The sequence below is a fragment of the Petaurus breviceps genome, unplaced genomic scaffold (assembly GCF_028583685.1).
Source record: "Petaurus breviceps papuanus isolate PSGF00001 unplaced genomic scaffold, PetGlider_PUasm1.0 90165, whole genome shotgun sequence".
In the NCBI taxonomy this organism is placed as follows: Eukaryota; Metazoa; Chordata; class Mammalia; order Diprotodontia; family Petauridae; genus Petaurus; species Petaurus breviceps.
The window spans coordinates 189118-258578 of NW_027187189.1; the positions used below are offsets into that span (position 1 = coordinate 189118).

Below are 69461 nucleotides of genomic sequence, written 5' to 3' on the forward strand. Positions count from 1 at the left end.
GTCATGCATTCCTGGCATAAATTCCACACATTCATAGTGTATTATTCTGGTGATAACTTGCTATAATCTCTTTGCTAATATTTTATTTAAAATTTTTGTATCAATGTTCATGAGGGAAATTGGTCTATAATTTTCTTTCTCTTTTTTGGCTCTTCCTGGCTTAGGTATCAGCACCATATTTGTGTCATAAAAGGAATTTGGTAGGACTCTGTCTTTGCCTATTTTTCCAAATAGTTATATACTATTGGAATTAATTGCTCTTTAAATGTTTGGCAGAATTCACTTATAAATCCATCTGGCACTGGAGGTTTTTTCTTAGAGAGTTCATTGATGGCTTGTTTAACTCCTTTTTCTAAAACAGGGTTATTTAAGTATTTTACTTCCCCTTCTCTTAATTTGGGCAATTTATATTTTTGTAAATATTCATCCATTTCTCTTAGATTGTCAGATTTATTGGTTTACAGTTGGGCAAAAAGCTCCTAATTATTGCTTTAATTCCCTCTTCATTGGTGGTGAATTTACCCTTTTCATTTTTGGTACTGGTAATTTAGTTTTCTTCTTTATTTCTTGTTTTTGTTTTTAATCAAATTAACCAAAGGTTTATCTATTTTACTGGCTTTTTCATGAGACCAGCTCTTAGTTTTGTTTATTAGTTCAATAGTTTTCTTACTTTCCATTTTATTAATCTCTCCTTTGATTTTCAGAATTTCTAATTTGGTGTTTTGTTGGGGATTTTTAATTTGTTCTTTTTCTAGCTTTTAAAATTTTGCATGCCTACTAATTCATTGATCTTCTCTTTCTTTATTTTATTTATGTAAGCATTTAGAGATATAAAATTTCCCCTAGGTACTGCTTTGACTAGATCCCATAAATTTTGGTATATTGTCTCATTATTGTCATTCTCTTTGATGAAATTATTGATTGCTTCTATGATTTGTTATTTGACCCACTCATTCTTTAGGATTAGATTATTTAGTTTTCAATTAATTTTTAATCTATCATTCCATGGCCTTTTATTACACATAATTTTTATTGCATCATGATCTAAAAAGGATGCATTTAATATTTCTGCCTTTCTGCACTTGGTTGTGAGGTTTTTATGCCCTAACACATGGTTAGTTTTTGTGTAGGTGCCATATGCTGCTGAGAAAAAGGCATATTCATTTCTATCCCCATTCACTTTTCTCCAGAGGTCTATCACATCTAACTTTTCTAAAATTCTATTCACATCCCTAACTTCTTTCTTATATATTTTGTGGTTAGATTAATCTAGTTCTGAGAGGCAGAGGTTGAGGTCCCCCACTAGTATAATTTTGCTGTCTATTTCTTCCTGTAACTCACAACTTCTCCTCTAAGAATTTGGATGCTGTACTACTTGATGCATATACATTAGTACTGATATTACTTTTTGTCTATGGTACCTTTTAGCAAGATGTAGTTTCCTTCTTTGTCTCTTTTAATTGAATCTATTTTTGCTTTTCCTTTGTCTGAAATCAGGATTGCTACCCCAGCTTTTTTTTTTTTTTGCATCAGCTGAGGCATAATGTATTCTGCTCCAACCTTTTACCTTTTCTCTGTGTGTGTCTCTCTGCTTCAGATATGTTTCTTGTAAACAATGTATTTTTAGATTCCGGTTTTTAATCTACTCTGCTATCTGCTTCTGGTTTATGGGAGAGTTCATCCCATTCACAGTTATGATTACTGTGAATTTCTCTCTATCCTATTTTCCCCAGTTTATACTTTTCTCTCTCTCCTTTCAGTCTGCCCCTCCTCACCAGTGTTTTGCTTTTGATTATTGCCTCCCTCAATGTGCCTGCCCTTCAATCAGCACCACTCCACCCTCCTTTCTTTTCCCCTTCCCCTCCTACTTCCCTATATGATAAGCTAGATATCTTTACCCAACTAAGTGTTTGTAATTCCCTCTTTGAGCCAAATCCAACGAGAGTAAGGCTTAAACAATGCTCACCCACCCACTTCTTTCCCTCTACTGTAATAGGTCTTTCATTCTTCTTCATGTGATACAATTAGATCCATTCTGCCTCCCCCTTACTTCTTCTCCCAGTACAATTCTTTTTTCTTACCCCTTAATTTTTTTGATCATCACATCAAAGTCAACTTATACCCACACCCTCTGTCGAACTATATTCCTTCCAACTGTCATAGATACAGTTCTTAAGAGTTATAAGTATTAGGACCCCTAGGTGGAGCAGTGAACAGAGCACTGGCCCTGGAGTCTGGAGGACCTGAGTTCAAATCCAGCCTTAGATACATAACACTTACTAGCCATGTGACCTTGGGCAAGTCACTTGGCCCCAATTGCCCTGCCTTCCTGCCTCCAAAAAGACCCCCCCTCCCACCGGCGACAAAAAAAGAAAAGAAAAGGAAAAACCCTGACACTGTTGTAATAGCAGCCAGGGTTTGCTATTGAAACAGAGGTGCCGAACCTTATGGCAAACAAGAAATCAGATACTTCGCTGCAACTAAACCTGACCACATGTCACATTATAACAAAGGCTTTATAATTGCATGGGGAGAGAAGCCAAAAGCACTTAAGGCCATGGGAAAGGATGTACTTCTTCAGGATGACCTGTGCCACTGTAACAAAGGCAAAGGAACTTGTTACAAAGCAAACCTGCCTGCCTGTCTTGCAAAAGGAACCTAGACACTTTTGCATGGACACTCTGTATCCTCTTATTGAAACAGAAATCTAGAAACTTGTGACAAGAAAAAGAAAACTGGATACTTTGCTATACTAAAAGCCTGAGGTTGTTCTCCTACAATTAGATGGCAACTTATTTCATTGTAAATTTGAACTTTTGTTACATTGGAGACAAGGATACATTGTTGTTACTTTTAATAAGTTTTAAAGCTGTCTTTTGGTTTTACATCATAGCCATTTCCAGATATCCTCCCTCATTGCTAAATAAGCCCTTCTTTCAACAAAGAAAAAAAGCAAAACCAACAAAATGATCTGAAGGTATGTATAATATTTCACAAACTCTCACTTAACTTTCCTCTCTCACCTCTCTCCACTTAAAGAAAGGTATTCCCTTATCTTTTTCTCAGGGACCAAGATTAATTTTTACTCAGGTTCATTATTGTAGTCAATGTGTATGGCATTCTCATGGCTCTGCTTACTTCATTCTGCCTTAGTTCATATAATTCTTCCCATGTTTCTCTGAATTCTTTAGTATTTTAAAAAATGTCTTAGAATGCAATAATATTCCATTATGTTCATTTAACAGCTCGCTCAGTTATTCTCCCATCACTGGGCACCTATTTTGTTTCCACATTTTTAATACCACCTAAAGTGTTACTACAAATTCATATTTTGGCCTTCTTGGACTACATAAATGGTTGGGTTGTTTTTGTTTTTTAGTCAAAGGGTATGAACTTAGGAACCTTTCATGACATAGGTACATTTTTGCAATAAGACAATCTTTTGGGGAGAAAAAGTATGATGCCTTTGGTTTTCAAAACCATAGTTGTTTCTCTATATTATCCCCCCTCCCATTTAAACCTCTCTTGTAAGAAAAAGTTAAGCAAAACTTACCCACCAAAGTGACCATGTGTAATATTCCTTACCAATATTTCCCTACCTCCCTGTTGAATGGAGAGAAGTATGTCTTATTATCAATCAATCCTCCCCAAAGATCTTTCTTTCCAACAGTCATAAGGAAGTGTATGGCAACCTTGACACTGAATTATATTGCTCATGTCTTTTTATTCTTTATTGTAACAAAACTTTGATTTTGCCACTTGGACAAAGGCAACAACCCTGTGGCAACAGATACTGGATATTCTTTGGAAGGAGGGGTCAAGGGTAAGGTGAAAAGAGCCATGCAGGAGTTGGGAAACCTGGATCTGCTACTCTCTAGTTTTATTACCTTGAGCAAATCATTTCATCAGTCTTCATTTTCCTCCCTTTTTAGATAAGGATTAAAAATATTTGTCTTGTTGACCACACAGGGTTATTATGTGGCTAAAAAAAAAAAAGATAGAATTTGAGAGTTGGAAAGGACTTTGTAAACCATCTAGTCCAACCCATACATCCTTAGTATTAACAAGCATTTGATTAGCCTCTGAAGAGCTTCAAGGAAGGAGAACCCATCACCTCCACAGGCAACCTAGTCCACTTCTGGAGTAGCTTTAATTGTTAGGAAGCTTTTCCCAACATCAAGCCTAAATCTGGCTCTTTGCAGTTCCTATCCTTGCTGCTGGTTGTGCCCTCTAGAACCAAAATGAATAAATCTAATCTCTTTTTCATATAACAGTCCTTGGCTGATTGAAAAGAATTCTCCCTCCTTCTCTCTCCCCCCTTTCTTATTCCTCACCTTTTCCTCCATCACTCTTCTTCTCTCTTCTTCCCCTTCTTCCTTTTATTATCTCTTCCCCTTCTCTTCTCCAGGCTAAATACCCCCAGTTTCTTTACTGATTTGTATACAACATGGACTCAAGGCCCTTCATCATCCTGTTTGCCCATCTCTGTACCCTTGTTATAGGTGTCAAACATTTAAAGGTACCATGGAAATAATTCATTTTGGCCAAAGCTTGGAAAGTAAACAAACCAAACCACTCTGAAAACCAGGTCTAAGAGCTCATTAAGCAAGCTCTTTCTTTTTCTAGAGGTTGCAGCTAGCCCTTGCTAAGCCCTGGGTTCCCACCCCACCCTGGATTTTCAGTCAAGTTTAGGACACTTATTATGAAGAATTACAGGTTAGCCTGGAAGGGATCTCAAAGATTATCTAGTCCAACCCCTTTATTTTAGAGATGAGGAAACTGAGGCCCAAAGAGATGAAATAGACTTGACCAAGGCTACATAGTGGAAAAGCTAGGATCTAAAGCTCTCCCAGGACCCTGTCCAGTGCTGTCTCTGTCATTCTACTCCCATCACCCCCCCCCAAAGAAAACCCCTTAATTGTAATCTTAATAGTAAGACATTGTAGGTGCTTCTTATGAGTGGAACACTTGTATAAAATACTTAGCATAATAGCTGGCCTGTAGTAGATACCACATAAACACTTATTCTCTTTTCCCCTTCACTGCTGGGGGAGATACAAAATTTAGATAAAACACAGTCCCTTCCCTCAAAGATTTTACAGTAAGGTTGGGGAAATTGACACACTAAAGAAAACCAAAACTATTTCTAGGTTCAGATCCTACCTTTGGGTGACTATGGGCAAGAGTCTCTTTGCATCTCAAGCAACTCAAACTATAAATTATAGAATCTGAGTTGGTAGTTTACAGCTCTTTCCTTGTGAGATAGGGGATGCCGGGATTACTACCCCCATTTTGCATTTTAGGAAATGAAGGCTCAGAAAAATAAAATGACTTAGTTTCTATGTTATCCAGATAATTCAGGATGTTGTTGTTCAGTCACATCTGACTCAAAGTGAGGAAACTGAGGCAAACGGTTAAGTGTCTTGCCCAGGGTCAAATAGCTAGTAAATGTTTGAGACCAGATTTGAATTAATCTTCCTGATTGCGGACCTGGCCTGATAGCTAACTTCACCACCTAGCTGCCCTAATTCTGGGTAGGACCTAGAATTTGAACCCAGGTCTTCCAGAATCTGAGTTAAAATCACCAAGAGAAATGGTCATCTAGACATACAGTAGAATGGGAGAACCTGCTTCCCCGGAGACAAGACCATTCCATTTTGGGATGGTCCTCAAAGAGGTCTGTAGACTCAAGGTCCAGCATGTTTTGGTTTTGGTTTTTTTTCATTGTTCCACATGTCGATGGTCTATTGCTGCCACATCTCCACTATTCCATAATAACCTTACTAGACTATAAACTCCTCAAGGGCAGCCACAGTCTTCTACCTTTGTGTCCCTCCTCCCTTCGCCGGGGTTGCAGAGTGCTGGGCACGAAGCAGACTCTGAGTAAAACATCTGCTGACATGAAACAAACAGGGAGAAGCAGGACACTTAAAAGCAATGGCATTTGGAAACTCAATGTCTGCTCCAATAGTGATGGGAAGCTTTTCTGCCCTTGGATCACTCTAACCACAATGCAATTCAGGTCGGGGAGCCAACGAAGCAGGCCCTTTGAGTCCTGGATTCCCTTCCCCTAGCTATCCAGCAGAGCATCTGTCCACCTTCCCTTTGCCACCCAGCTAAGCTGCTGCACACAAAGCCCAATCGCTGCGCTCGGCACTTCACTCCTCCTGCCTGGCCCCCCAGGGTCCCCAGAAGCCTGGGGTTGGGAAGGCGGGCAGGGACAGGCACTAGGCATCGAGTGACCGGTCTCATCGAACCGGAGCCGGAGGCCGAGGGCAGGAGAGGAAGGGAGAAGTGGAAAAGGGAGGGAGGAGGGAGGAGGGGGGAGGAGGTAAGGGGAGGGAAGAGGAGGAGGCGGAGTAGGGACAGGAGGGAGTGGGGGGAAGAGGCCTCGCTCCGAGGAGGGAGCAATTGAATTTCAAACACAAACAACTGCATGAGCGCTCACCCACCTCCCGGGAGCTAAGGACCCCCAATCGGCTGCCCGCACCCCTTTGCTGGAGGCGGAGAAGAAGGAGAAGGCGCGAGGAGCTGAGCCTCGGGAGCCGGGGCCGGGGGGGTGGGCTCCTGTTTCAGGGCAGGGGGGATTGCACGAGGAAGAGGAGGGGGCCGGAGCGGCGCCTCCCCCTGTCCCCCCTTCGCGCTAGCGGAGTCAAACTTCAGCTCTCTCCTTTCCCGGGCCCCCCTCCCGCTCCAGAATTGAGTTTGGGGGAGCCACCGGAACCCCCAAGATGTCCCGCTCCAACAGGCAGAAGGAATACAAATGCGGAGACCTGGTGTTCGCCAAAATGAAGGGATACCCTCACTGGCCGGCCCGGGTAAGGAAGGAAAGGGATGTGCGGAGCGGCTGGGGCTGGGGCTGGGGCCGGGCCGGGCCGGGCCGGGCCAGGCCGAGCCGAGCCGAGCCGAGCTGGGGGAGCAGATGGGTCCCGGAGGGGAGTGCGTGGTGGTGGTGGGGGGGGGAATGGGGAGGGAGGGATAGGCCACGCTTATGCCCCAGCCGCCCGGGTTGCATAACGCGGGCACTAGCACATTGCACCCGGAGGGGGTGGGGGCAGGGGACTCCTGGGTCCCCGATTTTGCCCCCTCCCCGCCCCCATCACAGCCGGGTTTTCGGTCTCTCCACCTCCGTGTTATATAATGGTCCGGGCAGCTCGTGGGTCGCGGCAGCCAGGCCTCTCTGCCCAGGGACCGGGTAGGACTTGGCGGAGGAGAGAGGGGAGGGGAAAGGAGGAGGCGAGCACCTGGATCGTAAAGGGTGAGGGCCCGATTCAAAGTATATGTATGTAAGGAACGACGTGCGGGTCAATTTTATTACCCTTTCCCGAATGGCCAATGTCCCCCTCCCCAGGCCCCATCCTGGTCAATTTCTCCCTTTGGGCAGTCTCGCCAGCTTGTCTGCCTCACTTGAGGGGCTGGCTTAGTCCCTTTCCAGAAACTCCTCCCACCCCCGGGTTTGAGAGATGTAACCTCCCCTATATCCCTGCTCCCTCCAACACCTCCATTCTGGGGTTCCCCTCCCCAGTTCCCTGTTTCCTCTTTCTGTTTCACTCACAACACCACCACCACCACAGTGAAGGGGAGGGAAAAGTGCCTAGACCAGCGTGTGGGTTTTCGTGTTTGGCAGTGGGAAAAGAGTTTGCTCCTAACCCTGGAAAACTTTGGGCTTGGGAGTGGGGGTGTCTACCTGGCTAGGGAGGTAATTGGAGAGAAAAGCGCCCCCTCCCCACCAAAAGAAAATTCTTCTAATGAACCAAACCCTAATTTAGTAGCCAAAGGAGAGATCTGGGCTGTTCTTTGGACTGGGGGTTCATGGGAGAAGGGAGCTTCTTTGTCGTTGAGGAGGGAGGGGATGGTTGCTCCTCCCTCCCAGGTGTGTGCATCTCCCGCCACAACCGTCCTAGTCTCGGCCATGTGGTTGATCGCCCCACTGTCCCTCTGCCTGTAGTAGGCCCCTCGGGGAAAGACCAGGCTGCACTCTCAATTCTTTCTGCCTTGGGCCTTCCCTGCCCTCAGTACCTGTCCAGGTTCGAGGGAGGTAAGGAGGAAGAGGGAAAATCAAACCTTTAACTAACTCTGTTTCTTCAAGTTGTACCCTTAGAACTGAAGTGGAAGTAGGGGGTTGGGAGGAAGAGTAGGCACTCAGATTAAGGAGAGGAGGGGAGGTGGTGGATACAGGAAGGAAGAGGAAGGACAGAGTTGAGGGAGTGAGTATTCCCTACTCCTGATTTTTTTTTTTAAGGTTTGTGTTATTAGTCACTTAGAGATAGTAAGGGAGGGACTCTAAGGTACCTTAAGTTATAAAGTTTCTTTAGAATAAATATCAGAATGAGGGACCACATGAAATTAGGAAGGGGAAACTTGAGGGAGAACCCTAGAGGAAAAGATCCATTTAGTTAATTTATTGAAAAAGAGCAGGATCGGGGGATTTTTCCTCTACTTGTGTCCCTGGATGTTATGTGGTTAAGCCCTTAAATCTTAGATGTTTGGAGTAAGGGGAGTTTTATTGTGTGTTTGTTAATTCTGGAGGGTGCTATTTGTGCTAGTGACTGTACCTGAGAGGGAAGATCTCTTCTTGTGTGTAGAGGTGTCTGAATGTCCAGAAGGGAGAGGGAGAGAGAGAGACAGAGAGAGAGAGAGAGAGAGAGAGAGAGAGAGACAGAGAGAGAGAGAGAGAGAGAGAAGGAGGGATGTCAGGGGTATCTACTTCATGTGTGTCTTGGGTTTGGGGGAGAGTTGCTTTTCTCTGGGTTTGTATGTGGGGAGAGTTTCTATGTCTGTACGTTTGGGGGTGGGATGTCTTTCGAATGGGTCAGTTTGGAGAGAGGGAGACTTGCCAATGTGTTGGGTGGGTAGGAGAGTAGTGTGGTGATTAGTAACAACAATAATAATAGCTAATTTTTGTTTAAGATTTGTAAAGTATTTTATATACGTGGTCTCATTTGGTCCTCATAACAATCCTTTGAAGTAGGTCCTGTTGTTCCCATTTTACAAATAAGGAAATTGAAGATGAGAGGTTACATGACCTGCCCATGGTCTGTAAGTATTATAGGCTGGATTTGAACATCTCTTTTGACCCCAAGTCTAGAGATCATTCCACTCCATCGCTTGTTCCACCTTGTAGTGAATGGGGGAGGTTAAAAATGGAGGGAGGGGAACTCTCCTTATTATGTATGTGCATCTGGGGAGGGAGAACCTTCTCGTGTATGCAACTGGTTGGTAGAAGAATCTCCTTGTATCTACTGAGAGGGGAGGGAGTCTGTGCATGTTCTGTGCTGGTAGTCAAGTCTCTTCATGTAGGTGTTAGAGAGGGAGTCTTCTTGTATTTTGGGGTATATACTGAGGGGGAAATAATGTGTATGTTTGCTGGGGGTGGGGAGAATGTCCTTCTTGTGTGTCTACTGGGAAGGGAGGGAACTTCCCTGAGTGTGTCTGATAGTGTCCAGGTAGTTTCATGTGTTTGTCTGCTGCTGGGGTGGAGGTGGGGAATTTCCATGAGTGTATCTGCTGGAGAGGGGAGCAGAGCATCAATCTTGTGTGTGTGTGTGTGTGTGTGTGTGTGTGTCTGTCTGTCTGTCTGTCTGTCTGTCTGTGTCTACTGGTAAAGTCTCCCTGTGTATATCTACTGGATGGGGGCAGGGGCAGGAATTATTGTCTGCATCTGTGTGTGTGTGTCTAGTGGGATGAAGTCTACAGTATATATCTACTGATGGAAGAGAGATTATGTGTGTAACTGCAGGGGGATGGGAGGGAAGTGCTTCTTATATGTTTCTGCTTGGGGGGAGGATCCTACCTGTCTGTATATCTACTGGCAAAGGAGGGAATCTGTCTGGTAGTGGTCTGAGTGAGTTTTCTTATGGGTGCTTCCTAGGAGAAGAGTCCCATGGTGCGTGTGTCTGCTGGGGGTGGGGTAGTCACCTTGTGTGTGGATCTTGGGGTGTCCTTGATTTGTGTGTGGCTGCTGGGGGTGTGTGTGTGTGTGTGGAGATCTTCAGGGTGTCTAGACAGGGAATCTCCTTGCTGTATGTTCTGGAAAGGGGTATACTTTTTGTATATGTGGGTGGTGTCTCCTTCTGGTTGGTATTTGCTTGGGGGGTAGAAATCTTGTTTTTTGTATATTCTGGGGGTAAGTGTGTGTGTGTGTGTGTCTCTCTCTCTGTCTGTCCGTGTTAGTCCATTCTTTTTATGTATGTCTGCTAAGAGGGGGTGTGTGGAAATCTTGTGTGTGTCTGCTGGGGGGAGTTTCATTTAATGTTTATACTATGTGGTGGGGGGGTTATCTCTTTCTTTGGTGTGGATGTCTACTGGAAAGGGGATCTTGTATGTGTATCTGGTAGGAGGCAAGTGTCCTTATGGTACAGGTGCCGTCTGTGTGTGTGTGTGTGTGTCTGTGTGTGTGTGTGTGTGTGTGTGTGTGTGTGTGTGTGTCTGTCGGTCTGTCTGTCTGCCTGTCTTGTCTTCCGGGTCGAGGGATTCTATTTCTTGTGTAGAAGGGAAGGAATCTTTGCTCCTGTGGGGGTGGGGAAGTAGAGAGCCTCTAGCTCCTGAACTTCCTGGCCCTCTTTATAAACCTGAGCCGCACCCTCCTTTTGGCCTTTTGGAGGCCTATCCGCCAGGCCTTTGATCTCCCTAGGAAAGTCCTGGAGGCCTCAAGTCCAGGCCCTCTCCTCCGAGGCTGAAGATGGATTCTGAATGCCACCCACACACTTACTTTATCACTCTTTCATGCTCTTCTTCATCCTCCCCACCCCACCAGGTGGAGAAAGAAAGATCCAAGGCACCAGGATCATTGGTACATATGAGCACATGTGTGTGGATAATGTGCACACTTGGACTTTAACCTACCCTTTTGACCTGGCATCTTGGTCCTGGTGCCAGAGTTGCAGTGGGTCAGCACAAGCACCAAATGCAGGACTTCCAGCTCCAACTCCTACTGGGGGACAAAGTCCAGAGGCTAAGCTGGGAGCACCATGAAGGAAATGGCCTAGGCTGGAAGAGATGCCTTCCTGGGTCCCCTTCTGGATTAGAGGGCAGATTAAAGATGGCTGAAACCCCAAACATCTATTCCTCTTGGTAGACTTTGGGGAAAGGCTAATGTCTGGTTCCCTTTGACACAAAACTGAGTCTTGGGATTAAAGAATGGGGAAACTGGAGTTCAATCTTTCCCCGCCTTTATTCACCTTAGGCCCAATTCTGGTAAGAGGATGGGGAGGGGATGTGTCAAAACCATTACAGGGTTCCATAATCTAACCCTACCCAGGCCTCAAGCCTGGACCTTTCAGATAGGGTTATGAAGGAGCAGGGAGATCAGGCAGGGCCACTGTCAGCAGATAGGAACCCAGGCTCTCCCTCCCTCCTCCCCCATGGGAGCCTGTTTTACAGTAACCCTTAGTGTCCAGAATCACACCCTTTTCTGACCTGCTCCCTTTCCACATCTACCTATCCCTCCTCAGTCTGTTGATTCCTTGATAATAAGAATACTGGAGAAAGCCTAGCACATGGTACCTGGAATATAGTAGGTCTTCAATTGATGTTTGTTGAATGAATGAATAGGAATATGAAGAATCCTTCAAAGGTGAAATTTAGACTGGATGATCACAATGCATTAAATCTAGCTCTAAATCCAGTGATTTAGTCATAGGAATATGATGTGAGAATATCATGGGGAGATGCCTCAAGGAGAGGCATCATGATATATATAGTAGGAAGAATACTGGACTTTGGCCTGGGTCCTAATCCTGTTTTTAACACTAAATGTGGGACCCTGAGCATGTCACTTCCCTTCTTCAAGTCTTAGTTTCCTCATCTGTAAAATGGGGAAGCTAATACTTGTACTCCCTATTCACAAGGTGGTTGAAAGGAAATAAATTTGTAATCCTTAAAAGATTATGAAAACGTGAGATGTTAGTATTATAGGTTTATCATAAGACTGGGGCCCCAAAGGGAATCAGCTTTGATGGGAAGGAAGACTAGTCATTCTCCTCTTTTCTCTCATGAAGTTAAATCACAGGACCAGAGAGATTGAGAGTTTGGAAGGACCTCAAGGATCATCTAATCCAACCCTGTCCTTTGACAGATGTCAAAACATCCCAAAGAAATGGAGTGACTTGTGCCAGCTCACACAGCAAGTCAGTAGCAAAACTAGGACTACATCAGATTCCCCTGCCTTTTCCTAGAGGAGGAGTTCATTACCCCAGGGACATCATAGAGCCACAGACTTTTAGACTCGTATAATACAGAAGCTGGACTCGGGAGATCTGGGATTGGCTCCTAGGTCTGATACACCATAGCTGTATGATCAGTTTTTTTGCTTGTCCTTGCCTGTTTCCTTATCCATAAAATGAGACAAGGCATTGGGGTATAACAGATGAAGGAGAGATTGCCTTGGATCAGGAAGATCCGGAATCAAGTACCGCCTCTAACACATATTGGCTATGTGACCTTGGACAGGTCAACCTCTCCTTTGTGCAGGAACTGTCTTTTGCCTCTTTTTGTATTCCCAGTGCTCAGCACAATGCCTGGCACACCATAGTTGCTCAATTAATGTTGACTGATTGACAAACTGACTGACCTACATTGGTGGAAGGGTTTTCCTCATCCAAGAGGGAATTCCCTATTCCAATAAAATCATAGGTCTAACCCTTATCCCTAAAATGGAAATAATATATCATTTACTTCACAGGATAATTGTAGGGAAAGTACTTTGCAAACCTTCAAGCACTGTTGTTGGTGTTGTTATTACTGCTAATAAGAAGAGCTGAAGGTACCTCAGAGATCTAATTGACTCTAACCCCTCATTTGGCAGATGAGAAGTGAGAGGGCAGAGGCAAAGTGCCTCCTTTATTTAAAACACCTTCACTGGGGTTGCCTGGAATCAACTTAGTTATGAGAAAGGGAATACAATTTTCTCAATCTGGGGCAAAGCCATGCTTTGCCCCCAGAATAGCTCTAGGTATAGTTGAATAGGGCAGGGCTGGGGTCTAGGAGTCCAGGTAGTTCCAGATCTTGGGTCTTCTCTAGCCTGTGGAGATCCCCTAGTACCCCTCAGACACTAGCAGTGTGACCCTGGGAAAGTCACTTAACCCCTTTTGCCTCAGTTTCCTCATTGGTAAAAATGAGCTGGAGAAGAAAATAACAAACCACCCCAGTATCTTTGCCAAGAAAACTCCAAATAGGGTCACAAAGTGTCAGAATGGACTGAAATGACTGAACAACAAAGATCCCCAGAGAAAGAAATGGTGAGTGGTTAACTATACTACATAGAAGAGATTAGTACTGTTAACTAGCTGATAATCACTATCATCATTAACTTCCTTTGAGATCTCCAAGCATTTAGTAGCTGCCCTCCTCTTTACCTTTACACTCACAATCTCTAGCATGGAAACTCAGTGAGTGGGGTGTTTGTGTGTGAAACCCAAATTCTTGATATGATCACACATACTTAGACATAACATCTTTTCTCTGATCCCTTCCCAGTTCTTGCCCACCCTCCCATCCATCCATCCATGGTTTTCCTCTTTCTTCCCTGGTTCATTCCCCATCTCCTATAGTCCCAACTGTCTCCTGCCCCAGATTTTCCGGTTCCTGGGTCAAATTGAACCTAGGCTATTGGGTGTGTCAGTTAGACTGGCAGTGATCCAGTGCCTATTTGGGCTCTGTGTCCCTGGCTCAGCCTTGCCTCAGTCTGGGCTGTCTCAATAGCATGATTGGTTTTAAGATTTTAGAGATTCCCTAGGGGGGATTGTGTAGACTCAAGGTGGTCTCCAGACCAGAGAAGAGTTATTTGGAGGTCCTTTCATTCATGCCCAGCCCCCTAAATGATTGAAAATTTCTGAGTACTTATAAATTCATCTTGGAGGCCTCCCTGAGCCTGGACCTGGGAGCCAAATAAATAAGGCAGGGACAGGACTTCATAAAAGTCACAGAATGTCACAGCTGGAAGAGTTTTTAAAAATCATCTAGTATACTGTAATCTCTCTACAGATGAAGAAACAGTCCCAGAGAGGGTAGGCAAAGTGGAAGAACCAGGATTCTCTGAGCCCTGTCTTACTATACCAACCTTGAATTCAAACAGGACTTGGGAATATCTGAAGTACCTGATATGGCCAGCTATAAATAGCTCACTGGCCTCTTACCTCCCCACCCGAACAACCCCAATGTATATGTGTTGGGGGGGGGGTGTTGGAGGCAGCTAGGAGAATATGGGGGGCAGGAGACAGGGTCCCTTGCTATTTGCTTGGGCTCCACCCTGACCCATTTAGCTCTGACTCATCTACTCTGAGTCACCCCCTGGGGTAGAAGTCAGTGCTTGAGATTCAGGTCCTTTGGGAGGAGGAATATATGTGTGTGCCTGCACGCGCATGTTCACAAGTATATGTGTGTATGTTAGGGGAGACCCTAGACTCCAGATCTCCCACTCATTAGAGGAGCACCCTTGTTTCTGAATGAGAGGAAATATTCTTTTGCAGCATGAAGAACCGAGATCAGACTGTAGAGAGGACTTTTTCCCTTTTTGAGTGGCAAGGAAGACTTGTAGGATCCTAGAATTTAGAGGTAGAAAGGGACCTTAGAGATTGAGTTCAACTGTCATTTTACAGATGAGGAAACTGAGCACAACAGAGGTTAAACAATTTTCTCATACAGTTGATGGCAGAACCAAGTTACAAAATCAGTTCCTTTGTAACCCTAAATCTTGTTTTCTTTCCTCTCTTTGAATCCCTAGCCCCTTTAGCACAGTGACTGGCACATAGTGAGCCTTTAATAAATGCTTGTTGACTGCCACACTGCTTACCCCCCTACCCCCCATGGATCAAGGTGAGAGATTGAGATGTCAGCCTCTTTGGGAGATCCAGAAGTGGGAAAGAGGATCCTCCTCCATCCCAACACACATACACCAAGAAAGCCCATTCTCTATGGGGGGCAAGTGAGAGGACAGAATGGTCCCTTTGGCTATGGGTGTCCTAATCATGCCTAGACAGATTAGGAGGGCCTTGGGTGCTCCCTTACCATCTGGTCCTGCCCTTTCTTTGGATGGAATTTGGGATTGTAAGTTTAGTGTCTTGAATCCTTTCTATTTTTAATTTCCATTCTTTGTTTTCCCTCTTCCCCCACCCCCAGGCCTGGGCAATTGGATGCCTGGGTTCTTTGCCATGCTGAGTGGCTTTGGGGAGGGGAGTGGCTGACCCTTTCTAAGGCAGTTTTCCGGTGGGGGTGTGTGCTTGTGCGTGGGCTCCAGTGGAGACTTAAGAGGGAGGTGTAAGTTCTTTCTTTGAGATCTCTGGAATCTAGTGTAATGGAAGTCTCAGGCCTTTCCCTGGCTCTGACCCATTAATGACTGGAGTCACTTCGTGGGAGTGAGGAGCTGCCGAGTGGGTGCTTGCTTCCTTGGGAGACCCTCCGTATTCGATTCTTTTCTCTTGGCCGCAGTGAAGCCTGCCTATCTGGCCCTTGGACCTTAATCTTCATCCCCACCCCCAGCCCTGGTTTATAGTTCCTGAAGCTCCTACCAAGAAGGAAGGGCTGGGACCCGGGGCTTTTGCTATTATTATCATTTGTCTCCCCCCAGGATCTCTAAGCACTGGTGTTTCAGATTTTGCTTCTTGTTGGCCCCTCGGGAAGGTTGGGGAGCGGGGTGGGAAGGCTGCTCATAATAGGGCCCAGGTGTCCTGGCAGGGGGACTCTCCCTCCCGCCCCTAGCCAGGTCTGAGAGTTCCAGGCATTGGTCTCTCGTGCTGTTCTCCATGTTGGGAACCAGTTTCCCTAGTGTGGTTTGATGAAGAGGACTCAGGTGTCTGACTACGGGCCGGAGACCCGGGGAGTGGGGCGAGAGTTTTGAGTAAAGTGGCCCAGGTTCCCCTCCCCCCGCTTATCCTGAAGGGCCAGTGGGGGAGGGGTGGCCACATTCCTGGTTGCTGAGTGGCCCGGGGGCGGGGCCGGGGCCGGGTTGTCATGGCGACAGGGATTGTGTGTTGGGGAGGGGAGAACCTGCCTTTCCACCCCCACCCTGAGCACACTTGCATGTGAGGAAGACCACGTTCTCGGGTTCTGGGCTGGGCTGCTTCTTTGCCCCTGGGGGAGGAGGCAGCTGGGGACCAGGACTTCTGCCCTGGGGAGGAGCTCTGGATGAGACTCATGGGGGGGAGGTTGTGGTTTAAGGAAGCTAGGGTGGGGGTGGGGACAAAACTGAGCTCAAATTAAAAAAAAAACAACAACAAAAACCTCTTTCTTTTAGTTTAAATTATTCTATTTTTTTTTGAGGGGCGTTCTGTTTGCCTTTCTGAGGGATGTCTCCCATCTCTCGTGAGGTTCTTTGTAGGTTTTTTCCCTGCCCCATCTCTCTCTATTTCTGCTGCCTTTGTCTGTCTGTCTGTCTGTCTGGTCTGTGTTAATCACATAACAGGTCAGCTATCAGTCCTGACTCCCCCACCCTGAATCAACCTCTGGGTCCTCAACCAACATGGCTACCCAGCCTCTGTCCGGCGGGAAGCCAAGCTGCTGCAGGGGCTGCTGGGAGCTGTAGTTTCCCAGGCTTTGTAGGCTGTTCTTGATGGCCTAGACCAGAATTCTAGGAGCCCTTGGGGGCTTCGTGCCCCCTCTGCAGTGGGGCCTCCTGGGCTTGCCACCCCACCAAGCCTTCCCCTTTCTCCTCTCCTTTTTGTCCATATACTAATCGTTATACACCTTTTAATAGCCACCCTCCAGACCTTGAAGGTTGAGAATGGGGAGGGGAAAGAGATACTGTTTCCTTAGCTATGGTTAAGCTTTGTTCTTTCCAGTGGGACCTGGGGCAGGTGGTTGTTTCTGCTTCCCCGAGGAGGTGGAAGGGGGCATGATTTGGATGTTAGGAGATCTGGGTTTTGGTCTCAGCGCCAACACCCAACTATTAGCAGTGTGATCTCCAGCCTCAGTGTCCTCATATATAAAATCAGGGGATTAGTCCCGATGATCTCTATTTAAGGCTCTTCCATGGCTCAAATGATGTCTTGTAATTCCTGTAGAAGTGACCCCCTCTCCCTCAAGCAGATGCCCCTAAGGCTTAGATGAGAGGCTGTTCTCTGTTCATGTTCCCTTCTCCTATTCCCCCCACCCCATTCTAGATTGATGAAATGCCTGAAGCCGCAGTGAAGTCAACAGCCAACAAGTACCAAGTTTTTTTTTTCGGGACCCATGAGACGTGAGTGAGGTTTGGTGGGGAGAGGAAAAGAGGGGAAGGTGAGAGGGGAAGGAGGGACTGGAAATGTAGATTATAGGGTGGTTAAAAGGGACAGAAGGATGAGGGGGTAGGGAGAAAGTGAGGGGGGTCTGCTTTTTCCTCTGCATGGATGCAGCCCAGTAGAATGACCTTGCATTTCCTTCATCTCTCAGAGCATTCTTGGGTCCCAAAGACCTCTTCCCATATGAGGAATCCAAGGAGAAGTTTGGCAAACCCAACAAGAGGAAAGGTTTCAGTGAGGGTCTGTGGGAGATAGAAAACAATCCTACTGTGAAGGCCTCTGGCTACCAGGTAAGACCCACTCCCACATACTCAGGAACCTCCAAGGACAGGAAATAGTCACTTTTCTCAAGTTGTGGCTATGGAAATTAAAAAAAAAAAACTACTGATATAGACTTGAGGACTTCTGGCGGGGGGCGGGGGGGTAGTGTTAGCAGAAGAGTTGAAACCATGGGGTTGAAACAGCTTGTTTAGAAGCTCAGGTGAGGGAAGGTGAGGCACCTGGGCAGGACTGGGGCTTCACCCACCAGACTACAGAGTCAGAACTCTAAGGAGTCTAGAACTCTGAGGCCCAAGGAAAGGAGGGACAGGAAGTAGGGAGAGAAGGAAGCTGGGGAGTTGGAATTGGGCAGAGGGAAATTTCTGTCTTGGTGAGGAAAGGTGTTATGGTGGGAGTGAAGCAGAATTTATATTCGATGACTCCTGCTTCCTCACCTCTTATATCCAGGCAGTTATGAAGTCCCAAATCCCAATAAAATATCTCTGGCATCTGGTGATTTCTACTTATCCCTACTGCTACCTCATTCCTTCATCATCATCCATCTTAAATGACAATAGTAGCCTCCTAACAGACCTTCCTCCACTCTTCCCTCCAATACAACCTTCTTATTACTGAAAATATTTTGGTTTTTTAAAAAATACATACATCTAATCTTGTTACTCTTATTCACAAATTTTCATTGGCCCCCTCTTGCCAGCAGACTAAAGTTCAAAGTCAGACCTGACATTTGAAGCCATCCACCATCTCTATATAATCAATAAACATTTTTAAAGCATTTACTATATGCCATCTACTATAAGCACTGGGTATACAAAGAAAGGTAAAAGACAATCCCTGCCCTCAAGGAGTTCACAATCTAATAGGGGAACACGACACAGAAGATGACTGCCCTGGGTCACCTGCTTAAATGGATAATTCTGGAGGAATTCTCTACCGTCCGCCCTTCAGCTCTCTCCAAACAGGGCACCTCATCTCACACTCTTCTCTTGTATCGGCTCTATACTGTTGTCAAACTGAACTGCTCCTTTCATGTTGGACATACTGAGCTTTCCTACCTTTGTTTATCCTATTCCTAAACCTGGAATGTCTCACCCCTCCACCTGCTAAAAGCCTACTCCTTCTTTAAAGCTCAGTTTAACAGCTACCCCTTTTCAAGTTTTCCCTGGTTCCTCTAGGTTTTAACAACCTTCTCTCTCAGATTTCACTGAGTACTTTTCTGGTGGGATTATTTATCTGGTGCTTTATCCTGCAATATTCTGTGTGACATCACCTAGTCTTTGGGTCTTATCCACCTACTAGAATGTGAGTTCTAGAGCCCAGGGATCTTATCTAAACTTTGTATCTCTCTTTGTACTCTAATCTGAGTAGGCATTTAATGAAGGTAAACTCACATTAACACATATTAATTAAGCACCTATTTTGTGATGGAATCTAAGTCCCTTCCCTTAAGAGGCATACATTCTACTGAGAAGGTTCATGTGATATAACATGTAGAGTAATTAGTAAGTAAAAGGTAACAAGGTTGAAATGAATGGAGGTTTTTTAAGTGAATTCAATTAATCTGTCCAAGATAAAAATAGAGATTTGAGGAAATAACTCTTATCAAAGAGATTTCCTAGGATGAGGTATCTTCTGGGTTAGAAGGAAAGGAAAGTTCATCATAGAGAGAGGGGGACATGCATCTTCCTCCCCATCAAATCATCTTGTCTGATTTGAGGGGTGGAGCTTAGAACCAAGATCTTCCTTTCAAACATGGACAGAGTAGAGGAGGAGTTGCTCAAAGGAAAAGGAAGCAGTTGATTAGGGAAAAAGGCACAAATAGGGGGTCCTAAATCACTTCTTGAGACCTACTTCTTGTTGTTGCTGCCCCCCACCAGCCATCCCAGAAAAAAGGGTGTCCGGAAGATGCCGAGCCGGATCGAGAGGTGTCAGAGGGGGATGGGGAGAAGAAGGGGAACACAGATGGCAGCAGCGATGAGGAGGGAAAGCTGGTGATTGATGAACCTTCAAAGGAAAAGAATGAGAAGGGAGCACTGAAGAGGCGAGCAGGGGACTCACTGGAGGTAATACCATCCTTACTACTGGCTACCTGGCATGGGGAATACTCCATCTCTACCCAAAGTTGCAAAGAGAGGCAAATTTCAGCTCAGTAGGAGGAGAAACTTTCAATTAGCTCTATTCTAAAGGACAGGTTGCCTTGGGAGCTAGTGGGTACCCCTTCATGGGAGTTTTTCAGATGAAAACTTGCTCTCCATTTATCAGAGATGACTGTAGAAGGTATTCCTTCTCAAGCATGGATCAAGTTATATTATGATAAATGTTATGTTGTAGCTAGCACTGATATAGCACTTTGAGTTTTGCAGATAGATATAAACCTCAGATAAATGTGCGTGCACATATATGTATGCATATATATATATGTGTATGTGTGTATAAAATTTGATCCTCACAACAGCCTTGTGAGGTAGCTGCTATTTTTATCCACATTTTGCAGATGAGGAAAATGAGGCTGAGAAAGGTTAAGTTACCATTACCCCATACTGCCTCTTGGGGTTCTTCCACCTCTGAGATTCTGGGAAGTTGGGCAATGAACCTGAATTGAGAGGTAGAAGAAATTGGAGAAGGAGAGTGGGAGGGAAAAAAACCTGTGAGGAGGCTCAGGAAGCCCTGAGCTTGGAGTCAGGAGACTTGTATTGAATCCCAGCTCTACAAGCTCCTAGCTATATGACCTTGGGCAAGTCGACCTCTCTGAGCCTCAGTTTTTCCATCTGTAAAATGATAATTTACTTCACCATGTTGCTGTGAAGATTAAATGAAATAATGTATCTGTAAGTGCTCTGTAAGATATAAGGCTTTGTAGAAGTATATTATTATAGGGGCAGCTAGGTGGCGAAGTGAGTAAAGCGCTTAGCCCCAGAGACAGGAGGACCCGAGTTTGGTTCTGGCCTCAGACACTTAACACTCACACAAAAAAAACTAGCCGTGTAACCTTGGGCAAGTTACTTAACCCCAATTGCCCTCCAAAAGGCAAAAAAAAAAAGAAGTATATTATTATTTAAAATCATTATAACTAAGAACAGGAGGGTGAGATGGGAGTTGGTCATGAATGAAGTTAGTCTGGAATGAACTGAGTGGGAAGGAGGCACATGTAAAGATCCATTTAACCTGATCTATATGTCATTCCCTTTCCAACTCTCCCCTCTGCCCTCCCCAATTGAATTTAGGATTCCCCCAAACGACTTAAGGAAACCCAGGACCCTGAGGGGGAGGGGGATGAGAAAGAAGAGCTGGCCCTAGAGGGAGAAAGAGCCCTTCCCATCGAGGGGGAGAAGAACAGTGCCCCTTCGGAGCCAGGCCCCGGCCGGGGTTTGGTTGAAGAGGAAGAGGAGGAGGAGGAGGAAGAAGAAGAGGAAGAAGAAGAAGAGGCTGCCAAGGAGGAAGGCCCTATCCAGGGTGTCAGAGATCACAAAGAGAGGTAAATGAGGGAGGAATAAGAAAGGATCTACCCCTGTGTAAGGGGTATAAGGATCCTTCCCAGAGATTCATTTGCACATTGATCCTTCAAACTGAGAACAGGGAGAGGTGGGACTCAGCACAGTGTTAATTAGGATGTGGATTTTGGAGCAATCAACAAATATTTGTTTTACAGTTAGTATGCACCAGGTACTGTCCTGGCATAGGAGAAAGGAAAGGATGGAGGACAGTCTACAGGAAAGATTTTCCAAGGCCTGGGATAGTATACATTAGGATGTGGGGATTTGGAGAGGAAGGGGGATTGTCTCTACCCTTAGACCAGGAAGGAATTTCCTGTGGTTGGTCTCATGATTTCTGTATAAATATGGGGGTGGGGAGGGGGGATGTATCCTGTTTTAGAAGCAGCTTGTATAAAGTATGAGGGGAGAAGTCTCTACTGAGCTGGAAGGAGAATGGACCCAAAGTAACTCTTCTTTCCCACTTGTCTTCTTCAGCCTGTAGCTGACAATGTTTCCAGAGGAGCCCCCACCCTGTTCCTGCTGCTGTCTGGGTGCTATCGGGGAAACTGGTTATTGCCTGCAAACTGGGAACCCCCCTTCTCCTGCCCCTTGTCCCCGATACCCTGACATCGGCAGCTCTCTCTTTCTCTCTCTTTGAGCACCCCGTCCCCACTCTCCCTGGGACCCAGCCCACACTGGGTAGGAAGGAAGGGATCAGGGCCTGGCACCACTGTCTCTCACCACTCTCTCTGACCCTCTTCTACTTGGCAGTGGAATGCCTTTTCCCTTTCCCAAGTCTCAGCCCTTCCCCGATGTCCTCATTGCCCCCAGCTCTAATTTTTGGAGGACCCAGTTTTGGGCAGGGTGCTAGCTTCTGAGGGCTGTTATTTCAGTGGGGAGTTGACAGGGGGTTTCCTGGACTGGCTAACTTCCTGACCTTTCCCTCAGCCTTTCCCTACCTCCACCCCCATCCCTAGAAAGACTGGTAAGTTAGGATGTGGGTTTTGGAACGGAAAGGATGGAAGGTGGGCTATAGGAAGGGGGCTGCCCAAAGTCTAGGAGGAGGGTACAACATTACATGAGGAAAGGGGTTGTCTCTTGAGAGAATAATCTCTGCCCTCTACCCCTGATCTGTCATCCCCATAATCCGGGATGATCTGCTGATTCAGGGAAAGTCTGACAGCTGAAGTGGGGTTAGGTAGGGGAATAAATGCTTGGTGATTGGTCCCCATTCCTGCCTCTGGTACCCTAGAGCATTCTGGGAGTGAGAGTCGTTCCATTCATTGTTTCTAGGGTTACTAACTTGGGGCGCTGGGGGTCTAGCAAGGAGTTAGGGTAGTTCTTTAGTAGGTTCATGGAGAAGGTAGCCTGGGGAGGGTGTGACTGTATTTGAAAGGCCATCTCCAATGAGGGGTGAGAGATTGTTCTTCATACTGCTATCTTTCTTCCTGCCCTTAGCATCGTAAGTCTCTCTCCCAGGGACCAACACCTGGGAAGATGTTGCCCCAGTGAGATGAGGTGGGGAAGATGGGCGTTAGATCCCTCTCCTTCACTCCTTCTAATCCCCACCCCCTGGTGCTTCAGGCCCTCCCTACAGGAATATTTATCACCAAGGCAAAGAAAAAGTAAAGTGGCATTTTTTAGGAAACATTTTTAATAAAAAAAAATTTAAAAAAAATTTAAAAGATTCCCTAATCCTCCATGCCCCTCTTCTCCCCTCCCCCCCAGCCCATCTGCCCATTTCCTCTTCCCCATCCTCTTGTCTTTCCTGACCCTTACTTCCCCTATCTCCATCCTATCCTCATCCCCTACTGCTGCACCTGGATTTTCTGATTTGCTGGAAATGTAGATGTCTTATTTGGGGTTTAATGACTTTCTTTTCTGTAGCTGGGCTTTGGTTTTTTCCTCCTTGTGTCTTTCTTGTGTTTCTTCCTCTTCTCTTGTGTCTCCCCACCTACCCCCAAGAAATAAACCCATTCCTCTTGCTATTACCACCAGATTCAATTTGTAACCTACAGAGAGAACAAAAAGAGGGAAAAAAAAAAGTCCCCTACCCTTCCCCAATAATCTCTCTCTCTTTCTTTCTTTCACATCTGCTCCCCTCCCCAACAACCTCCTCCTCCCCTCTCCCTGGGCTCTGATGAAAAGTTGCCGACTGTAGCTTTGGAAGTTTAGCTCTAAGAACCGGTAGACAATTTAAGTTCTAGGACAATAAACCTGTTGATTATTATTTGGGGCCCTGGCTGGTTCTGTTTTTTTGGTGGGGGTCATTGGGGGGGAGACTGAGTATGGGCTTTCCCCTTCCCTGCCCCCTGGCTCAGACTATTTGGAACTAGGACTACATGTATAACAGCTTAGTTGGAGCTTAGAGACAGGGCCATCTTATAGAATTTGATTACTGGTGCAGTATTAAACTGTAGTGTAGACTTTACTGCCCTAAACTTTAAAAAAAAAAACAAATCTTATGCCCTTTCATAATAATAGTGAGCATTTATATAACATTTTAAGATTTGCGAATTGCTTTACATATGTGATCTCATATGACCTCATAACAATCCTATGAGGGAGGTACTGTTATTATCATCATTTTACAGATGAAGAAACCAAAAGCATGTAAGTTAAGCAAGTTGCCCAGGGTCACATAGCTAGTAAGTGTGCAAATTCTAGTCCCAAGACTAGCCTCTATTCATTCTACCATTTAGCTGCCTTTTTATCCCAATGACATAAGGATTCTCTACTAGAATTGTCCTCAGATGCCTTAGCAAAACATGGATGAGACCCCGATGTCTCAAAAGCTGTGCCAATGGAGCACAAATTCCTCCAAGTCTCACTGAGTTGACATGGCTCTGTGCATGGCAATGGAACCATACCACGTCAGAACTAGAAGGACCTCCTCTATAGCCCAACCCTTTCATTTTACAAGAAACGGAGGCATAGCGGAGGGGGAAATACTTCATCTAAGGCCACACAGGGAGTTAGTGGTAGAGAAAAGACATATACCCAACTCGGAGTTAGTGGTAGAGAAAGGACATATACCCAACACCCAGTTCATGTGTTTTTCTTATCTGCCCTGCTGTCTCTGTCATACAAAGACCCACCTGTCTAAGGAGAGTCTCATCCCCAGAACATTGGCCATCCAGGGATGAGTCTTTTTTGGTCACAGTGACGTGTGAGCCTGCTAAGGTTTGGAAGGGTTTTCATTTGCATCAGTGGGAAGGGGCGTCTATATTAAGACAGCTGGCCTAGTGAATAGAGTATAGGATAGAGTCAGGAAGATGAGTTCAAATCGTGTCTCAGACACTAGCTGTGTGACCCATGAGCAAGTCACTTAACTTCTGTCTGCCTCAGTTTCCTCTTCTGTAAAATGGGGATAATAATAGCACCTATGTCCCAGAGTTTTTGTGAGGATCAAATCAAGATAACACACATAAAGCATTTTATAAATGTTCACTTAATATTATTAAACGCATTTTCAAAGTATCAGAAAAACATTCGGCTACAATGAACACTGAAGGGAGCCTTGAATAGGGAAGAACAAGAGTACGGTCTGTTGATGGAGGGGTGAGTGTGTGTGGGGAGGACCCATAGAATCATAGGAGTTGGAATGGACCTCACAGGTCATCTCGCAGATCTACTACAACTGAAACAGATTCCCTCTATAACATCACCAAAGGCTCGTTCTAGAATTTATTTGAAGACTTCTGGTGATGAGTAACCCACTACAGAAGCAGTGCATTCCACCTTGGGACAGCTCCGATTTGGCAAGGTCTAATCTCACCACCCTGATTTCTACTCACCCCGACCCTCAACAAATAGGAACTCATCAATGTTCTTAACATGTGGCATGTTAAGATGTGGTCTGACCAGGGCCAACCATATACAACAGGACTTACCTTCCTCACTTTGGGCACTTCTGTGTAGACAAAAGATTATATCTCACCTCCTCAAAATGTCAATGGATCTGTGATCCCACCAATCCAGATAATCTCCACAGAGATCAGAACACATCTCAACTTGTGTGGTTTTTGTCCATGTTATCCCTTCCTTTTTGCCATTCAGTCGTTTTTCAATTGTGTTCAATTTTTCATGACCCTATTTGGGGTTTTCTTGGCAAAGATACTTGGAGTGGTTTGCCATTTCTTTCTCCAGATCATTTTACAAATGAGGAAATTGAGGCAAACAGGGCTAAGTAACTTGCCCAAGGTCACACAGCTAGTAAAGTGTCTGAGGGTGAATTTGAACTCAGGAAGATGAGTCTTCCTGATTCTAGGCCTGGTACTCTATCCACTGTGCCACCTAGCTGCCTCTAACGTATCTTTAAACATCTACATTTTGTGCACACCTGTAGTTTTCTGTTATCTTTTGTTCTCCCTATGTGACCAGCTCACCTCTTCTAAACGGACATGTCCTTGAAGACATCCATTTTTCTATGTTCAACTGATACTCTTATCTTTTTCATCAGTCATGCCCCTCAAATCATCTCTTGTGTCAAAGAAAAAAAGCCAAAGTGACACATTCAATAATGCATACAGTAATCTGTCATAGTTGTTCCTCACTTTTCTATAGTAAAGGAGGAGGTGTTCTTTATCTCATCTCTAGGACTTACACTGGTTTTTTTCATTACTCAGAATTCAACTTCCTCTTTGCTATCTTTTCATTAACTTTGTTACAGTGTTTATAGTTATTCTTTATCTCTTGACTGCCTCCATTCACACAAAACTTCATATTTAAGGCTATTTGTTGAATGTTACTGCATAATATTATTTTATCATATTTTTACCTTAGTTTTTTCAGCCATCCATCAGTTGATGAGCACCTACTTTGTTTCTTTGCTGCCAAAGAGTGCTTCTGTGAATATTTTGCTATGCATCGGCCTGTGAGTTCTATCTTTGACTTTCTTGGGGATATGTGCCCAGTAGCTGGATCACTGGGTCAATGGATATGGGCAGTTTAGTGCCCCGCCTCCGCCTTTTGGTTTTATTGAAACTGAAATCCAAAGCAATTGTACCACTTAACAACTCCACCAACAGGGTATCTATGTGCCCACTTTTCAGTGCTGTTTCTCCCCCATCTTTTGTCAACTTTGCCAATTTGGAGAGTGTGAGATGAAACTTCAGAGCTGTTTTAACTTGTATATCTCTATTAGTTATTTAGAGTATTTTTCTTGTGATCATTTTTGGTTTTCATTTCTTTTGAAAACAGTTCATATCCTTTGACCACATATCTTAAGGGGATTGCATTTGGTGTCTCATATTTTGTATTTGTGCCAATTCTTTACATGCTTTGGTTATCATATTTCTACTGGTAATATATATTGCAAATATTTTTCCTCTTTACTGTTTCTCTAATTCTGTCTTCATTGATCTTATTGATCAAAAGCTTTTTAATTTTATGTAGTAAACATTTTCTATCTTACCTTTTATGTTGCTTATTTAGTTAAAAATTCTCCCCCAGGCATAATTATAAAAGGTATCTAACTTTGTTCTTTCATTTTTTTTAACGGTCTGGTCTTTTATGTTCAAGTCTCATATCTATTTTGGTCCTTTCACCAAATTACTTTACAGTTTTCCCAGAAGTTCTTGTTAAAAAAGACATCCTTTGCCCAATAATTTATTTATCAAACTCTGGACCACTGTTTTTGTTTCTGTTTTTTGGTTATCTGGTCAGTTCCCCTTGTCTACTTTTCTGTTGCTTAACCAGTATCAAATAGTTCTGAGACTTCTGCACTGGAACATAGTTTGAGGTTTGATAATGAAGATATCCTTTGCTAAAGCCTCCTTGCACTCACCATGTGTCTATCAATGGCCCTGTCAGTCCCCAGCAAATGTGATTGTTGGGTCTTTAGGGTCTTTGTGGCAAGGAGCAATTTAGAACTGTTGAAATTGCTGCACAATTTTCCAAATGTAATCTGCCATTCTCTTTCAGTTCTGGCCTAGGCCCACTGTCTTTCTTCACACTCTTATGCACACACATACATATGTGTAAACATGTAATATGCACACATGTGTACACATATACATCTGTGTTCGTGCACTAGATTGGCCATCCAACTACATGTCATAGCCCAGACCAATGATGTCAAACTCAAATAGATTCCTGTGGTACAAACTGTCTTAGAAAACCACAAATTAACATTATCTATATTCCATTGTATTTTTTTGTTTTATTTTGTTAAACATTTTCCTATTTCTACTCTGCCATCTTGACTCTGCCCCCTGCACTCCTAAACATTTTCCAATTATATTTTATTTTGTTTTTTTAAAAAACTAGTTAATTTTTTTTTAGTTTTCAACACTCACTTTTATAAAATTTTGAGTTCTAAATTTTTCCTCCTCCCTTCTCTCCCTCCTTCCTTCTCTCCCTCCTTCCTAAAACAGCATGTAATCTGATAGAGGCTGTACATGTATATTCATATTAAACATATTTCCACATTAATCATGTTATAAAGAAGAATCAGAACCAAAAGGGAAAACCACAAGAAAGAAAAAAGAAAAAGAGAGAGAGAGAGAAAATACTATGCTTTGATCTGCATTCAGACTCCATAGTTCTTTCTCTGGATGTGGATAACATTTTCCATCTTTACTCTTTTGGAATTGTCTTAGATCATTGCATCCAATTATATTTTAATATGGTTCTCCCTGCACTTGGAATTTTGCTGGGTGGGAGTTTGACACCTCTGGCTTAGACAATGGGCATCCTTCATCTATTTTGTTTTTCCTGTGCCAATTGTTAAGCCAATCTCCTTTGAGCGGCCACAGATCTTATTAAGGAAGACCTGTAATATTCTGGGAAAGATCACATTACCTTTTTTTGGCCACCTTGTCACATTGTTGACTTATATTAAATCAACTTAGAATCTCTGGATTTTTTTTTCCACGTTGACTGTCATATCTCCTTTATCCTATGCTGGTACGCTTGATTTTTTGAACCCAAGAGTAAATTCACAGAATCATAGATCTAGAGGTAAAAGGAACCTGAGCTCAAATCTGGCTTCAGACTAGCTGTGTGACCCTAGGCAAGTCACCTAACCTCTGCCTGCCTCAGTTTTCTCATCTATAAAAGAAAGATAATAGTACCTATCTCACAGAATTGTCATGAGGATCAAATGAGATGATAATTGTAAAGCATTTAGCACAGTGCCTGGCACATAATAAGTATTATACAAATGTTAATTATTATTATTATTTAATCTAATTCCTTCATTTAATCAGTGAGGAAACTGAAACCCAAGGAAACTGTGAAGTTGCTCCAAACATATAGCAAATTTGGTAGGTGGAATATGAATCTAATTCTGATGATTCCAGAGTAAGCCAGTAGTCTTTCCATTGTACCATGACTTTTTCATATATTTTCAACAGCAGTTCAACAATTCTATTCATTAATTTTTTCTGTACCTTTGAATGGTGCTATGAACCTGGGTTCAAATTTTACCTCTGCTACTTTCTCTTTGCTTCATTTACTCGGATGTAAAAGGGAAGTATTGGACTGTGTGACTTCTAAGGCTCTTAAATCCCTTGATCCCTATTCGATTACTCATTGAGAGTCCCTAGGTTCATTCTGTAACCAATAGAAATAGTGTTGGATTTAGAATCAGCCAAACTAGGTTCATATGCTAAACTAAAACATAGTGTAGCGGAAATAGTATAGACGTTGGAGTCAGACCTGGGTTCTGATTCTGCTTCTGGATATGTTACATGATCCTGAGCAAATGACTTAACCTGTTTCTACTTCCATGCCTTCATTCATCTGTAAAATCTGGATAATAAGAGTTTCATGACTTACCTCACAGGGTTATTGAGGAAAGGGCTTCATTAACCTTAGGTGTTATGTGAGTGAGTTGTTATTACCATCTTCTAACTTATCTTTTCCTTATTGACATGATGGATCATTTTTAGTAGAGAAACATGAATACTTCAAAAACCTTGGATTTTACAGGTTTGGGAATCTCCTTAACTAAGGCAGGTCACAACTTGGCTATAACTTAGGAGATAAGTCTTAGTTACCTGCATCTCGGAAGTTAAATGACTTGCCTAAGGTCACACAACTAGTAAGTTTCAGAGGCAGGATTGGAATGCAGGTCTCCCTGACTCCAAGGCTAGAGATCTTTTTGTTATACCATGATGTCTTCCTGTTTTAGTAAAGAAATCAGAGAAAAATTGAGAGTTGAGTAGTTCTGTCTTATCTCTATTTTTCCATTATCCTTTATGTTTGTTGGATTTGTTATTGAATCCTCCCTAAACAGAGGTACTATCAATTTTCAACCCTGCTACTTAGGATTCATCACCTGCCTTACTCCCTTCTGATCTTAGGTGATCTCAACCCTTACTTTAAGCTAGTCAATATAGTGTGATGGACACTGGGCTTGGAATCAGGAAGACTTGGGTTCACATCTCTACCTCAGATACTTACTAGTTGTGTGACTCTGGTTGGACTTGATGGCTTTTAAGACCTCTTCCAGTTCTAAAACTATGATCCTTAAGACTCTACTTAATTTTGTCAGTTTCCTGAGTTTCCACACAGGCCTATTTAAACCCATCCTTTTGTGTCTAATTAAAAAGATTTGCTTTTGTGTTTTTAGAATTTTTTTTTAACAACTTCAGTCTTCTGGTGTTTACTTTCCATATAGAATTTTAGGTCTTGGGATCCTACCTATCTTTTCTCTGGATCCTTTTAAAATTTCTTCCTCTGTAAAATAATGCAAACTGCATGATCTGTAAGGTTCCTTTCAGCTATGGTCCCAAAATCTAAAGAGAAAGATTTCCCAAGCCATCATGAAATTTAAAATCTATTCTATTTAGGCAATAAGTTTCTCCTTTTTGGTCAGACTCAGATCTTTATACTGAAGAATAAAATTGTCATTGAGGCAAGTCAGGAGTTTCCTATCACTATTATGCCATGTCTCTGTCCATTCTATGATATCTTTCTCAGATTGATTATATATTTCCTTCCTCTGTCAGAGTGGTTTGTAGTATACTTCCATGACAATATCACTTCTATTTTCAACACATTGAATTCAATTAAACAAACACAGAAACAGTGTGGAATAGCAGTCTTAGAGTCAGGAATGCCTGGTAAGACTATAAGTTACAGAACAGTTGCTGATCTGCATTGATAGTAAGGGTTCCCTAAACCAATGAAATCACAGGTAAACAAACAAAATGAACAAATCATGCAGGAAGTACCTACTACTGGTAGGTCTTGTGCTAGGTTTGCTATACAAAGACAAAAACAAAATAGTCCCTCTTATATAGGTGCTTAAATTCTAATGGAGAGATACAACATGTATACAAAATAACTCAAGGAAAAAGAACCCTAATTGTGTGTGTGTGTATGTCCCTGAGGAGATAGCACCTTAGCTAATCCTTGAAAAATATACAGAGGTTCTCGAGATAGAACATAGAAATCAGGGAATAGCTCATAATCTAGTTTGGCTGGAATGTAGAGACAAATAAGTCTATTCTAATAATAGCACTGTTTAATCACCTCTTTGGTCTATTCTTTTTGAATGAAGTGCGTCTTTCTGGGTGAGAGGAAGCATGATGTAATGGAGAGTGTGCTGGACCAGGAGTCAGAAAAATCCCCTGGGTTCAAGTCCAGCTTCTGATAGAGGCGGTTTAGGTTTACTTGTTGTATCATGACTGTCCTGTCACTCACCCTCTTGGTGCCTAGGCAACTGACTAAGATCACAAATAACAGAGTTGCCTGTCTATGTTGGCGAGTCCCCACACTGATAATTCATTGTATTGGTGAAATCACAGATCCAAATCACCAAAAATATTTTTAATTTTTCATAGCTATATTTCAGTAATGAGTCATAAGATTATAGCACTTAGGGCCAGAAGGATCCCTAGAATTTTAGGGTCTATCTAATCTAACTCCCTTGTTTTATAGGTGAGCAAACAGGCTTAGAGGGAGGATGTGACTGAGATTTGAATTTAGTTGGATGGCTCAGTGGATAGAGCACCTGGCCTGGAGTTAGGAAGACCTGACTTCAAATCCAGCCTCAGATGCTTAATAACTGTGACCCTGGGCAAGTCACTTAACCCTATTTGCCTCAGTTTCTTCATCTTTAGAATGAGCTGGATATGGAAACAGCAAAACTAGTATCTTTGCCAAGAAAACTCCAAATGGTGTCAAAGTCTGACACAACTGAAATAACTGAACAACAGCTACAATGTCCCCTATTACAAATAACTAGTTTTGGTAGTATATATGAAATTAGTTTTACTTTCATCTGTTAAGAGGAAGAAGAGTCATACAGTGGACAGAATGGTGATTTGGAGTCAGGACCTGGGTTTGAATCTTAACTCCCATTTACTACCTCTGTGTCCTTGGGGAAGTCACTTAACTTCTCTAGGACTCAGTTTCCTCATCTGTCAAAGGAGTTGGACTAGATCCCGGTTCTAAATCTATGATTCTTTGACCACTAATTCACCTTGATTATTATCCATATTTTGTCCATTTGTATAAAGATATCAACAGCCATGGGTCTTATTACTCCACTTCCTCTTGAAGATTATTTCTAGAGAATCATGTTTTCTCCACTGAGGCCTCTGCCAGATAGCCATCCATGTCCTTTAAGGTTCAGGGTATGCTCTGTGCTGAGGAAGAACCTCAAGTTTTCTACTTCTCACCTACACTACTTGCCAAGTCCTTTTTATACCTTGTCATACCACAGATCACACCCTGATACAAAGGCAATACCTCCGATTTACCCTATCTTAAGGGATGCTGTGTTTTGGAGACAGACTCAGTTCAAGTCAATATTTAACTAAGCAGAGCGTTAAGGGAAATATGAAATTTCTGAGAAGATGATCCCTGCTTTCATAAATAGCTGCCTTTTACATTGTACTTTATGACTAAGAAGCACTTATTTTCAATTATTTAATTTCATCTTCACAACAATCCTGTGATATATGTAGAATATTCTCATTTTTCAGATGAGGAAACAGGCTCAGAGAGGTTTAACTCACCTCAGGTCACAGTTACTAAATAGAGCCACAATCAGAGCTCAGATTGGCTTTATGTTTTGTTTTGGTTTTAAATCCAAATAGCGGAATTCACAATACAGTAGAAATGACACACACAAAAACAACTAAAAACAATACCTAATAGCAGCAATTCAGTGTAAGAGGGTTGGATTTGGAGTCAGGAAAGATCTGGGTTACAAGCCCATCTCTGACACCAGGATTAGCTTCAGTTTCCTCCTCTATAAAGCAGGGATAATTCTTGAATCAAGTAATTCCCTGGATTGTTGTAGAGGTCCTTCACTGTAAACATGAAAGGATTATAGAAATGAGGAGTTATTACTATAGCAAGACAGGTGCAGTGAAAGTGTTATATGAGATCTTGAGAGAGGATCAGGGAAAGCTTTCTGGAAGAGGCGGCATTTGAACTAGGCTTTTTCTTTTTTTGCTTTTTGGAGGGAGAAGGTAGGGCAATTGGGGTTAAGTGACTTGCCCAAGGTCACATGGCTAGTTTTGTGAAGTGCCTGAGGCCACATTTGACCTCAGTTCCTCCTGACTCCAGGGCCAGTGCTCTATGCACTGCTCCACCTAGCCGCCCCTCTAGGTTTTCTTTAATCAATGTATAGGCTTGGGGGGAAGGCAGGAAATGTGGTTTGGGTTGAGTCTATACTGAGAGAAGCAGTAGAGAGGTAGTGGATGTGTTAGTTTGGTGGGTTTTGAATAGTCCAGTTTGACTGCAGTACAGAGTAAGTAGAGGGGGTGTGATATAAGGTTTGGGAAAAAACCAGCAGGAAGAGGGGGAAGCAGGAGGGATTTAAATTCCAGTTAAGGAGTTCAAACGTCAATCAAAAGTCATTACAGATTTTTGAGATAGGAGTAATGTGAATAGATCTATGAGTTAAAAAACAAACAAAAAAAGCCACAACTTATTCTGGTGGCAGTATAAAGGAAAGATAGGAGGAGAGAAGAGAACTGGAAGACTTTGTAGGCTTGGTGATGATAGCAATGGGAACAGGATGAGATGGACGTGAGATGAACTTGGTAAGTGGGTAATGAATGGTAAAGGATGTCGAAGAAAGAATGAACTACAACAGCAGCTGAGAGCATTTCAGAGGTTAGTAAGCCTGCTACTGGTTAATGCAGGAAAGGCTGTTTGGTAATGTCGGGGACCAGTGTGAACTGATATGTGTAAATCAGTATCTCCATTTCTGTAAGGTACCCATTCAATCCACAAACCCATCCAGATGGCTAGAAGGTGGGGGAGGGGGGGGCAGAGAGACAGAGAGAGAGAGCGCGCTCTGCATTCTGCCATCGATCATAGATGCCAACTGAGAATAGACCTTAGAAGGCATGTACGTCCTCATCTAAGAGAGGAGGGAGCTGCAGCCCAGTTAAATTCAGTGATTTGCCCAAGGCCACACTGGCACAGGTTCTAGGGTTCCAGTGCAAATGCTTTTTGCATTCAATGTACTTCACTTATGAATCCGGTTCTCCCTCCTCCCCTTTATGGGAAGGCTCATCCCAGAACTGAGGAGTCTGGAAGACGCGAGCTGATGGAGGAGAGGGTTCGCCATATGCCCTAATTGCCCAGCCATCACCACCTAGAAAATGGAGCAGCTTTTTTGCTCCTCGTGGAACTACAATTCCTAGGCACCCCAACTGGGGACATGCGCAGAAGTTCGCCGGACCAGGAAGCCCATTCCGCCCAGGTCGTAACTCCAACTCCCAAGGTGCACCTCGGCGTTCCGGTCTCATCCCGTCTTACTCAACTACTGCTCCCGACATGCTCAGCAGCGGCGGACTACAACTACCAGCATGTCTAGAGTCCTGATCGTCTATTCAGTTTCCTTTCCCGCGCCGGCCAACATTTCCCAGAAAGCCAAGCGGCTCAGTTTTGTCGTCCCACGTGCTAAAGTGAGAGGCGGAGTCGGAACTGAATGTGCCCCTGCGTCTGGAGTTGAGGTGATCTGAGATTTGGGCTGGAGGCGGAACTTGTTCCTTTCACCTTCAGTAGGGACTTGAGTTACCTTTGGGAGAAGGGTCCTTGCCCCTGGGATATCAGGGTAAGGTGCTTGGAGATCTTGAGCCTGGGGTGCTGAGTGTGCCAAGATGAGGAAGGGTCAGTCAGACCTTGACCGATATCTGACTGCAGCAAGATGGAGGGAAGGGGATATAGGGAGGGGACAAGGTCTTTCCTACCTTCCCGCCCCCTTCCTAAGCCTAGAGCTTATCCGGACGGAGGCTGGGGGACGAATTCGATGACCTGGGGAAAGCCTCCCCTCACCACGGGTCTGGGAAGGGGGAGGGGGCCGTCCCAGAAAGTTGGTTCTTCTATGGAGCTTTTCACAGGGAGGTTGGATGGCCCTTGCCAAGGAATGTGGGTATTCCGGTAATGGCACGGTAGCTTTAGAGGGAAAGGGAACTTAGAGGCCATCTGGTCCAGCACTTATATTAGTGTGAAACCAGTGGCCGCCGTGCCTTATAGGGATGTCATCAGAATCACAGAGTTGGAGCGGGAGGAATTAAAGTAAGCAATTATTAAACACCTGCTATGTGGCAGGCACCGAGTTAAGCGATTTACACGTTTCTCATTTGATCTTCACAACAGCCCCGGGAGGTAGGTGCCGCTATCATTCCCATTTTACAGTTGGGGAAAGGGAGGAACAGAGATTAAGAGATTTGCCCTGCATCCCAGGTTGGATTTGAACTTGGGTCTTCCAGACTCTAGGACCATGGCTCTATGCCTGTAAGAGAACTTAGCCCATCTACCCCAAAGCATTTTCTGGTCTGGTCATTCCATATCTGGAGTATTGCGTTTACGCTGGGCAGAAATATTTTAAGGATGTTAATAAGCCAAAATCCCACAGAGGAGGGCCATTAAAATGATGAAGGGCATTCCATTGGGGAATTGATTGGAAGAGTTGAGGATTTAGCCTGGAGAAGAGGAAGCTCAGAAAAGACTTAAGATATCTCTCTTCAAGTACAAGGCTAAAAGGTGGGATTACACTTGTTCTGTTTGACCCAAGAGACAGAACCAGAAGCTATGGGTGGATGTTGCAAAGAAGCACATTTAAGCTTAAGGGAGTCCAAAAATCACCCTCCTAATAGTTAGAACTCTCCAGAAGCAGGGTAGGCTGCCATTTGTGGCAGTGGGTTAGCCCTCATTTGATGTCTTGAAGTAAAGATGTGGGTGCTCAGTTATTAGGTGTGCGGTAGGATCATAAACTTAAGAGCTAGAAGAGACCCTTAGATGTATCTAGTATAACTCCTCTGTTTTACAGTTGAGGAAATGGAGACCCATAGAGGTTAAGGGACTTGCCTAAGGTCACATCAGAGGCAAGATTTTAATGGTAGCTAGGTGGTAGAAGTGAATAGAGCACCAGCCCTGGAGTCAGAAGGACCTGAGTACAAATCTGGCCTGAGACACAACACTTATTAGCCCTGTGACCTTGGGCAAGTCACTTAACCCCAATTGCCCTGCCTTCCCCCTCCAAAAAGAAAAAAAAAACACAACAAACAAACAAAAAGGCCAAGATCTCCCACTGCATCCTGGGCCATCTCCAGTCAGCCTGATCTATCTGGCCACTGGACTCAGATGGCTCAGGAGGAGAAGGTGAGGTTGGTGACTTTGCACAGCCCTCCCTCACTTAAATCCAGTTCATCTGTATGTCACAGCATCACCTCCCTAATGTCATAGTCCTCTTGAAGAATGAAGGACGAGCAACAAGGATCAAATACAAAATTGTTTCTTGTCACTCAAAGCCTATCATTACCTAGCCCTTCTTCATCTTATACCAACCCCTCCCACCATGCACTCTGATCAGTGACACTGACCTCTTTGCCATTCCTTAAATAAGACCCGTCTCATAGCTCCGGACATTTTCTCTACCTATCCCTAATGCCTTCATGTTCTCCCTCATTTGAGCCCCCTAAATTCCTTCAAGAGCTAAAATCTCACCCACAGGAAGCCTCAGCCCCTCTTAATGCTCCCCCCAGGTTGAGAAGCTATTTGAGGACTTTGCTTTTCTTTGTCTCCAGTACTTAGTACAGGGCCTAGTACACAGTAAGTGCTTAACAAATGATCGAGTCTGTGACAGTTTTCTTCAGGTATCTGAAGAGCTGTTCTGTAGAAAGGGGTTAGATTTAGATGACAGACTAGAAGCATTGGGTAAGTTACTGGACATAGTTCGGCTCATTTAAGGGACCTCTTTGGTCCCTTCTAGCTGAGATCCTGGGGTATCTTTTGGGCAATTCTTCGTCTGATCAGCTTTCACCTCCCTTTTGGTTCCCTCAAACTCATGTCTTTGATCCTTGGGTTGACTGATACCATTTCTGGTTTGGACAATTAATTGACATTAATGTACAATTCTCCTCATCTCCTTTCGCCTATATACTATCTTCCTAACCTCCAGATATGCGTTTGTCAGCCTTGTTAGCCCTGGCAGCCAAGGCCAACTTGCCTCATAACTACCGCTATGGAATGAGCCGACCTGGATCGATGGCTGACAAGAGGAGAAACCCTCCCTGGAAACGGCAACGTCCAGTCCTTGTGGAGCCTATACCTGAGGATTCCTGGAATGTGTTTTGTGGGGACACGGTGAGAGAAGCAGGACTGACGGATATGGAGGTTGGGGCAAAGGAGAGAATGGGCCTGAAGTTCTTCCTTCCCTGACACTGTATACCTACAGGTCGAGATCCTGGAAGGCAAAGATGCTGGGAAGCAGGGCAAAGTGGTTCAGATCATCAGGGAGAGGAACTGGGTTGTCTTAGAAGGACTGAACACAGTAAGTAGTGGGAACTGGGACCTTCTGCATTGGGCTCTATTAGCTTCACTTTTTTGCCCCCTTCTCTACCAAAAATCAATCACTGATAATAGCAAAGGGAGAAACTGAGGGCTGGACACTATGTCTAGCTCCTGGGATCTTCCTCATAGCTACTTCTGACTTCCCCCTCTTCTCTCCCCACAGCATTTCAGATACATCGGCAGGAGCAAGGATTACCGGGGAACCATGATCCCCAGTGAAGCCCCTCTGCTGTTCCGACAGGTCAAGCTTGTGGATCCCACTGACAGGCAAGAGGGCAGGACATTGATCTTTGGAGGATCATGAGGGCAGGAGCCTGGCATTTCTAGGTGGTGAAAGGGATAGAATACTGGACTTAGGAAGTCAGGAAAACCTGATAGTTGAATCTTGCTCCAGTCACTTGCTTGCTGTGTGACCCTAAGCAAGCCCTTCATCATCTCTGTGCTTCAGGCTCATCTATAAAATGAGGAGGAGCCTTTGTGGCCAATTCTCACATCTCAATCAAAATGACCATTGTGGGTTTGGACTGAAACAGAACTGCAGGAAATGCTGCCCAGGGGGCAAAGAGCAGGGGTACCATTTTGGAGAACAAGAGGAGAAATAGGTTAACTAGCAGAAGAGTGTTTCGACATCACACAGGACTTCATAGGAGTCTGAAGAATTCAGTTTTTTATATCCTGAGAAATTGAGTCTTTGTGGTTGGAGAAAGCATGTGGGACCGTACAAACTTGGTTCACTCTCCTTCCCTGCAGAAAGCCAACTGAAGTGGAATGGAGGTTTACAGAGGAAGGTGAGCGTGTACGAGTCTCCCTGAGGACAGGGAGGATCATCCCAAAGCCCGAATTCCCCAGACCCGATGGCATCATCCCTGAGCAGTGGATTGGTGAGTCAAATTATACAAAAGAGAGAAAAGCTAAGCAGAGATGGGTGGCTTAGTCATACAAGGAGTCTCTTGGGGTCAGGCTCGAGGCATCAACTGGCACAGATATGGGGTTTGTATTAGTGGTCCTTAGTTATCTAAAAGGTAGTAATATGGTAGAAAGAATATCTCTTTGGTGGTTTGGAAGGAGGGAAGTTGGAAGCACCTATTTTTGAAAAGGGATAGGGTCAAAGTAGAAAATAGAACAAGTGCGGGGCAGGGATAGGATGGAGGATAATATAGTCAGTCTTTTACAATATATCCGCTATGGAAATGTTTTGCATAGCTATACATGTAAAACTCATATTGAATTGCTTATCTTCCCAGTAAGGGTGGGTGATGAGGGAGGAAGGGAAAGAATCTGGAATCCAAATGTTTAAATATATATATATATTATAATTTTTTTTTTACATGCAACTGGGAAATAAGATATACAGGCATTGGGGCATAGAGATCCATCTTGCCCTACTGGAAAGTTGGAGGGGGAGATAGGGGAGGATATAGGAGAGAGCAGATTGGGGGAGGGGGTATACAGTGGGATCGATATTTTGGGGTGGTGGGTAGGGGAAAAACGGGAGAAAATTTGTAACTCAAAATCTTGTGGAAATGAATGATATAAACTAAAAATAAACAAACAAAAAAAAGAATATCTCTTTGGTCCCAGAGGGCAGAATTAGAGGGAGTAAGTGAAATTTGGAGAAGCTGATGACATATCATCTTGGAAGACTGAGAAAGTAGCCTTCCAGTTAGGTGGAGGTAGGCGGTCGACTGGGCCTGAAGTCAGAAAGACCTGAATTCAAATCCAGTCTTATTTACTAGCCGTGTGATCCTTGGCAGGTTTCTTAACCCCCTTCTGCCTTTTTCCTCAACTCTAAAATGGGGATGATAATAACACCTACCCCCTAGAGAAGTTGTCAGATGAAGCTTTTAGCATAATGCCTAATACATATTAGGCACTTAATAAATGCATTTATCCTCCTCCCCTTTCTTTATGATCCTAAGAAACATGCAGAGTTAGGGTTTGGGGGAGAATCAGTGAGGGTAAAACGGGGCAGCTAGTGGGCAAAGCAAAGTGGAGGAATGAGTCTTGTTCTGCTTGGTCTCAGAGAGCAGAACCAGGAGCAGTGGTGGGCATTTCCAGAGGCAGATTTTGGTTCAATATGAAGAAAACTTCCCAACAGTTAGCGGTCTTCCACTGGCCTGCCACTGTGAGGTAGCTGAGCACTCATAAAGGGTGTGGTAGATAGGATTTTGGCTCAGGTACAGGTCAGACTGGGCTAGCCAGCTTTGAAGCTTCCTTCCAGCTCTGGGATTCAGCAACTCATGTATCCCTAATAACTATGCTGGCTCTACAGATGGCCCCAAAGATACATCAGTGGAAGATGCTCTGGAGAGAACTTATGTCCCCTGTTTGAAGACATTGGGAGAAGAGGTGATGGAGGCAATGGGGATCGTGGAGACTCGGAGGCACAGGAAGATCTACTGGTATTAAAGCTATGAAGGGCACTGTCTTCTTGCCACCACCACTTCCCCCCAAGATCATGACCCTGGGCGTCTGAGGACTTGCTCTGTTCATTACTGTCTAATAAAGATAAGGATTTTCTGAGGATTGTGTGGATCTCTACCTTGTAGGAAGAATAAAGGGATCCAGCTGAACTGCATTTCACCAGTGAGGCAATGATGGTGCACTGGAGTAGTCAGAGGTTAAATATTATGAAGACCTTCTGGACCCCAAGGAATGAGAAATGGCACGAGGTTTTATGTGTAGGTTTGTCTCTTTCCTTTCCTCAGGGACCCACTGGGCCACTTGGCATGGTGGAAAGGAGGGTCAGAATATTAGACCAACCTTGTTTATTTCATAGGTGAGGACCAGAAAAGGGAGATGACTAGACAAGGTCCTTCACCTCAATGGGCCTCTTCAACCATCTTTCAAATAAGGGGGTTGGACTGAATGGTCACTCAAGTACCTTACAGTTAAAAATTCTGGAATTTGAGGACTCCCTTGTGAATGCATAAAGACAGCCAAAATGAGGCAGGTCAGTCTTGACAGTGGATGGCAGTGGGTGAGGGGGCAGGAGTGGTAGAAGACTTAAACCTAATGGGGCATCTTTGAAATATACCAAAGAGACCTGGGTGGCAAGGTGGCCTCAAGAATTACCCTTTGGTGAAGCTAGGTGGCGCCATGGATAGAGCACTGGCCTAAGGTCAGGAGGACTGAATTTAAATCTGTCCTCAGATGTTAGCTGTATGACCCTGAGCAAGTCACTTAACCCTGATTGTCTCCAAAACAACAACAAAGAGCTACTACCCTGTGCTCACACAGCATTCAGAGAAATAAGAGGTAGGAAGGATTCAATTTTTTTTAATGTTCATTTTTTTCTATAACAGGTAGGAAAAAAGTCTGAGATCCAGGAATAGTATGGTTAGGGATAAGCCAAAAGTAAAAAGATGTGGTTCCTTAAGTGAGAAAGGATTCTCTATAAGGCCCTCATTTTTATCATGGACTCACGTATGTTCTTGGTAACTGGAGAGTTTTAAAGGATCTTGAAGCCTCCTTTCCTCTAACACTGTCAGTTTTCTTCTATTTCCAGATCAGAAAGTGCTGGGCCCAGTGGAGTCTTAGTGGCCACCAAGACCAAATTTCGAGGAGATAGTTCAGGCCTGAAGACAGGGAGGAGTTCAGCATGGCAACCTGAGGTGGGAAGAAGGGAGGGAAGCAGTAGATGGTAGAAGCTGCTCCTCCTTCAACTCTGCCCTTGGTCCCCACCTCTGAAGCCCCTCCAGTGGAGAGATCTTTTGAGTATCCCTTGGGATCCCTGGGGAGGCTGGGGCTCCCTGGCATTAGTAGGTAAAGGTAGAGACATTTTTGACTCTTATGCCCTCTCTGCTGGGACACTAAGCTGACCCCTTTCAGCATCACCCTCTCCCTTCACTCCACTTATGCTGGGACTTACCTTGTTCCTGGAGGAAAAGCATCCTATCCAGCAGGATTAATGTCTCCACCAGAGGTGCCAGCAGCAGTGACAGGCTGAAGAATGCCACCACCCGATGTTCCTGTGCCAAGCAGGCATGCAGGGAGGCCAGGTCCAAGGACAGCCCGGGGTCCAGTCCCACCCGCTGCAGCCCTAGCCGTATATACCTGCAGGGTAGTGAGGGCAACAAGAGCATTATAAGGCAGTGGAGATTCCACTAGTGGAAGTGTCTGAAACAGAATCCTCCATCAGAAATTCCTTCCAGATTCTACTTTAAAAAGGATTACAGGCCAAAGTCTAGAGTAAGACCTTTAGTTCCAGTGCTTGGAGACATCTCCATTTTCCCAACCCCTTCACTGAGGTGCCTCTTCCCCCTTCCCTTCCATATATCCCCATTCCTTACTCTTCCAAGGGCAGCTCATGGGCCCTTGGGATGCTTTGCACACCAGGTCTGCAGAGCCCTGGCTGGGCACCCCGTATCACTGTCTCTAATGCTGCTCGGTAGCAGTGGGTGCGGAGGGTAGGGCCTGCTCCCCGAAGCCGTTCTGCATACTCCTCCAGAGCATGGCAGGCACCCTCTCGGAATTTGTAGGTCAGCCTGTGGTCCTGGAGCCCACTAACCCAGTGGCTTAGGGGGTAGCCCCCAGGGGTGGTCAGCTTCATATAGCAGCAGCCCACAGATGCCAAGGCCACTGCCTCCGGGCAGCAGGCAAAGTGCTGCAACAGAGTCACACTTAGGTCCCCACAGGCATGGAGGCCAGTCAGAAGCAGGCGTCGAGGAGGGGCCTGAGCTGCACCTGACCTCAGGGGAGACAGGAGCTCCCGAGAGAAGGCAGTTGGGTCAACCCAGCTAACGACATGATTTGGAGGGCGATGCGGGACAGTTGAGGTGATCTGTGGGGGAAGGAAAGAACCAGCACTTAACACAGTGCCTAGCACAGAGCAGGCACTTAATAAATACTTGCTGACTTGAGTTATGGTAGCCTAAATTCAGTGATCACAGAGTTTGGGCTGGAAAGGACGTTACCCTGGAGATAACCAAGTCCAACTCCCTAATTCGTATTAGTGACAAAATAGCCCAGAAAAGTGACTTCGCTGTCACAATCACAGTAAGAGGCAGGGCTGAGATTTGAATTCAGATTTTACAACTCCAAAGAGCATTCTTTCCACTTGAACAGAAATAAGGCATCACATTGCCTCCTACGTGTCTCTGATCAGGTCAGTACCCTACTCACCATCACCTATTTTCAAATGTTCATAATCCCTTGGTACAAAGGGTCCTTCATAATCTGGTACCATCCTACCTTTTCAGCATTCTCTTACACTATTCTCCTCTAGGTCCCCTAATAATCCGAGAGGGTGGGGAGCTGCCTCTAATCACCCCTAGAATGTTATTTTCTTTCATTCTTGTTACTGAATTTCTGTTCCTCCTTTAAGTCAACAAGCCCAGCTCAGGTAGGAAGCCTTCTCTGACCACCTCCTCCACCTCTCCTGGACATCACTCTTTCTGGTGCATTTGTTAAGTATCATAGTACTATGTATGTCTCTTGGGAGGACTCTGCTTTATCTATCTGTTACTCCGCACCATGCTTGACGTTACTATGTACCTGTCAGGTAGGTAGCATTCTGTGTGTTTGTCTCTTTTTCCCTTTCTTTCCTCTGCTGTCATAATCTGCATAGCCCCATGAGGGGTGGTGGTAATCAGGGGCTGGGGATGAGATGGTGTATGTAGAGTCAGGATCCTTCTCTCCCATGGTCAAGAGTGGGGGCAACAGATTGGAGCAGGCCAGGCCTGTCCTGAGGAGAAAATCTAAAATTATTTGATTCTGACAGCAGGGAAGAGAGATACAGGTATTTGTCTTTCTGGCCCAAGTCTTTGAAACTGACAGAAGAACCCCCAATTGAAAACCTCCTACTTCAGAAATTCTTGGGAATAACTGTCATAACTCCTGTTATAAATGCTGTTAAGTATCATGAGTTTTATCATGTATTGCCAGGCCTGTTCTCAAGAAGAGAAGCTTTCCACTATGTCCTTCCCAAGGTGAGAGATGGGAATAGAGCTACACAAAAGACAGGAAGGAGATTGAAGCTAGGAGCCCAGACTTTGGAAGTGAGACAGCTCAAAGTGGGAGGTGGTCATTTTAGGATAAGAAAAGCCTTGCCTGGCTCTTTCAACTATATTCTTGGGGAAGGAGTCTTACCTGTGGTTTCCTTCGTTCTTCCTTCTTCAGGATACTAAGGAGTTCCTGGTCCAGATGCTGGGCTCTCTCCACCAGTCTCCTGTCCTTTTCAATGCCAGTCACAGAGAGCCCCAGCCCCAAGGCCAGGAATCGGGTGAGATGACCCTGCAGCCATGAGGGCAGGGATCAGAGTATGTCTCAGTTGTCCTTTCTACCCTTTCCATCAGAGGCTCAGAGGCCTGAGATCACATCAGAAAGTATAAAGAAAGACTCAAGTATCTCTGTCTCTTCAATCCTATTTCTTGAACATTCCCCCTTTCTTACCGCAGTTCAAATCCTTTCTTTCACCTTTACCTCCCTCTTTCCTCAAACCCAGAATGGACCTTGGATGTATTATCTCCCAAATTCTACCTAATGTCTTAGAGGTGTCTTGCTAGCAGAGATAAGGGTACTAGACTTAGGAAAGACTGATATGAACTCACCTGGCCAGAGCCCACATCCACCACTTGGTTGCATCCTGTAAGATCACTCAGTTTCTTCACCAGCTGGAGGAGAGGATTTAGAAGTAGAAAAAAAGATTTCTCAGGCACTGGCTCCTGCTGTCGTGAGCAAAAGCCAGTGAATGAGGGTAGTCTGCTGGATGAAGGATCAGTACAGAAAGCCAAGATACCCAGAAACTAGAGTAGAGGGTTAGGAAGAATGTGAGAAACAGAGTAGGAAGCAGGTCTCTGCTCTTATCAGAGAACAGAACCTGGCTTGACCTGCCCCAACTTGTGCACTTTCTCCCTGGATCATGGAATGAAGGAGCCTATCTACAGACACATCCACAGAGGCAGACACAAATCTAGATAGAAAGGGAAAAATAAAGAAACAAACTCAGAAAGATGGCAACTAGAGAGAAGAGAAACATGGAGGGGGGAGGGGTTTGGGGAGACTGGTTTCAGTCCTTGGGAGGGCAGGTATCCTCACATTTCCCTCCTTGCCATCACCAACCCTACTTCTGCCATTTTTCCCTCAGGCCTCCCTTCTCATTCCCAGGCTATTCCTCACCTCTCCCAATCGCCTTATCTCATGTTGTTTCTTGGGCTTGACATGCTTCCTGAATTGGGATGCCAGTCGGGAGCTCTGGCTGGGGTTCTCCTGGAACTCGGAAGGCCCCAGGGACTCAGGTGTCCGGGTAAAGGCCAGAGCACGGGCAGTAGCCTTCAGAGCCAGAAGGGTAAGTGGCCACACTGATCTGTACCTGAGACAGTGCAGGTCCTCCTGTGAATGTTCCCACCACAACCAGAACAGATCACTTGACCACAAAATAAGGTGTTCATGAAGTCTTTGGGCAATTTTGCCTCCAAAGGACTTTGCCTGCTCATGAATTACAGATGGTTACATGAAATTAACTCTTGATAATTTTCGTTTACTTGGAAACTACTCCCATACCTGATCTCTTCCCCAGAACTGGGCATCTCAAGTAGCATGGTAGCAATTTGGGGTGGAGTCAGCCCATCTAGGACTTTTTGCCATGAGCTGGGGAGCTTCTCCCACAAGCAGTCTGTAAAAAACTCCTATGGAGTAAGAGAAAACCAGTCAGTAGCTACACACTATTGGGACCCACTAGGCTGTCTATCACTGCTTCTCCCTTGTGCCCCAGACAGGGGATGTACCTTTCCAGGCACTTTGGAGCATAATACTTAAAAATGGAAGGGCAGTTAGAGGCCTTTTTCCCTCCTAGTCTACTTCCCTCATTTTGAAGATGGAAAAATGGAAATTTGAAGAGCTTCCTGATGTGAAAAATGAAAATTGGACTAGATGGTCTCAAAGCTCTTTTTCATCTGGATCCTAGGAGGTCATAAAGATGGCAATGCCAGGACCAGCATTTTAATCCATGTCATCTGATGCCTCTCATTTGTACCTGCAACTTTATCATCTAGGCCTTAGTTGGAAAGAAGTGCAAAGGGCTAATGGACAAATGAAATCCATAAATGTCCCCAAAATATATACTTTGCTTTACCATCCATTTCTTCTTCTATGTACATATCCTGCCCTCCCCACCCTGCCCTTAAACTACTCCAGCCCCCAGCCTTATTTACAATGATGTAGGCATCCAGGATGAATCCATAGAGGGGAAGAACACGGGTCAGATCCACAGCTAGCTGCCGCCTTCCCTCTAAAGAGAGGTTTCTGGCAGCAAGGCCAGGCATCCTGAGAACCTACAGAGAGAGCAGACAGAAGAACTCCAGATGGGACCTTTCCTATCCCTAACTGAGGCTGTACCTAATTTGAAAAAGATCTGTGGGACTTAGTGGGTTTAGGCTACAAGGATAGGTGTGTCTCCAAGAATAAGGTACCTTGTTCTAGTCAGATCATGCCTGGGTACTATGTTCAGTTTTGAAGTTAGGAAGATAATCTATGAACTGGAGAATATCTAGAGGAGGCAGGCCAGGAGGGTGGAGGACCTTGAAGATGTTTAGCTTGGAGAAGTGCTGGGAAGATATAGAACAGCTGCCTTCACCTATCTGAATGGCTATCATGGAGGAGGGATTGTCCCCAAAAGTCAGACCGAAGAGCAATGGGCAGAAGCTGCAAAGAACCAGACTGAGACTTTATGTAAGCAAAGAAGAACTAGGAAAATATGGAATGGGCTCCTTCAGGAGGCAATGGGGTTTCTCATCACTAAAAGTCTTCCACATGGGCTGGATGAACACTGATTCTGGAGGCAGCCCCGTGGAACCTTGTCTGGGTATGCAAGAGACAATGTCTGAGGTCTCTTCTATGATCCCTAATGACTAAGGCTTTGACTGCTGGCCCTTGTGACAAAGGGGGCCTTGGGACTTGTATTCTGTTTCTTCAAGTCCCACTGCCTCTAGCACATGAGGAAAGAATTACAGGAATCATCAAATGTCAAAAGTCAGGAAGCATCTTGGACATCATGTACTTCAACACTTTCCTTTGAAAAATGGGGAAACTGGCACCCAGAGTAGTGCTCCCCATTCCATGTTCTGCCTCTCTTCCCCCAAAGACCAGATTTTTAGGTGCTTATAATTGGTCCTAGCAATAAGAGCAATAACAACTAGTACTGATATGTCACTTCATGGTTTGCAAAGCACTTCACAAATATTATCTCATTTGATCCTTGGAGGTGGATAAAATTATCTCTTTTCTTACAGATGAGGAAGCTGAGGCAGACAGACTTAAGTCACATAGCTAGTTAATGTCGGTAGCGAAATTAGAACTGAGGGCTTTCTGAATTCAGATCTAGCCCTCCATGTGCTTTGCCATCTATCTGCCTAGATTTTAAAGAAAGAGGAGGAGCAGCTGGAGCATCCATAAGAAAGAGGAAAAGATATATATATATATATATATATATATATATATATTTTTTTTTTTTTTTTTTTAAGCAATCGGGGTTAAGTAACTTGTTCAAGGTTACACAGCCAGTTATTTCTGGATGTGGTGCTGAGTATCTGAGCCTGGATTCAATCCCAGGTCATCCTGACTCGGGCTGGTGCTCTTACTGTGCTACCTGGCCGCCCCAAGATATTTATATTTAAAGCAGCTTTTTTTGTAGTGGTAAAAAACTGGAAACTACATAGGTACCCATCATTTGGGGAATGGTTGTATGAATTATGACTATAAATATAACAATACTACCATGCTGAAAGAAATGAAAAGATGATTTCAGAGAGACCTGGGAGGACTTGTAGGAAATAATACAGAGCCAAGTGAGTGGAGCCAAAACACTTTACAATGTAACATCAATACTATAAAAACAAAAAATTCCAAAAATATCAAGATAACTCTAATTAACAAGCAACCATGATTCCAGAGGAATCTTGACAGATGATGGACTGACACGTAGAACAAGAAAATAATTCTCTGATGTGGCAAACTGTTTTGTTTGACTATGATTCTATGAGACAAAGGCTCTGTTTCTATCTTTCCAGTGGTTGGGAGGAGGTGGGAGAAAAAAACTAAATGATAATTTTTTTTTAAAAGAATGAAAAAAAGCACAGGAAGGAAAGAAAAACATTTATGAAGCACCTACTATATACCAGGTGCTTTACAAATATCACATTTAAGACTCACAACAACCCTGGGAGGTAAGTGCTAGCATCTTGCAATTGAGGAAAATGAAGCAGACAGAAGTGAAATTGCTGCAGTTTGGGGTACTGGGAACCCCAAAATGTAAGGGTACAGGAGGTCTGCCTTGAAAGAATTTGACCACTCAAGACTTCTTTCAGTCAGAGTAGGGAGGTTTTATTCTAACCCTGTCACCAATAGGAGTAGAAGAGATTCTAAGAATCTGTACAATTTAATGGAAGTGAAATTAGTACTTACACACAAGAAAAGACAGTGAGAAGATCTGGATGGTGTGGCAGGAAGCCTGGGGTGGGCCAGGTGCAGACAATGAAAGGAATTAAGTGGTCAGAGTAAAAGGGCAGTTAAAAGGATTATTGAGGATTATTATTTGAGGGCTGGGTTGCCTTCAAAGACATGGTCTTTTCTTTTTAGGGGTCCAACTAGAATCCTATAACCCTATCAAAATGACTTGCCCCAGGGTCACACAGCTAAGAAGTGACTGAGCTGGGCAGGGTGGCTAGGTGGTGCAGTGGTTAGAGCACGGCCCGGGAGTCAGGAGGACTTGAGCTCAAATCTAGCCTCATTAACTTAACATTTACTAGCCATGTGACCTTGGGCAAGTGACTTAACCCCAACTGCCCTGCCTTCCCCCCTCAAAAAATAAATTAAAGTGACTGAGACCACAGAGTATGTCACCCTTGCTCTACTTACTTTGACAATTATCAGAATAAAAATGCTATTTAGGGGGAAAAAATGAACCTGATAAGGGCAGCTTCCTTGAAGTTCCAACTAAAATCCCACCTTCTATTGGCACTTTCCCAGCCCCTCTAAATTCTAATGCCTTCCCTCTTTTAATTATTTCCTATTTATCCTAGATAAGACTTGCTTTGTATACATTTGTTTGCATGCTGTCTTCCCCATTAGATTGTAGGCTCCTTGAGGTCAAGAACTATCTATCCATTTTTTGTATCCTTCCCTCTCCCTTCCCCCCCCCCCCCACTTAGCACAGTGATTGGCACATAGTGGGTACTTGACTCAAGGGAAGGGCTGTCTTCCACCTCTTTTTGCAACCTCAGCACTTAGCTCTGTGGCTGGCTCACATAGGCTGGCTTATTTCTTATTTATCCTGTATATAGCTTGCTTCGTGGGTGTATATACGTGTGTATATGCTTATGTATATGTATACACACAAATATGTCTCTGCTCCTTGACGGCAATGGATATCTTTGCTTCTTTTTGTATCCCCCGCACACTGCGGGCACTTAATAAATATTCATTGATTGCCTGATTAAAAATGTCTATAAAGCCAAATTCCTGGAACACCTCGCCCAATGGACGGACCCGAGTCACAGAACCCAGACACGTGCCGAGAAAAAGGGGCGGAGATAGCGCGGGAACGTAGAGACGTCACAGAGCAGTAACGCAGGGCAACGTCACGCGCTGGGCGGTGTGGGGCGGAGACTCCGGGCCCCGGCAGGGATGAGGGCAAAGGAAAAGACTACCCCAACAAGCCCAGGCTCCGCCCTACCCTTCCTCCTCCCGGAAGTGAGGCCCGACCCCACGGCGCCCCCCGGCCCCGCTCCCCTCATTCCCCTGCCTTACCCTCCGAATTGTACTTCCACGGGGCCCGAGGGGCCGGGGAGCGCGTGCCGCCCCCGCCCCCACCACCCCCCTTTCCGTTTCCTCTCCCCTTTCCCCAGTCGGAGTCGCTTTCCTCCCTCTCCGAGGTGGGGGGGCGGGGGTCACCGGGGTGCCCGTGGGTCCTCAGGCGTGTTCCCGTCACACGCCTCCACGCGTTCACCCGCGTGTCTGCCGCCCGCAGCCGCGCAGGCGCGGTCCCATCTCCACTTCCGCCTCCGGTCGCTTCCGGCCTCTACGGGGGCCGCCAGAGGAGGTGAGTGAAGCGCGATGGGGCGTGCGCCCGGCGTCCGGCCTGGGGTTCCTCCAGCCGTGTTGGGGATAGATCAGGGTGGGACCGTATCCCCGGGCCGGAAGACTCTCTGAGCCCCCGATTGATTACCGCGACTCCGTGGGGAGTGATGCCATCCTGCAGCAGCTTCCCTGGCCTCAGCCTCAGTTTCCCACCGTGTCCTTTCATCCCCTTCACGGGTCAGGAGCCTTCTCTTGGCAGGACAGTTTTCAGAATCACGGGATTGAAAGCCTCAGATGTCTTAGAGAGAATCTAGTTCAATCTCCCTATTTTAGAAATGGGGAAACTGAGGCCCAGAAAAGGGGAGGTAGGCCCTAAGCCTTGAGGTACATTAGCTTTTGAGGTACTGAAAGTGGGAGAGTCAAGGGGAAGCAGAAAAGCCTGGAGGATTCGGGTAGGGGACAAGGGCAGAGAGCAGATCCATTTTCTACGGTTTAAACTTGAATGAGGTAGGCCAGGGACACTTTGATTGACTGACATCGTCCATGGTAATAATAGAAGTCTCAAGTATTACAACCCACATTTTTCAGAAGGTGTTGGAATCTTGAACAGTGTGGGTTGTAACCATTTTCTAATTGCAGGATGTTAGGCAAATCACTTCATTTCAGCCTGAGTGCCTCAGTTTCCCAAGAAAACTGACTATGAACTGGATTGAAACTCACATGTTTTTTGTAAATCTCTTCATCTGTATCATGCTGCCTCTAAACATCTCATTCATCCCTTTGCTTTTGAGTAAGTTACCTTCCCTCACTCTCACTCCCTCCAAACATTTTGGCTCCTAAAGTGATTCCTCTGTTATCTATCTTAAAACCCTTCAGGTTGGGTATTTTTCCTGATATCTGAGGTTATGCTGAAGCTTATAAAGAGTCATTTCACCATCCATCTATTGGACCCTTAGACTCTGGGGTCATCTTGGTCACTCTTCTTTCCATAGGGTATGCCACACACCTCAAGATGTGGGTCTTTGGCCTTTGGCCAGGAATAAGCCCTCAAGCTTCCCTGTTTTTAGAAGCCACTGTCTGAAGTGAGATCCCTCCTGGTCACTCTTCTCTCCAACCCTTCTTGACAATGTCTACCCTGATTCTCAACTTGGACTTTGGGGACTGTCCTCACCCAAAGAAAGCAACTGAGGGGAACCACAGGCACCAGCGTTTCATCCAACGACAACGGCGGATACAGAGGAACCTTAAGCAGAAACAGATGCAAGTCCCTGCTAGGCCTTCGGGATCAGGGCATTCTAAACTCCAAAATAAAGGGGGTACCCTTAGCACAAATAGTAAACAGAAACTTCATCCCCTCCCTGAACCTATAGAGGAGACACCCAGTCAAAAAAATGGAATTGAAAAGCCCTTGAGTAGGAAAGTATCAACAGTGTCTTGGTTGACACCCGCTCCTTCACGGAAGACCAGTTCAGTATCTGTGGCATCTAAGGTAGATCTCCTGTCAGAGTTCCAGAGTGGCCTCCACCCCCTCCCACCAGCCCGAACCCTCCCACCTGCACCAGAGAAGGGCTGCAACAAGAAAATGGTGGCTCTTGATTGCGAGATGGTGGGCACAGGGCCTAAAGGCCATACCAGTTCTTTGGCCCGATGTAGCATTGTAAGTTACAGTGGTGACGTGCTATATGATGAATACATTCGTCCTCCCTGCAAAATTGTGGACTACCGGACCAAGTGGAGCGGTATCAAGAAGGAACATATGGTTAATGCCATCCCTTTCAAGGCGGCCCGGAAAGAGGTGATGGGAGTGGGGAAGGGGGGTGGGGGTTAGAATACCTGGGGTCTTTCTCTTAAAAGGAAACAATCAGGGAAAAGGCTTGACCGAGCTAAGGAGGAAGACTGCTAGATAGGAAGGGACTGGGCTTTGGTGAAAGGTAGTAAGTAGGGAGTGAGAAAGGGAGTAGTATCTTAGTTAACACTTTATACTCGGCACAGAGCCTTGTTCTGGAGCTAGATTCCTAAGACAGGGTAACCCTACTTCACCGTTTCCCACCAAGACTTGGACAGAGACTGGAACAAAGGATCAAGTTGTACACAGATGTTTAAATATTATGGGGGAAGGAAGGATGTTGATTTGGGAAGGCCTCCTGGACTAGGAGAAAAATGCAGAATAGGTTTGGAAAAGAAGACAGATGGCAAAAGGAATAATGCAGAATTTAGGTGAAGGAATGGCCCTCGGTGCTATTTTCTTAGTCTCTGTCAGAATGCAGAATTGGGTGATGAGATGCTCCTGAATGATCCCTTCTTAGTTCCATCACGGCACTCAGGCCTTGGACTGCTTTTCCCTATTACATAGAGGAAGGCTCTAAGAGTACCTTTGGAAGAAGGGGAATGTATCCATTTTTCACTTGCTCAGTGGCTGACATCATTTGGCTAGAAGTCATACAAGAATGTGAGAACTGGATGGAAACCTTAGGAAGCATCTAGTATAACACCATTATTTTACACATGAATAAAAAGAGGTTCAGAAAAGTAAAGTTACACAGTTATTCATGGCAAAACTAGGGCTGGAACAGAAAACTAGGGCTTACAGTCCAGCATTCATACCACTATACCCTACTTACTTCTTGCCTTATCCTAACTCTTACTTTAGCATTCCCTTCCCAGAGTGTGGGCTTTGTGCTTCCTGGCTTCCATCATAGGACCTGTTTCTTTACATCAGTGTTGTATTCTTCAAGGCAGACTTTAATTTATGAGTATTCAAAGTGAACGCCTCTTATGGCACTGAGGAACTAGGCTTTGGCTGCAGGGTTTTTCAGAAACCTGTAGGTGGTGCCCTTGAGTCAGTTCTCTCTATGAGCTGCTCTAAGGTACTTGGCATGTTGTGCTTTTTTATTTTTGCCTATATATCTGTACCATAACTTCTCAGTGTGCAGAATCCTATTCTGATCTCCAAGACTGACCCAGGCAGAGGAGAGAGAATCCCTGCTCTTGATGAAGCTCTTTCTCTAATGGGGGAATACTAGACACAAGGGGCTAGAATTGAAAGAGATCTTAGAGGTAATCTAGTTGAACCTCACTTTAGTGATTGAGGCTCCAACAAGGGCAGTGATCTGCCTCTAGTTACATAGATGATAAGTGGCAAAGTCAGCATTCAGATTCAGGTCTTTGCTCTAGGACTCTTTCTGGTACTGTTTCCTCTCCCGTTCATGCCAGTGCAGTGTGGTATAAATGAAAATGTGGAGGAGAAATTAAAAAAAAAAGACAAAAATGGTTGAGTTAAGTCAAGAGAAGGTTTCCTGACTTCTCTAAAGGGTTTGGGAGAAGGAGAAGGTAGAAGGATACAAAAGAAGGTGTAGGAGGTGGTGGGGACTTGTAAAGCTTGAGGTAGCTGAGCTGAATTGGAATCCTGAGCCCACTCTGGGGAGATGAGAAGAAATAAGGGTGATGGAGCATGAATGCTTGATCTGGGTTGAGTTATCTTCAGAAAGCATTTGCTGCCTGCCTTTTTGTGGGTAGCCATGTACTGGGTGGCATACCAACTGATGGAGTTACTGCCTCCATTGGAACATATCCAGCCATGAGTGCTATCCCTTGCAGAGTAGACTCTCTCAGGAGGCCATGTGCATACTGCAGTCACACTGCCCCTGCCTCAGATATTCTGAGGACTGAGCTGGGGAATTGTCTTCAGAGCAGGCATTCTTCATTTTTCATAATGGACTAATGGACTCTCTTGGCAGTCTGATGGCTCTGTTCAGAATAATGTGTTTAAATGTTGTATGCCAAGGAAATCTATTATGTTGAAATATAGTTCTCAAAGTTTTTTTTTTTAATTCATAGACTCCAGCTTAAGAACCCTTGCTTTATAGCTTGTAACCTATTCTTTTGACCCTCAGAGTGGTGCTGTATCATCTTTTAAGGGTGACTTTGATTTTTTGAAACAGCCAGAAGTCATTTCGAGCCGAGTGGCAATAAAAGTGATTCAGTTTTTAATTTTTAGGGAGACAGTTGTCATCATAATATAGTGAGACCGATTTTTTTTAAGGGAGGCAGTGTTAATACAGTATAGTAGAAAGAGCACTGGTCCTGGACTTAGAGAACCTTGGTTCAAATCCCACCTTTTACTTTGTAACCTGGAAAAAATCATTTAACCTGGGCCTTGATTTCCTCATCTGTAACATGAAGGGGTTGGATTAGATAGCCTCAAAGGTCCCTTTCAGCTCTAAATTTGTGATCTTATGAGGCATATATGATAGGGGTCATAGGAGTTGGTGTAATGGAAAGAATATTGAATATAGAGTCAAGAGCCTAGATTCCAGTGCCTTCTTTGTCTTAGATTAGCATCGTGACCCTGGTTAAATCATTTCTTGGGGCCTCAGTTCCATTATCTATAAAAATGAGGGTGACAGATCAAGGTCACCAGCACTAAAATCATTGAGTACTCTTGAGTACTTTGTTCTAAGATCAACCTAGCAATCCAGCAGAAGCTTAGACAACCTTACTCATTGGGAATAAGTATAATTTGGGGGTAAGAGTAAATAAATTTATCATTAGGTTGGAGAGTTGGTGGGGGGAAGGGAGACTTGGCCATTCCATTTCCAATTCCAGATAGAGTAAAAGAAGAGAAATCATCTGTTCTCATCTAATTAAGCTAGGGGAGGTGCCTTGAAGGAGGGGAATTAGAGAATTTAGAAACAGTTTGACTATTAGGAGAAAGATAGTTTGTGGAGATGTGACTTTTGAGAGCAGTTTGAGAGGGACACACTGAACAAAAAGGATATGGAAGGGGTATATCAGCTAAGCTGAGCCGTGCTGCATTTGTACATGGAGGAGAGACTTCAATCACCCTTCCTCCCTGAATTTCAGATCTTGAAGATACTCCTTGGCAAGATTGTAGTGGGCCATGCCATCCACAATGATTTCAAAGCCCTCCATTACTTTCACCCCAAGCCCCTTACCCGAGACACTTCCAGAATCCCTATCCTTAATTCCCGGGCTGGCTTCCCTGAGAATGAGTCAATCTCTTTGAAGCGCTTGACCAAGCAACTGCTCCACCAGGACATTCAGGTAAGTGTTGGGGGTGGGTGAACATTTTCCAAGCTCCAGAAAGCATCTCTAAAACTCCCCTTCATATACCAACCCCATCCCTACCCCTCACCTGTATCCCCCAATTTAGAATTCTGATGGTTCTTTCAGACCCTCTTTTTCCTGGAGTTAGCCTCCTCAACTTTGACTACCTGTATGTATCTAGTGTGGAGGTCTAATAGGGATAGTTCTTGGCTTAAAGGCAAGGCAACTGGGCTCTAGCCCTAGCCCTGCTTCTAATTTGCTTTTTTTGACCTTTGTTCACTTGCCTTTTCTGGCCTCACTTTCTCCATCTGCAAAATGAGAATAATAATATCTCTCCTCATTTTCTCCACAGCTTGATTTTGGGAATAAAATGATGCTAACTGTAAATAGATGGGCCCTGGAATTGGGTTTGGCTAAGAGGAGAAGGGTGGGTCTTCTAAAGAATAAAAAGTACAGACAAAGATATGACTTCACTATACCAACCTCAGGGAAGCACCAGTCTCTCCCAGAATTCAGCCTTTCTTCTGAGCCACATAGAAAAGGGGAAAAGGACTGAGAGCAAGAACCCAGAGAAGAAATGATTGAGGGCTAATGGTGTCCTAGATGCCAGTGATTTGAAGGGCAGTTCTCTGAAAGTGGAGGATAGGCTTTATCAGTACAGAACACAGAATAAAATGGAATTAATAGACATTATATAGGAGGAACAGAGATTAGACAACAGCATGGATTTCCCAAAGGTGAAACCCTGAAGAGATGAAAGGAATTCACAATGGGGGCTGTATTTCCAGAGAGGTCTCACTATCAGTGGAGAGACAGAGATGGGCTTTTGGTTTATTTTTTAACATCTGGACCTATGATGTTATTTTGAGGGACTCTTGGTGATGGAACTTCCCCTTCCAATGCAGATCAGTGATTGTTCTGCTTGGGGCAGTAAGAGATTAAATGATTAAATTGATCTACCTAGGAGTCACATAACCCGTAAGTGTCAAAGGTGTGACCCGAACCAGGTTCTTCCTGATTCTGATACTGGCCCCCCTTCTGTTACATCGTATTGTCCCCTTGTAGCTAAAGGGTACAACTTAGATCAAATACTTGAGTGCTTACTACATGCCAGGGAGAAATAAGATTGAGAGAAGAGAGTTGGTACGCAGGGAAGTAAAGAGAAAGTGGAGAAGCAGCCTTACTCTACTCTCATCCCTTCTTCCCTTAGGTAGGGAAGAGCGGGCATTCCTCAGTTGAAGATGCCAAGGCCACCATGGACCTCTACAAGTTGGTGGAAGTTGAGTGGGAGCAACAGCTGGCCCGGTCTCCTCCCTCTCAGGAATAGGGGAGGTGGGGTTGTGGGACTGGTAGTCATTTCAGAGAGAAGGCATCAGACTGAGGGTAAACAGCTACCCCAGGGGGAACAGACTATCCAACCAGTCCAGGACTTAGGCTGGAGCTGTTGGGAAGTGAGTCTACCCCAGACCCAGTCTCTCCGACCATAGACCATTGAAATTTTTACCACAGGTGTTGTGTCCTACTTGTCTAGAGTGTTTCCCCTCTCAGTCTCAGTGAAGGGGTGGGGTAAGGGAAAGCTCCCTACATTGAAAGCCAACCTTGCTGCCTACCCCTTACCATTGGTGTTTTAGACCGGTCACAAGTCCCACCAGCATGCCTTGTTTTAGCCAGGCAGCTTGGTTAATAGGACAGTGCTGGCATGTGTAGTTTCCCCAGATTTCCCCTAAATCATTATGGCTGTGATTAAGTACTTTTGTCCCAAAGTACCATCAGCCAATACCACTTTTAGCCCAGGACCCTCTTCTCCCCATCCTTGATACCTGGAGGAGCCACCTCTGATTATCAGTTGATTGCCTGTTTTTTCACTGGGTAGTGAGAATCAAGAAAATCAACTATTTCGTCGTCAATTTTTTTTTTTAAATATTCTCTTTCCTAAGGGCAAGAGGTATTTCTTTGAGTCCCAGGTGCCTGCTGAGAAAGCATTTATGTTTTCAATACTCCCTCCGTCATGTTAAGTGAAGCCTCTAAATGCTCAAGTTACTGCCTTGTAAACTCAAAGGAATTTTTATAAAGGAAGAAGTATTGTTTTTTGCTACTTATTAAACAGATTCAGGACAGTGTATTTTGTTAAAGAATGTATAATATGGGCTACCTATAAGTAATTCAGTAAAGGAGTTTCCTGGGTTGTGAGTTTGAAAAGCCCTGAACAGCACTCAGCATGTGGATAAGACTAATCACACAATCTCATCTTTACAAACATTTACTAAGGATCTTCAGGTTTCTATTCTGTGCCCTGTTGTTCACAACTCCGCTCCATATCTCCACTCATAAATCAGATTATTATGGATAATAATGCAGCAAGATATACCGAATGGCTAGAAGTGTGGCATCTCAAAGAAGCCAGTACATGGTATGTCTCTTAGCAGAGAGTATGTCTGAATGCCCTGCCATGGTCCCATCAAGTCTGTAATTTTGTGTTTAATTTTAACACACTCCATTTTTTTCTTCTTTTTTTTTTTTTACACACCTCATTTTTAAGATGGATGTTGATAAGCTTGGAGCTGATTCTGAGGGGACTTAAAACTATGTCATTAGAAGCATGATTGGTGGAACTGGTGTAGTTAAGACTGGAGGAGGAGAGATTTATATGTATCTTCAGATATTTTAAGGCCTTTCATAAGTCTTATTCTGTCTCACTCCATTGGTTAGAGCTAAGAAGTTACCCAGAGACAGATTTCATCTTAATGTGAGGAAGAATTTGAACTAGAAAGGGACCTTAGCAATCACTCCCTTATTTCTCAGATGATGATAGGGTTAATTGACTTACCCAGGGTAACACAAGAAGTAAGTTGCAGAGCTGACATTTGAATTCAGGTCTCTTTTGAAACTGGAGGTCTTCCCCAATCTGTGTTTGTGAGCAGAGACTAAATGACTGCCTTTTGACACATCGATGTTTCCAAGGCTTGTTTCCAAGAGGATTAGGCTAGATGACCTCTGAAATCTTTGCAGTTCTGAAGTTAAACAATTCTATACAATGGATCATTTGGTGCATGAAAAGGAGATAAATGGGTGGAAAAGGGTATTCTGAAGCAGGCTAGTTTTTCAGTAAACACCAGTCCTATTCCAACACAGAAGCCTAAAGGGTTTTTCTTTATGCCCTTTCATTTTGGGTGTGCAATTTGTACTCACTTTGGGCAGTACAGGCATTTTATCCACACAAAAACCTAGGACCATGGTTCAGTACATTGCCTTGCCTCTGGTGACCAGAGCTACCCCCTTGGCTGCCACTAGAAAAGAAAAGCTTCACCACAGTAACATCTCTTCCTCTAGCCCAGCCAGGCCCCAAGCATTAGCTCATTGATTCCTTCATAACATGATCTACGTGCACAGGCAGCCAGCAGGGCCTAAGCAAGTTGGTTCCTGTTGAGCCTAGCAAGCAGTAATGTCTGTGTTGGCATAGAAGGAGTGACACTGCCTGGTCCATGAACAGAGAGAACCAGGCAGTCTCTGAAGTCTACATGACTTGAACAACGGTTACCTATGTTGGCCACATAAAGAATCAGAATTGGACATGAAAACAGCATTAAGTTACCAATATCTATCATGGTCAGAGAAGAAGAAAGACTACTAGCAAACTCATGGAATCCAGGTCCTGTTGACCAGGTAACTATTGACTAAAATAAAAATCTTTTGCCATTATGGGAACTGTTTATGAAAACAGTGACAAAGTCACCACGGGGAGAAGACTAGAGTACAGCTTATACATGTGGAATTCAAAGTACATATATCTAGCCTTGCTGAAGGCAGTACCTGGAATTGTCTACTAGATTATAAACTTCTCTAGGGCAAGAAAGAGTGTATTTACCATATTGGTCCAATTTGAGTAAAACCTGAGTGTCCAACAAATGTAACTTTTCAATGTGTACTTACATGTCTTCTCTCTGAGACTTCATTTTAGTGATAAATCTTATGTTTAGTTTAATATAAGTGACTGAGCTTGGCTCAGAACTGTTTTGTGAGGTCCAAATTTATGATTTCATTGGTTTAAAGATGTCTTAGTGAGAAAACTCCCATTACCAATGCAAATCACCAGCAGCTCCACAATGTATAGTCTTAAGAGAGTTTCCTGGAAGCACTGAGAGCTTAAGTGACTTGTCCAGAGTCAGTAATCACTTGTCAGAGTTGGATTTGAACTCAGGTCTTCCTGACTCTAAGGCAACTATCTACTGTATCATAACTGCTTCTCGTTTATTTGACAATAGAAATGTAAACACTATCGTAATTAATGGATATGTTAGTATCATAGAATTTCATGGTTGTAAGGGATCTTAGAAATGAGGTTAGTCCATCCTTTACCAAAAAGATTCCTGTACAATGTAACAGATAAGTGGTCACCAAACATTTGTTTGAAGACCACAAATGAGGAGGAGCATACAACACTGAGCCCATTTCACTTTTGAATAGTTCATGTTATTATTAGGAAATCTTTACTCACTTTAAGGCCAAATTTACCTTATTGCAACTTCTATCCATTGCTCTAAGTTCTGCCCTCCAGGACTAAGCAGATCAAGTCTACTTCACTTTTCACAAAACTCTTCAAATACTGGAATACAGCTTCACTGTATCTTTTCTAGGATAGTCTGGCTCCTTCCATCCTCATATGGCAGGAACTTGGAGACTTTCACCTTTCTTGTCACCATCCTCTGGACATGCTCCAACTTATCATTGTCCTGACTCAAACACGTCCAAGACTGAACACTATTCCTCCTATGGTCTGACCAGTGAAAAATATAACAGGGGCGGCCAGGTAGCACAGCGAGTAAGAGCACAGGCTCCAGTGTTGAGAAGACCTGGAGATCGAATCCCGGGCTCAGACACTTAGCACCCACCCAGAAACACCTGGCCGTGTAACCTTGAGCAAGTTACTTAACTCCAATTGCTTAGGGGCGGCCAGGTGGCTCAGCGAGTAAGAGCACCAGCTCCAGTGTTGGGATGACCTGGATCAAATCTGGGCTCAGATACTCAGCACTACACCCAGAAAGAACTGGCCATGTAACCTTGAGCAAGTTACTTAACCCTGATTGCTTTAAAAAAAAAAAAAGAAAGAAAAATATAACAACCATGTTCTTGAGTACTGCCTCTCAATGTGTAGCCTAAGATCACATCCTGGGCTACCATGTGGACTCATATTGAGCCTGTGACCCACCAAAACCCCTATACCTTATTAACTGGGCTAATACCCACTTTATACTTATGATTTTGACTTTTTTTAAATCTAGCATGATTTTACATTTATATTTATCCCTGTGACTTTCATCATACTTGCTTTGACTCAGTGTTCTAGCTTACCTTAAGATCTTTTTACATTCTGATAGATCTGAAGATTGGGAAAACATGCTTTCCATGCCTGTGTGAGTCATCAAGGTGCTCAGGACCCAGCCCATGAGTAACCTTCCAAGTTGACATTGGATCATAAATGATTATACTTTGAAACTAACCAATCACATGAATCCACTTAATTGTAGTATCATTTAGGCCAAATTTTACCATTTTTTTCCACAATAACATGAGACCTTATCAAAATGCTTTGCTAAAATCTCAGTAAATGTACATCTGATGTACAGTAACTCAGAAATGGAAATTCTATTTTTGATGGTCATTTTATATCTGATCACTTCCTTTTTTAGATATTCATTAACCATCTCTTTAAGGTGTTCCTGAGGCCCCACAGAAATCACAGTCAAACTATTTGAGCATTTTTTGTAGTTTCCATTCTCTTCTTTTTTTTGAAAATTCAAACACTTTTCTCCCTTTTTCTGTTCCTGAGTTCTCCCAAGAGCTTTTTTTTTTTTTAATTTTTGGGTCTTTATTAATTTGTTTACTTTTAGTTTACAAGATTCAGTTCCACAATTCCTTGAGTTTGAAGTTTTCTCTCCCCCCAATATAATATTTTTTTTTTAGAATTTTTTTGCGGGGAGTGCAGTTGGGGTTAATTGACTGTTCAAGGTCACAGCTAGTTTTTTGTGTTGTGTCTGAGGTCAAATTTGAACTCAGGTCCTCCTGACTCCAGGGCTGGTGCTTATTCACTACCTAGCCGCCACCCCCCCAAGAACTTTCAAAGACCATGAGATGGTGGCTCACTGTCTGCCAGTTCTTTCAGTTCTTGAGCATCTGGTTTGTCTGGGACAAGAAAGTGACTTGAATTCATTAAGTGCAACCAAGTATCCTCAGCAGAAAGAGAATTGAATTTGGAGTGGGGAGAGCCTGTTTTGAAATCTCAGTTCTACTGAAGTTGTTCATTTCAAGATTTCGGTTTTCTCAATTATAAAATGAAGCAGTTGAACTAGAAAATCTGAAATATCCCTTTTAGGTCTAAATCCTGTATTTCCATAATGTGTCTAATAATAATATTAACAGTACTTTAAAGTTTGAAAAGCTCACTACATATATTTTCTCATTGTCTAATATACATTGTAGCTAAAATACAACTGAAGGGTGTAGATTACAAAATTCAGGAGTTGGATTTTAAAATTACTTATCTATAAAATGAGAAAGTTGGTCTAGATGACTTCTGGTCATCTGTGGTCTGCTTATAATATCAATGAAATGAGCATGGAATTTGGAATTAGAGGACCTGGTTAAAATCCTCTGCTTAAAACCTGGGCCATTAGGTGGCGCATTGGATAGAGCTTGGAATCAGGAAGACCCGAATTCAAATGTAACATCAAAACTACTTGTGTGAGCCTGGGCAAGTCACTTAGCCCTGTTTGCCTCAATTTCTTCATCTGTCAAATGAGCTGGATAAGGAAGTGGCAAACAACTGCAGTATCTTTGCCAGGAAAAATCCAAATGGGGTCATGAAGAATTGAATAGGACTGAGATGACTCAATAACAAAACTTAATACTTGTGTGTATTTGGTCCTTCTCTATAAAATGAAAGTGTTGTACTATTTGGTACTGATCCCTAATGAACATTAGCCAGAACTTAAGATCAATTGCATTGTTATATGGATGGCTATGATTCTAGCTCATTATCATAGTATTTAAAGGTTTACAAAGTACTTTTATCACAGCAGTCCCATGAAGTAGATGGTATAATTGTTGTCCCCATTTTACTGATGAGAAAATTAAAACTCAGAGGTTAAGTGACGTAGTGTTAGAACTAGGATTCAAATTAACATCAGAACTATTTTTTAAGTTGATTTTTTTCCAATTCTCTTCTAATTCCAGGCCTGTTCTAATTACTCCCCCATAACCCCCAATTGAAGAAGAAACAAAAACACCTTATAAGAAATAGGTATAGTCAAGCAAAACAAATTCCCACCTTGGCCATGCCTCTCCCTCTTTCTGTCTGTCTCTCTGTATGTGTATTTGTATACATGTACATATATGACTCAATCTGTCGTCTGAATCCATCACCTCTCTCAGGAGGAAGGCAGCGTTTTTCACCATGGGTCCTCTGGAAGCATGGTTGGTCATTGAATTGATCAGAGTTCTTTTAAAAACCTCTTTCAAAGTCGTTTGTCTTTGCAGTATTGTTATTGTATAAGTTGTTCTCAAGGATATGCTCATTTCATTTTGTCCCAGTTCATTGAAATCTTCCCAGGTTTCTCTGAAACTATCCTCTTCATTTCTCACAGCACAAATGTGTTCCATCACATTCATAACTTGTTCAGCCATTCCCTAATTAATAAATGCCCCTTCAGATTCTTGCTTTTTGCCACCCCCCCCCAAAAAAAACCTTGTACATATCCATTTCCTCTTTTATTTTTGGGGTGTATAGATCTAGTGGTAGTATTTATTGGTCAAAGGCTGGGCATAATTGAAAAACTTTTGAGCATAGTTTCAGATTGCTTTCCAGAATTGGCTAGACAATCAATTTCATAGCTTCTGCATTAATGTACCAATTTTCCCAGAAGGACTCTCCATCTTTTTCCTTTTTGGGGCCAACTTTGACAGTCTGAGGGATAGACTGAACATTGAGAGTTGCTTTAATTTGCATTTCTCTAATGATTTAGAGCATTTTTATTTCTATTGATAGCTTTGATTTCTTCCTCTGAAAACTGCTTACCTTTGACCTTTTAGAAATTGGGAACTGGCGCTTATTCTTATGAATTTGAATCATTTCTCTGTATATCTTAGAAATGACACTTTTATCAGAGAAACTTGCTGTAAGATTTTCCTCATTTATCTGCTCCTCTTCTAATTTTAGCTTAATTGTTTTTTTTTAATTCAAAAACTTTTTTATGTAATCAAAATTGTCCAAATTGCCTTCTACGATCCTTTCCCATGTTTGGTAATGAACTCTTTTCCTATCCATAGATCTATGTCAGAGTTCTTTTCACTGAACTATAAGACCTGATTTAACCCCCTCATTTTACAGATGAAGAAATTGAGATAGAGTGATTTGCCTAAGGTATTGAGTGGCACAGCTGGTACTGGAATCTAGGTCTTTGACTTCTAGTCAAAGTTAAGTGTCCTTAACAAAACACCACAGATCATTAGGAATGCAAATCAGCATCAAACACTGTTTAACTATAGTTTGTTGTCCATATAAAGCATGTTGGATTCACTCTTTGGGTTTATGGTCCAGGGTATTTCACAGTCCATGTGTTTTGTGGCACAGAAACCCCTGGGGAATTCCAAAGCCTGGTATTTATTTGCAATACTGGTCTTTTCTACTGCTCCACCCCCTCCCCAGGAGGACAGCCACTAGAGGCCTTGCATGATTCTCCTTATGCTGCTGCTTCATCAGTCTTTGTTCCCCTTCCTCCACCCTCTTTTATTAGAATCTTGCTGAGCCCTCAGTTGAGGAGAGGTATTCCATTGCATCTAATCTGACCTCCTACCTCTACTCCTTTCCTCCTTTTCTTCCTATTTTTTTTCCTGTGAATAATAAACATGTTCCGTTTCTTATTATTACATCAGTGCCTTCCTAGCTTCCTTCTGCCACCCTCCCAGACCAAAAACCTCAGTCATCTTTGACTCTTCTTCCTCCTCATATCTAATCAGTTACCAAGGCAAATCCATTCTCTCTCCTCATCTCATATTTAGATGCTTCTTTCTACAGGCCCTCATTACCTTTCAAATAGATGTCTGCAATTGTCTAGTTAAATCATCTCCTAGCTTCTTGTATCTTCCTTTTTCAGATGAATCCTTCACACAGCTACCAAAAATTAGAGGCACTGGGGCAGCTAGGTGACTCAGTCAATAGAGCACGGCCCTGCAGTCAGGAGGATCTGAGTTCAAATCTGGACTCAGACACAACACAAAACTAGCCATGTGAGCTTGGGCAAGTCACTTAATCCCAATTACCCCTCCAAAAAGCAAAAAAAAAAAAAATAGAGGCACAGGTCTGACCATATTTTTCTACCTAGCCAGAAACTTGCCAGTGATGCCTTAGCTCATAGGATAAAGTAAAACTCCCTAGCCTGGAATCTAAGACCCTTCCCAGTGTGACTGCTTTATTCCTTGTTATTCCCTTCTACATGCTCAACACTTCAGCCAAAATGGACTACTGGCTGACTGTTATGTCCTACTGTCTCAGTGCCTCCATTGTCTCATTGCCATGGATTAATAGCTTTCCCTTCTTCAGGGCCCAGTTCCAGAGGTGTCACCTATTCCATGAAAACTTTCCTGCTACCCACTGGCCAGGAGCAATTCTCCTGTCACTGAATTTCTCAGGATGCTTTGATCCTTCATTCCCACTCATTATCACAGTTACTTGTGTATGTTTCTTCCCCATTGTATATATGTCTTAGCTTTTGAGGGCAGGGATTGTGTCCTTTTTCATCTTTGCATCAACACCCAGCATCATACCTAACACATAGTAAGACTTAAAGAATGTTTATGGAATTGAATTTATTCAGCAGGCATTTATAAAGGATCCATCATGGGACACTGAGGCACTGAGGATAGAGACAAAAATGAAATATCTGTTCTATTTTATTGGGGAGAAAGGACATAGATAAAGTCTCTACAGAGTATGTGTCAGATACATCTAAAGTAATTTCCAGGGGTCAGGGGCATTCAGTGGGGGTTAGGGTAAGTGGCATGGTTTAACCTGAGCTTTGAAGGGAGTCAGGGATTCCAAGAGGTGACGTATAGTAAAGAAGGCACCAGGGAATAGTTTATGCAGAGGCACAAGTGGGAGGTAGAATGTCCTGTCTGTACAAGAAAACAAGTAATCACATAACACATGAAAAAATGAGTTAGACTGACCGGAGCTTTAAATGCTAACTGGAAAAGTTGATATTTTTCCCTATAGGTGATTGGGAGCCACAGAAACTTCTTGAGCAAAGGAGTGACATGGGCAGACCTTTTCTTTAAGAAGATAAGATGGGCAAAAATAAATTTGGCAGCTCTGTCTCTTCCTCACTTCCCATACATTCCAACCAGCAAGCATTTGCCAATATTTAATGTTACCACATCTTATCTTCTGCCTCTGATTCTTACTTATTGCAACCTCCCTCCTCCCCTCCCCCCTAAAAGCCCTCATTCCTACCCATGTAGACCATACTAATATCCTCATAGCATATCATCCCTCTTCTGCTCTCTTCCCTAGTTCAAACCAAACTTTCGACTTGGGCCAGACTAAAACTTCCTTATACATCGAGATGGTCATGTCAGTCATCAGTTGCCTATTTCCTAACCCAGACGCTCACAACCTCTGCTTGGCCTACTCTGATAGCCTACTTCATTCAGACCCTGCCTCCAGTCTTTCCCCTCTCCAAGCTGCCAAAGCCCATTCCTGAGGCTCCTGTCTGACTATGCTGCTCCTTTGCCCAAGAAGGGCCTATCATTCCCAATGGCTTCTAAGATCCAATACAAACTCCTCGGACGTGTAAAACCTTTTGTCATCTGACTCAACTTGTCTTTCCAGGCTGATTGCACATTACTGCCATAACATCCTCTATAGTCCTTCTGAAGTGGCAGCTACTTGCTGATCCTCGTGCCCATCATCTTCCATCTCTACAGAGATGCAGAGGCTATTCTGAGCCTCCAATGTCCTCCCTCATCTTCCCCTCTTCTCAAGCTTCCTTCTGAGCTCAGCTATACACCACTGTCTACATCCAAGGTCTTTCCTAACCCTCCCAGTGGCTAGTGCTCCCTGTCCAAAAATCACTTTTTATCTCCCTTGTATTTACTTTGTATAGATCTTGTATCTACTTATTTGCATCCTTGTTATTTCTTGAGATGGAATTTAAGTTCCTTAAGGGAAGGCCTTTTGTTTTGGTCTTTGTATCCACAGCATCCAGCACATGCCTCAGACATAGTATCTAATGAGTGCTTATATGCTTGAAAGCAAAGTTCAAACGCTTCCCAGCCCTCCCAGTCCTCCCTTTTAAGTCTACAGCCCAGCGAAATTATTCCCCCTCACCAGGAGAGCTTTCTGATTGTCTTTTCCCACCTCTGCTTGTATTGTCCTCACCCACCACACCCTATTTGAATTCCTATTCTTTGAAGCCTAATTCTATTGCCACCTCTAGGATGCCTTCCCCATCTCTCTCTCCCTCCAAGTAAACACCCCCTTTAGACTGTTTACAACTCACCTATGCTTGACTACCTCAAATACGCCTGTGTATCTTGTATTCTGCTCATTTGTGTCATCTCCCCCTACAAAAGAGCAATCATTCTAGCACCTATCAGTGCTCTGTAGACTTTTTTGTTTGCTTTTGGAGGACAATTGGCGTTCAGTAACTTGCCCAAGGTTACAATGCTAGTTTTTTTTGTGTAGGTGTTAAGTGTCTGAGGCAGGAACGGAATTTGGGTCCTCCTGACTCCAGGGCCGCCCCCAACTTTTTTCTTAATGAATATTGAGCTGAAGTGTATTTCTAAATTCCCATTCCTTCCCTCTATGCTTCAGTAATACCCAAGAGGCCCTTCCCACTTAAAAGTCAGCTCCAGTGACCTCTCTTGGCCCTGTTTTTCTCATCCATAAACTAAATGGGAGGCTGAATTAGATAATACCTACAGCCCTGTCTCCAGCTTTAATAGTCTGTGATGTATGTCTCCATGGAGCGTTGAGATGGAAGGGAAGGTTCAACACCAACTCAAGTAGCACTTTTGAGCCCCAGCACTACTATTTAGTAGGTGTGATTTCAAACTTAAACTCTGAGCCTTGGTTTTCCTTCTGTTAAATGGGGTTTATTTCACAGGGTTGTTATGAGGACGAAATGAGATAAAATACTTTGTAACTTCATGTGACTAAATGTAAGTTAACTTCTTAGAGGCTTAGCTTCCTAATCTATAAAATGAGATTGTACTGCTCTCCTCACAGAGTTGTTAAACCAAATTCAGTTCAACATTTATTGAGCACCTTTTAAGTGAGAGGCACTGAACTAGGTACTAGGGATAAAAAGATAAGATACGGTCCCACCCTCTTCTTGTTCACCTTCAGACATTTAAATGTGAGTTACTAGTTTGAGGTGACTTGTCCAATAGGTATGTATGAGGATAGTGACACTTTCTCACAGAATCTGAGATTCACGATTTGGAAAAGGCTTCAGAGACCATCTGGTCCAACACTACCAGAGTATGCATATCCTGTCCCTCACCAGTGGTCATCAAATTGAATTCCAGTGATACATACCTCACCCTACACCCCTGCTGGATGCATGGTTCATAAAGGAATACCCTTCACACCCTGGAATCTTGTTCTGTTGCTTGTTTGGAAGAACTCCAGGAAAGGTATCCAAATGAAACGGGCCAAATTATTCCAAGAGAAGAGAAAGAAGATAGTCCCTGCCCTTGTGGAATGGGGAAGATGGAGCCCACACCCAGAACAAAGACAAAGGGGAGATAATCCAGCCAGACAGCTCTAGTACCTCCGGAGAAGGAGGGGAAAGTGTAAAGGGGGATGCCAGAGTTGGGAAGCAAATGCTGTTGGGAAAGGGTTTCTGAAGTAGTTTGGTGGAGGATGGTGTGTAGGGTATTCACAGGATCACATGATGTCAGGCCTGGAAGCAATGAGTTCACTTAGTCTAATACCCTTCTTCATTTTTTGAAGGTAAGGAAACTAAAACCCAGAGAAAAGAAATGTGCCCAAGGTCACACAATGGCAAAGCTAAGATTTGGACCAGGTTTTCTGACTCCAAATTAAAGCCAACCAAGTGCTTAATAAATGCAAAGCACCAGTTAAACATTGGGAGTACCCCAAACCAATCAGCACTGTCTACCCCATCCTTTCTACTGCACCAATGCTTTGTCTCCCCTTTCACCCTGGGACTCCCCATTACAGAGATAGTGCTTCCTCCCTCAGCATTCAATTTTAAGAGGTTTAACTGAGAACCAGCTCCATATGGATGACAGTTTTAAGTAAGGCTCTCCACCATTTTTCATGCCACTCTTTGGCAGTCTGATGAAGGCTGTGGACTCCATCTCAGAATTATATTTTAAATGCATTAAATAAAACACATAGAAACCAATTATAAATTGGTTTACAAAAACCAATTACAAATAAAATGCAAAGGGAACTAATTATAGCTCAATATAATTACTAAACATTTTTCTAAAAACCAAGTTCACAGACCCCAGGTTCTTTTAGACCCCTGGTCTAAAGAGACTAGACTTGCTAACAGGTAACAATTCACACCAGGTGGAATATGATGAAATATCTGAATAAATGATACAGTTGTTAAGTGATAAGAATTTCAGAGGATATTGATCACTGGACCCAGTGGCCAGGATGTAGCACTTTGTCTTGGAGGCTCTCAGAGGACTAACTTGAAACTCAGATTATCTGGACTCTGAAGGCTTTAGGATTTAGGAGGCGTGAGACCATGGATGGGAGATTGGCAGCTATGAAATCCCGGAGCTGCTGGCTGCTTTGATTCCCCATCAACATGTCCCTGCGGATCCCAAAGTTACAGTCGGAATGGCTCCCTCTTTCTTGGTAAAAGAAGATAGAATGGTGTGTGTGTTTGGGGCAGGGGTGGGGGGTAGGGTGAATATTTGTTGAGGGGGGGAGAGGATTAGACAATTTGCATGTTCTCTCTACAGTGGGTCCAGTAACATTCAAGAATCACACCCCCTCCCCTTCAGAAAATTCTAGAAAAGGTTGAGAGATGCTGGAAGAGAAGGCCTGGGGTGATTTTGATGGGGCAGCGTCCAGGGGCTTAATGGCAGAAGGGAAGTTGGGAGAAAAGGCTAAAGGAATTATGAGGGAAAGGGGTTTGGGGAGACAGTGAGGAAGAAGGGTAGGATTTAGGAGGGACATAGTGGGAGAAAAAGGCCTGAGAGAGGGGGGCTGGGAACAAGGCCGCAGTTAGGCACAGTAGGTGGTGGCTGTCTTTTTCAGCTCCCTTGACAGCTGAGTGTATCCAGAGCCCCATTCCCCCATTAGGGAGGGAAAATCAGAGCCTCCTGCTTCCCACATCTTTTTCCCATTTTCATTTTGCCACCAGTTAGGGCCCTGGGGTCAGGTTCAGGCCAGTTCCCTATTTTTCCTATCTTTCTCCCCCATCTTTCTGGCCCTGCATAACACATGGTTATACATGGGGAAAGGTCACTGCAAGGGCAGAGCCAAATGAGGTGGAGGTTGAGGTATGGGGATAGGGTCCTAGATTCTATTGTGTTATGTACAAGATGGGGTGAAAGGGGGGTTAGGTTGGGGATGGTGGAGGGGTCTGAGTTGGACTTGTGTCCAATTCCATAACCACACTGGAGTATTTTCTGCAACCCAATTCTTTGTTTTTATGTGGCATAGGTAATAATTAAAGAGCATAATATAGTGGAAAGAGCCCTAGATTTGTAGTCATAAGACCCATTACTAGTTTTGTGACCTCAGGCAAATCACTTTCCTTCTAGGCCCCAGTTTCCCCATCTATAAAATGAGAGGTTTGGATGATCTCTGGCTTTCCTTCCAGCCCTAAAGCCTGTGAACTCCAATCTGATCCTATTTCTGGGGCTTAAGCTAGAGCTGATGGTTCTTCTTTGTTCCCTTCGCCTTGTCTTCATGTCTTAAAATCATCAGTCCCCTTCCCAGTCCTGTTATGGAGGGCATCCCAGAGAGGCTCCCCCCTCAATCCTGAGTCCAATTGCCACAAGGTCTAGAAGCAGCTGTATTGAAGAGACTAGGAAAACAAGAAATGGGGACTTTGGGAAAACTTCACTGTTCATTCTAGTATAGTTTCACTTCTAGGCAGAGGCAGATGGATGGTACCATGGATAGAGCATTGGGTTTGGAATCAGGAAGACCTGAGTTAGAATTCTGTCACAGGCTCTGACTGTGAGACCCTGGACAATTCACTTTGTTCTCTCAGTCTCAGTTTCCTCAACTATGAAACAGATAAAAACACCTCCCAGGGAACTTGTGAGGATGATGATCTGAGATAGCACGTAAGGTGCTTTGCAAACTCAAAGGGCTATATGAATGCTTTGTTGTTGAGTTGTTTCAATCATGTCCAACTCTTTGTGACACCATTTGGTTTGTTTTTTTCTTTGCTTTTTATTTGAACAAAGATATTGGGAGTGGTTCACCATTTCCTTCTCCAGGTCATTTGATGGTTGAGGAAATTGAGGCAAACAGGGTTAAGTGACTTGTCCAGGGTCACACAGCTAGTGTCTGAGGTCACATATAAATGTTAGTTATTATTATTATTATTGATTAGTAGACCTTCCTTCTATTTGACCTCTACCCCTC

The 69461-nt window shown here is 44.0% G+C and overlaps 4 protein-coding genes across 14 annotated transcripts; 3 read left to right on the plus strand and 1 right to left on the minus strand.

The window, feature by feature from the left end:
* Positions 1-6323: 6323 nt before the first annotated feature.
* HDGF (heparin binding growth factor) lies at positions 6324-23195 on the plus strand. 5 transcript variants are annotated; one of them, XM_069107558.1, is made up of 7 exons: positions 7877-8038; positions 8969-9039; positions 17097-17173; positions 17365-17503; positions 19370-19555; positions 20717-20967; positions 21461-23195. In XM_069107558.1, exons 2-7 carry the CDS (start codon positions 9010-9012, stop codon positions 21465-21467), a joined length of 690 nt encoding a protein of 229 aa, XP_068963659.1. In that variant the 5' UTR covers positions 7877-8038; positions 8969-9009; the 3' UTR covers positions 21468-23195. The 5 variants fall into 5 exon arrangements, with proteins under 5 accessions (XP_068963660.1, XP_068963659.1, XP_068963661.1 ...); XM_069107559.1 differs by lacking the exons at positions 7877-8038; positions 8969-9039 and adding an exon at positions 6324-6818; XM_069107560.1 differs by lacking the exon at positions 8969-9039 and having other exon boundaries at positions 7898-8038.
* A 10558-nt stretch (positions 23196-33753) lies between these two features.
* MRPL24 (mitochondrial ribosomal protein L24) lies at positions 33754-39259 on the plus strand. 5 transcript variants are annotated; one of them, XM_069107570.1, is made up of 7 exons: positions 33824-33995; positions 34418-34549; positions 36345-36529; positions 36621-36716; positions 36900-37003; positions 37487-37617; positions 39009-39259. In XM_069107570.1, exons 3-7 carry the CDS (start codon positions 36347-36349, stop codon positions 39143-39145), a joined length of 651 nt encoding a protein of 216 aa, XP_068963671.1. In that variant the 5' UTR covers positions 33824-33995; positions 34418-34549; positions 36345-36346; the 3' UTR covers positions 39146-39259. The 5 variants fall into 5 exon arrangements, with proteins under 5 accessions (XP_068963670.1, XP_068963671.1, XP_068963672.1 ...); XM_069107569.1 differs by lacking the exon at positions 34418-34549 and having other exon boundaries at positions 33754-33894; XM_069107571.1 differs by lacking the exon at positions 34418-34549 and having other exon boundaries at positions 36360-36529.
* Positions 39260-39999: 740 nt separating this feature from the next.
* METTL25B (methyltransferase like 25B) lies at positions 40000-48743 on the minus strand. The gene is made up of 9 exons (XM_069107563.1): positions 48482-48743; positions 44890-45009; positions 44240-44364; positions 43856-44048; positions 43288-43350; positions 42827-42970; positions 41029-41519; positions 40608-40792; positions 40000-40345 (listed from the first exon to the last, which is right to left on the minus strand). The coding sequence occupies exons 2-9, from the start codon at positions 44998-45000 to the stop codon at positions 40224-40226; spliced, it is 1434 nt and encodes a 477-aa protein (XP_068963664.1). The 5' UTR covers positions 45001-45009; positions 48482-48743; the 3' UTR covers positions 40000-40223.
* A 1-nt stretch (position 48744) lies between these two features.
* Positions 48745-55938, plus strand: ISG20L2 (interferon stimulated exonuclease gene 20 like 2). Of its 3 annotated transcripts, none has more exons than XM_069107564.1 (4): positions 48745-48773; positions 49744-50546; positions 53615-53815; positions 55029-55938. In XM_069107564.1, exons 2-4 carry the CDS (start codon positions 49878-49880, stop codon positions 55143-55145), a joined length of 987 nt encoding a protein of 328 aa, XP_068963665.1. In that variant the 5' UTR covers positions 48745-48773; positions 49744-49877; the 3' UTR covers positions 55146-55938. The 3 variants fall into 3 exon arrangements, with proteins under 3 accessions (XP_068963665.1, XP_068963667.1, XP_068963666.1); XM_069107566.1 differs by lacking the exon at positions 48745-48773 and adding an exon at positions 48804-48988; XM_069107565.1 differs by lacking the exon at positions 48745-48773 and adding an exon at positions 49007-49541.
* Positions 55939-69461: the final 13523 nt, after the last annotated feature.

Bases quoted from the DNA above. Each gene is read 5' to 3' on its own strand.
- HDGF (XM_069107559.1), top strand. From the start codon at position 6,732: ATGTCCCGCTCCAACAGGCAGAAGGAATACAAATGCGGAGACCTGGTG. The intron at 17,174-17,364 runs GTGAGTGAGGTT...TTCATCTCTCAG, and splicing joins TTTTTCGGGACCCATGAGAC to AGCATTCTTGGGTCCCAAAG. The intron at 19,556-20,716 runs GTAATACCATCC...AATTGAATTTAG, and splicing joins GAGCAGGGGACTCACTGGAG to GATTCCCCCAAACGACTTAA.
- ISG20L2 (XM_069107564.1), top strand. From the start codon at position 49,878: ATGTCTACCCTGATTCTCAACTTGGACTTTGGGGACTGTCCTCACCCA. The intron at 50,547-53,614 runs GTGATGGGAGTG...CCTGAATTTCAG, and splicing joins TCAAGGCGGCCCGGAAAGAG to ATCTTGAAGATACTCCTTGG. The intron at 53,816-55,028 runs GTAAGTGTTGGG...TTCTTCCCTTAG, and splicing joins TGCTCCACCAGGACATTCAG to GTAGGGAAGAGCGGGCATTC.
- MRPL24 (XM_069107569.1), top strand. From the start codon at position 36,347: ATGCGTTTGTCAGCCTTGTTAGCCCTGGCAGCCAAGGCCAACTTGCCT. The intron at 36,530-36,620 runs GTGAGAGAAGCA...GTATACCTACAG, and splicing joins ATGTGTTTTGTGGGGACACG to GTCGAGATCCTGGAAGGCAA. The intron at 37,004-37,486 runs GCAAGAGGGCAG...CCTTCCCTGCAG, and splicing joins CTTGTGGATCCCACTGACAG to AAAGCCAACTGAAGTGGAAT.
- METTL25B (XM_069107563.1), bottom strand. From the start codon at position 45,000: ATGCCTGGCCTTGCTGCCAGAAACCTCTCTTTAGAGGGAAGGCGGCAG. The intron at 42,971-43,287 runs GTGAGTTCATAT...TCATGGCTGCAG, and splicing joins TGGATGTGGGCTCTGGCCAG to GGTCATCTCACCCGATTCCT. The intron at 40,346-40,607 runs GTAAGTCCCAGC...TTCCCACCTCAG, and splicing joins GCTTTTCCTCCAGGAACAAG to GTTGCCATGCTGAACTCCTC.